The 72,089-nt window shown below is 42.6% G+C and overlaps 3 protein-coding genes and 1 long non-coding RNA gene across 4 annotated transcripts; 1 reads left to right on the forward strand and 3 right to left on the reverse strand.

The window, feature by feature from the left end:
• Positions 1-13,069: 13,069 nt before the first annotated feature.
• Positions 13,070-18,159, reverse strand: LOC114830271. Its single transcript, XR_003777965.2, has 5 exons — positions 18,086-18,159; positions 17,576-17,686; positions 17,446-17,470; positions 14,922-15,019; positions 13,070-14,789 (listed from the first exon to the last, which is right to left on the reverse strand). It is a non-coding gene; the product is annotated as an uncharacterized LOC114830271 (long non-coding RNA).
• Positions 18,160-18,171: 12 nt separating this feature from the next.
• On the reverse strand, positions 18,172-45,224 carry LOC105007966 (carcinoembryonic antigen-related cell adhesion molecule 5-like). The gene is made up of 6 exons (XM_034290825.1): positions 45,020-45,224; positions 30,920-31,165; positions 18,918-19,181; positions 18,457-18,717; positions 18,287-18,358; positions 18,172-18,194 (listed from the first exon to the last, which is right to left on the reverse strand). Exons 1-6 carry the CDS (start codon positions 45,216-45,218, stop codon positions 18,172-18,174), a joined length of 1,065 nt encoding a protein of 354 aa, XP_034146716.1. The 5' UTR covers positions 45,219-45,224.
• A 2,948-nt stretch (positions 45,225-48,172) lies between these two features.
• LOC117593922 (chromo domain-containing protein cec-1-like) lies at positions 48,173-49,306 on the forward strand. The gene is made up of 2 exons (XM_034290656.1): positions 48,173-48,502; positions 48,577-49,306. The coding sequence occupies exons 1-2, from the start codon at positions 48,494-48,496 to the stop codon at positions 48,889-48,891; spliced, it is 324 nt and encodes a 107-aa protein (XP_034146547.1). The 5' UTR covers positions 48,173-48,493; the 3' UTR covers positions 48,892-49,306.
• Positions 49,307-63,855: 14,549 nt separating this feature from the next.
• On the reverse strand, positions 63,856-64,782 carry LOC114830390 (ubl carboxyl-terminal hydrolase 18-like). Its single transcript, XM_029117984.2, has one exon. The coding sequence runs from the start codon at positions 64,780-64,782 to the stop codon at positions 63,856-63,858; it is 927 nt and encodes a 308-aa protein (XP_028973817.1).
• Positions 64,783-72,089: the final 7,307 nt, after the last annotated feature.

Raw genomic sequence — 72,089 nt, forward strand, 5'->3', positions numbered from 1 at the left:
TTTGTCACATTTTGCTGTTCCAGTACTAGTACCGAGAACAAAGAAGAGATAAATCATGACTTTATACTGTATATAGCCACAGATAGAAACACTTGGGTTATAAACATTTGTTTAGACCACTGTACCATCTTAGGGCACATCAAATACTTCCCTGTTTTTGTGAGTGTCTGTTTGACATTTTCAATGCGTATACATTGTCGTGGAAATCCCTACAGGCAAAGAGACTGAAAAGTAAAGCTTTATTCAAGATTTGTAAACCTGTTGCAGTTAACAAAATTCAGCCTATATACAGTACATTCAGTACAGCCCACTGTCCCCCCTCCCATATATGGTTAGAGGTCTATATACATTCAGTACAGCCCACTGTGTCCCCCTCCCATGTATGGTTAGAGGTCTATATACATTCAGTACAGCCCACTGTGTCCCCTCCCATGTATGGTTAGAGGTCTATATACATTCAGTACAGCCCACTGTGTCCCCCTCCTATGTATGGTTAGAGGTCTATATACATTCAGTACAGCCCACTGTGTCCCCCTCCTATGTATGGTTAGAGGTCTATATACATTCAGTACAGCCCACTGACCCCCTCCTATATATGGTTAGAGGTCTATATACATTCAGTACAGCCCACTGTGTCCCCCTCCCATGTATGGTTAGAGGTCTATATACATTCAGTACAGCCCACTGACCCCCTCCTATATATGGTTAGAGGTCTATATACATTCAGTACAGCCCACTGACCCCCTCCTATATATGGTTAGAGGTCTATATACATTCAGTACAGCCCACTGTGTCCCCCTCCTATGCATGTTTAGAGGTCTATATACATTCAGTACAGCCCACTGTGTCCCCCTCCTATATATGGTTAGAGGTCTATATACATTCAGTACAGCCCACTGTCCCCCCTCCCATGTATGGTTAGAGGTCTATATACATTCAGTACAGCCCACTGTCCCCCCTCCCATGTATGGTTAGAGGTCTATATACATTCAGTACAGCCCACTGTCCCCCCTCCCATGTATGGTTAGAGGTCTATATACATTCAGTACAGCCCACTGTCCCCCCTCCCATGTATGGTTAGAGGTCTATATACATTCAGTACAGCCCACTGTGTCCCCCTCCCATGTATGGTTAGAGGTCTATATACATTCAGTACAGCCCACTGACCCCCTCCTATATATGGTTAGAGGTCTATATACATTCAGTACAGCCCACTGTGTCCCCCTCCCATGTATGGTTAGTCTACATGTCTCATCCGTTGCTCTGTGAACTTCAGCTAATGAGACAACAAGATGTCTACAGCCCTTAAAAACTGAGCAGACCTGAAACACATAATGGCCTTACTAAATTACTGGATTATACTTAGAATAAGCAATTTTATTCCACTGTACTATGGAATGACAACATTTCTACCACATACAGCTTTTTAGTGGGTTGTGTACGTATGCGTGCATTGTGCATGTATTCCTTTAGATAAAAGTACAAACTTCAAGTAGACCATTCATGGTGTTGGATGGATGGTGTTCTCTGATGTCACTGGCCTCCCCCTTGTTTTAGGAGCAATAAGGATAGGAAGAGAAAATGATCATTTTGCTGTGGAATCCTGGGACATGTATTGAGATGTGACTTCTGTAAATGAGGAGAGAAATTATCTGAATAGGACATCTGACTCATTTGCACTCTGGTCATTGTAGTGTAGTTGATGAAATATGTAGTGTGTAAATTGACCAATAGGGGGCAGATGGGGGAGAAGAGGGGGGAGCCAGTCTCATGTAAGACGATGAGAAATCGTTGACAATAAAAGAAATGAATGAAGACGGTAGTTTCATTACTGGACAACACAACATTTATGGCGATGAGGATTGTTGGATTAACCAAAGAACCTTCCAGATGCTGAGAAGAATGACACAGATTTAACGTTCAGCACAGCGACGTCGAAAACTTCTGGAAAATTAGCCTGATATGTTAACTAGCAAGATGGAAGATGCTAACCAAGAGGGTGCTGCTGCTGGATTAGGACAACCAGCAGTTGGATATGCATTGGCACAAATTTCACCTCCTGACCCTTTGAACATGGGGGCTACGGACCTGTACACAAAATGTACCCTATGGATGGATTCCTATAACATCTTTGAAACAGCGAGTGGATCCAGACATAATCCAGATGTGGTAAGAAGAGCTACCTTGCTATATTGCATAGGCTCACTAGTGCAACGAATCTTTGCTAATCTGCCAGGCTTGACAATTACATATGAGCAGGCTGTGGCTGCATTGATTGCCTACTTTACACCTTGGAGAAATGTCGTTCTAGAAAGGGATTAATTCAGACAATGAACACAGACACAAGAAGAGGCTATTGATGGGTATGTGAATGCACTCAGAGAACTCACTAGGTCATGTGACTTTGGAGCACTCGAATCGGACATGTTATGAGACCAAATTGTGGAGAAATGCGTGAACAAAAGACTGTGTGATGAATTGCTGCAGGAAGAAGGGCTGACATTGCAGAGAACATTAACTGTTGCCCGTGTTTTTTAAGCTGCACAAGACAAAGGAAGAGCACTGTAGGAGAGCAGAAAACTGAAAGACAGCAAAGTGAACTTAAATAGGAGTTGGAGCGTGGCGCACAAGAAGAAATGGAGGCCGCGAAAGACGGAGACGACAGAGAAACGAATTGTCACAGATGTGGACTGTCAAACCACGCACCGGATGAATGTGGCGCTAGGACAGCTACATGTCTATTTTGCAAGAGGGTCGGGCACTATGCACGCTGCTGTATGAAAAAGAACAGCCCAAAAGGAGAAAAAGACTCAAAAAGGAAAAGTGATGCAAAGCAGAGAAAGTCAGACCAAGTGAAGTCAGAAAAGCCCATTAGAACAGTAGATGAGCTGAATTCAGATGACTGAATTTGTTTACTCAATTGACCCTGAAGGCAAAGAAACCATTCAGATTAATGCTCAAAAAGTGAAAATGGTAATTGATACAGGAAGTGGCAGGAACTTCATTGGAGATGGAATTTACAGTAGACTTAAAAGCAACACAAAGCTGAGACCAACAAACAAGAAATTATATGCATATGGACAGAAAACCCCTCTACCTTTTTTTAGGATTTTTTGAAGCAGAACTTTGCTGGAAAAACAGTAAAATAAAAGATGATGTCTATGTGATCAGAGGAGATGCACTGTTAGGAAGAATGTTTAGCTTCTCACTAAAAATACTGAAAAAAAGAGACTGTGAAAACAATCAAGCACTCGGCAGAAAGATTTCAGAAACAGTTTGATGAGTATGGAGATCTTTTCAAAGGACTTGGAAAGGTGAAAGGCTATACGCACAAAGTGACAGTTGACCCGTCAGTACCACCAGTAGCACAGAAACTGAGACTCAGTCCATACCACATGAAAGAAGCTGTAAATCAGGAGTTGGATAAAATGCTGGAGCAGGATATCGTTGAAGAAGTCAATGAAGGATCAGAATGGGTGTCAAACCTACTGCTCATCCCAAAGAAAGATACAGCAGAGGCTTTGCGTAGACCTCAGAGAAGCAAACAAAGCTGTCCTCAGAGAACGCCATCCTGTAACTACAGTAGATAATATTTAGCAAATTGAATTAGTTACAGAATCAAGAAAATTGACTACATTCATAACACACAGAGGCTGCTACAGATACAAGAAAGTCCCTTACGGATTGTCATCAGCACCTGAGGCCTACCAGAAGTCTATGGATCTGTTCATATGTGGAATGCCAGGAATCGTATGCTACATGGACAACATGGTTCTGTATGCAGATGATGAGGACCAGTTGGAAGAAAGGCTGAGAAAAGTCTTCAAAAGATTTCAAGAAAGAGAATTAACACTGAACAAAGATAAATGTGTGCTGGGATTGAAACAAATTGAAATACTTGGACATGTCATCTATGGAGAAAAGAATCAAACCTGACCCAAAGAAAGTTGAAGCCATAAGCAAAGCACCAAGGCCAGAGAATGTGGCACATCTTCATTCATTCATTCTTAAGCACATGTGGATTTCTGATGAAGTTCATTCTAAACTATGCAAACTTATCAGAGCCGCTTAGAAGATTGACAAGAAAAGGTCAAGAATGGCAGTGGACAAGCAAGACTGAAAGGTCATTCATTAACATAAAGAGAGCTATGGTAAGCCAACCATGTCTTGCTTAATTTAAGCTTGATGCTCAAACTGCAGTGCTATATGATGCTAGTCATATAGGATTAGGAGCTGTACTGTTACAGAAACAGTCCAATGGACAAAACAAACCGATTGCTTATGCAAGTCGCTCACTGACTGCCACAGAGAGGCACTATTCTCAAATTGAACGTGAAGTTTTGGGATGTGTCTGGGCTGTAGAACACTTCAGAACATGCCTATGGGGAAGCAAGTTTGTATTGCAGACAGATCACAAACCTTTGATCTATATTTTCAATCCAGAAAAGGCAACGATGCTACCACCACAAATTCAGAGACTGGGAATGAGACTGCCCCCTTTTGAATACACCACTGAACACATTGCAGAAAAGAGAAATGTTGCAGACTCACTTTCTAGATTGCCTTTGGCGATAACAGAAGACAACGAATATGTCGACACGTACATGGAGAAGGTACTTTCCATCATCACACATGATGTACCAGCCATGACACTTGATGCCATCCAAAAAGAAACTCAAGAGGAAGACACGCTGCAACAACTTCAAACAGGACAAAGGCCAACACAGATATCAGAGGAAATGCAACCATACAAAAGATGTGCGGATTAATTATCTACACACAATGGATTGATCCTGAGAGCGCACAGGATGGTGCTACCGAAAGGTAAAATTAAACAAGCAATGAACACAGCAAATGAAACTCAACAAGGAGTAGTTTGAACAAAACAATTCTTGAGAAACAAGTTTTATTGGCCAAATATTGACATTGACATTAAAAGAATGGTCAGAAATTGCCATGCATGTGTACTGAATCAACCTCTACACGAAGATCAACCACTACAACCACTGGAGTTACCTCCAATACCATGGACAAAGCTCGGAATAAATCTAGTTGGTCCAATAGGAAATCAACACATACTGACAGTCGTTGACTGTTATTCTTCTTATCCAGAAGCAGTAGTGATAACAGAAATATCCTCACAAGTAGTGATTAGGGAGCTGTTGAAAATCTTTGCAAGATTTGGATACCCCCTAGAGGTTGTCACTGATAATGGCAGACAATTTGTGGCCAATCTTTTCGAGGATTTCTTCAAAACCTGTGGAATCAAACACATCAGAGCATCACCTTATCACCCCAAAAGTAATGGGAAGATTGAGAGTTTGTACACAGATACCTGAAGAAGGCTGTCCGTGCAACCAACTGTGACGCAAAGAACTGGAAAGAGGAATTACAAAAGATTCTCATGGCATATAGAACAACTCCTCACAGAGCATCAGGTGAAACGCTAGCCTACCTTATCTTTATAAGGGACTTGTGCACAAAGTTACCAAACTTGGAGAAGGAAGGAAATGAGGAATTGTGTATCAGAAAGCACCATGATGAATACAAAAACAAGATGGAAGAATATGCAGACAAGAAACATGGAGCTAAGGAACATTTTCAAAATAGAAAAGTACAAGGACACTCGATATGTCATATTGAGAAACACTTCTGACAAATCTTTTGAAATGGTGAACACTGAAAATGGGACATTGGTGATCAGGAATGTCAAACACCTTCGACATGCGCCTTTACCAGAGGATTTTGACATTCCCGAACCAGTGACACCGAATCTGAACTTAAACATGGACATGGACAGGAGAGCACCTGAGGGTGCACCACTTCGACTGCACCTGCCTGCTGTAGAGACTCCTCAAGAGACTCATGTTTCCTGAACCTAAAGCACCCGAAGGAACCACCAGATCAGGCAGGGTTATCAAAAAACCAGCTTGTTACAGATAATGTAAAAAAAAAATAATAATAAAAAAACTGTTGTAACAACTTGTGGATAACTGAAATGATTTGTGTTTAGGCATACTTAAGGTAACAGCTTATTTTGTTAAAGTAAAGGAAATTTTCATTCTTGAGTTGAAATACTGAAACTTAGAATATGGCATTGTTTAAGAGTTTAAGACCACACGTTGAAATGCCACAGTTTAGCAAGGTTAGATTTGTAATACAGTTGAGGGACTGAAAATCTACAAAGGGAGGGATGTAGTGTAGTTGATGAAATATGTAGTGTGTAAGTTGGACAGTAGGGGGCAGATGGGGGAGAAGAGGGGGGAGAGAGTCACGCATGTAAGATGTAAGACGATGAAAGTTGACAATAAAATAAATAAATGAAGACAGTAGTTTCATTATTGGACAACACAACAGTCGTTTTATTTCGTTTGATACATATGAATAAATGGCACTGGTAATGATACTGATGAAGAAATTTGTTTGAGTCAGTTTTAGAACACAATGCTTCACTATAGTATTTTTTCCATTGTCGGCCCCTGAAATGATTGGAAAAGAAAACCTAGTTCTCCATGGAGCACTATAACTAAACAATTTGTTTAATTAGTTTTATCTGGTAAGAACATTTCCATATTAGTGTGGACTTTCATGAAGTATGATTGGTTTTTAAAAACCCCTCCACTTGATGGCAGCAAAACATATTATTTCAGACTGTCTATAAACCCTAGAGAAGGATACAATAATGTGACTTGTCCCTTGTCCTATTGAGATTAAACTTCAGTCCATGAAAACCAGGGTACTTTTGTCATATCTCTCAGGTGCTTTATTCTATCACTCCAAGTTTTCATGATTTTGTCAATCAATTTGTTCCTAATGACTTCATATCATTGTTTTCAGTTTCTGTTTTAATAAGTGCTTTTTAAAAATCCAGTCAAAAGCATCCAATTCTGCCTCAGCAGTTTTAATAAATGGAACTATTTATTGAGTTCATGTTTCCCATAGGTCATAACTGAAATTATCACAAACTATCGGGGGGGACGACTCTGTCAGTCACAGATGCAGCAAACACAGATTTCCTACCATCAGGCAGGTGGTACAGGTCTCTTTGTTCCCACACCAGCAGGCTCAGGAACAGTTTCTTTCCAGCTACTGTAACCCTGATGAACTCTGTGACCCATCACTAACCAGACCCACCCGCTCACCGCTTAGTACTGCCTCTCAGGGACCTTGTTGCACTACTCCCTTTGTATTACAGGAGTCTGACATTACAAAGTCTGATAAGTATATTTTCAGATGGTACATGTACATTTCTACCTCAGGAACCTCATTGTCGCTATTCCTGTATTTCAGTTGCACATGCTAGCTTGCACCTTCCGTTTGCCTTCATTGCACATTTAGAATTACCATTTAAACTTGCATTTGCCTTCACTGCGCATTTATACATCCCACTCATAACATAGATTGGTCTTAATGTTGCACTTGTAAATTGTTTGCACTCTTCTATTTGCACTTCTGGTTAGATGCTAACTGCATTTCATTGTACTGTACTTGTACTGTTCAATGACAAAGTTTAATCTAATCTAATCTAATTTAAATTATTTTATATTGGGGTCAAAATGACCCCAGTTGGATTCACAATATAAATATAATACAAATAATGTTTATTTGAGATTACTGGAAACTAAATTATACTACAATCAAAGGATGGCAAATGAGCTTTTAAGTACTAATCTGGATTGTACTTGGTATGTATTCATTACTTCTCCATCACTGTCACAGATGGGTTCACTATTATTACTCCATCATTAACTGGTACTGAAGTTCAACTCAAACCTATTTAATTCCAACAGATAATCTGCAAAAGGTCACACTGAGTTCAGACCAAAAGGGACGTATTAACAGGAGACAGTGTGACACTGACCTGTACTGTAGAGTCTTCTGGGTGGAGGTTTTACTGGTACAGACACAGACAAGACTCTGAACAAGTAGCTACAACCTCTGGATCCTCCTAGACACTCAGCCAGGTCAGTGTCTCTGATGGAGGACAGTACAGGTGTAGAGCTGGGAGGGGAGACCCTGTCTACTACACCCAGTACAGTGAACCAGTCCACATATATGTTACTGGTGAGTATAACATAGTTTTCTTATAATTGTTTCCTGACCAATGTTTTTAACATAATTAGGATGTTAATTTGTTTAACTGAGTGATTGCATCTCAAAAATATGAGTTGTAAGAGGTTGATATTCAGAAGGGGAGTGAGGATTCTTCAGAAACCCATTTCTGACCTCTAAAGATAGTTAACCGAAGCTGACTGTGGTTTTCACACCTACCTACATTTCCTGAGCAGTAAAAGGTTTGTGTGTGTGTCCGTGTGTGTTTGTCTGTGTGGGAGTGCATGTGTGTAAAGTTTGGGGTGGATAAAAATGTCTGCTTACTGCCTGAGGCTTAGAGAAACATCACTTTTCCAACAGTATACTAACAACTCCATGCAGGTATGTTAACACTAGAACTGACATGCCTTTTTTACCCCCTATAACCGCCAGAGCCGAACGCCGTTTGGTGTCATTAGCATACGAATCGTCCCTATTAGCATGGACATTCTCCTTAGCAGCATCACCATCCAGAACAATGTAATATATGCCAATTTAGGAAAAGCAATGGAAGGGGAGGGTGTAGCTTTCAAAATGATAGTTTTATTTTAATTACAAACTCAAACGCCAATTGGCATAGGCATTTTGCGGTTCTAGTGTCAAAAGATTATAAGGTTGTGCGCAAAAGTTTGCATAACCTTGGAGAATTGGTAATGTATGTACCATTTGTAAAGAAAACATGTATGAGCATGGAAAATGTTTTTTATTTCTTATGGGATTCACCTTCAACTTTAGGTTATTACAGAATGACACAATCATAAAACAAAACATGGCAACCAAGATTTTTTTTTATTGACCCTTGTCAAAAAGTCTGCATACCCTAAGTTCTTAATACTGTGTATTGTCCCCTTCAGCATCAATGACAGTGTGCAGTCTTTTGTAATAGTTGTCTATGAGGTCCCGAATTCCTGCAGGTGGTATAGCTGCCCATTTGACTTGGCAAAATGCCTCCAGGTCATGCAAAGTCTTTGGTCGTCTTGCATGAACTGCACGTTTGAGATCTCCCAAGAGTGGCTCGATGATACTAAGGTCAGGAATTCTTCTGGCAGTTTTGACAGAACTCTTTCTTGGTCTACCTTGGCTTGGTATCAAGAGGTTCCCAAATTTTCCACTTCTTAATAAGTGATTGAACAGTACTGATTGGCATTTGCAAGGCTTTGGATAACTTTTTATATCCTTTTCAATCTTCATAAATTTCCATTACCTTGTTGCGCAGGTCTTTTGACAGTTCTTTTCCGCTCACCATGGCTCAGTATCTAGCCTGCTCAATGCATCCACATGAGAGCTAACAAACTCATGAACTATTTACACACAGACACTAATTGCAATTTAAAAAGCCACAGTCACATGTGTGTCACCATGTATGTCTGTAACAAGGCCAAACATTCCAGGGTATGTAAACTATTGATCAGGACCATTTGGGTGATTTCTGTTATCATTACAGAAGCGAGTACACCCCTCACATTTTTGCAAATATTTGATTATACCTTTTTCATGTGACAACACTGAGGAAATAACACTTTGCTACTATGTAAAGTAGTGAGTGTACAGCTTGTACATTTGCTTTCCCCTCAAAATAACTCAACAAACAGCCATTAATATCTAAACTGCTGGCAACAAAAGTGAGGTCACCCCTAAGTGAAAATGTCCAATTTGGGCCCAAAGTGTCAATATTTTGTGTGGCCACCATTATTTTCCAGCACTGCCTTAACCCTCTTGGGCATGGAGTTCACCAGAGCTTCACAGGTTGCCACTGGAGTCCTCTTCCACTCCATGACGACATCACAGAGCTGGTGGATGTTAGAGACCTTGCACTCCTCCACCTTCCGTTTGAGGATGCCCCACAGATGCTCAATAGGATTTAGGTCTGGAGACATGCTTGGCCAGTCCATCACCTTTACCCTCAGCTTCTTAAACAAGGCAGTGGTCGTCTTGGACCTGGATTTGTTAGGGCGGCCTAAACAGCTATAAAATCAGACTGCAACCTTGACACTGCTAGATCAAAAGTTGGAGCAGTAGCATATATGATATTATCATCTGCATACAGGTCCTAAAATTGATCCCTGTAGAACCCCTTTATGTACCTCAAATAAAGTCAGACATAACTCCGTTGGACACAATGGCCTGAGTACAGTCTTTAAGGGAGTCACCAATCCAAGCACATGCATCTGACATAAGGCCTTAATAATATATCATGATCAACAGACTCCAACCTCTCCCCAATGGCCAAGACCAGAGAGCTGTGTAAGGACATCAGGGATAAAATTGTAGACCTGCACCAGGCTGGGATGGGCTACAGGACAATAGGCAGGCAGCTTGGTGAGAAGGCAACAACTGTTGGCACAATTATTAGAAAATGGAAGAAGTTCAAGATGACGGTCAATCTCCCTCGGTCTGGGGCTCCATGCAAGATCTCACCTCGTGGGGCATCAATGATCATGAGGAACGTGAGGGATCAGCCCAGAACTACACGGCAGGACCTGGTCAATGACCTGAAGAGAGCTGGGACCACAGTCTCAAAGAAAACCGTTAGTAACACACTATGCCGTTTAAAATCCTGCAGCGCACGCAAGGTCCCCCTGCTCAAGCCAGCGCATATCCAGGCCCATCTGAAGTTTGCCATCTGGATGATCCAAAAGAGAAATGGGAGAAGGTCATATGGTCTGATGAGACAAAAATAGAGCTTTTTGGTCTAAACTCCACTCGCCGTGTTTGGAGGAAGAAGAAGGATGAGTACAACCCCAAGAACACCATCCCAACCATGAAGCATGGAGGTGGAAACATCATTCTTTGGGGATGCTTTTCTGCAAAGGGGACAGGATGACTGCACCGTATTGAGGGGTGGATGGATGGGGCCATGTATCGCGAGATTTTGGCCAACAACCTCCTTCCCAACCTCCTTCCCTTCAAATAATTTTTTCCCTCACTGTATCTTTGGTTGCTGACAACACTGACATTAAGCAAAGAGTGCAGGTGTATAATAACAGTTTGTCTTTCATTTGCGTTTTCAAAATCGCAGGTTACATTCGCACAGGTGAACCATTTTTGTATGCAGGTGTTCACGATTGCGAACGTGCTTATGCGTTCCTGGGGTTTCTGCAATGTTTTCACAGATTACTGCAGACTTTGTATATGCATGAAAAGCTATGGATGTCTTGATTTTTATATACAATAATGTCAATACCTTTTTTGATAAACTGCCATTTATTTTTCAATGATGTTTTGAAGTGGTCCTCAGTCGGAAAAGGGTGGCTTGCCCACTTCAGGTTGGTGGAGAGTGCCTGCCTCAAGTGGAGGAGTTTAAGTATCTAGGGGTCCTGTTCACGAGTGAGGGAAGGATGGAACGGGAGATTGACAGACGGATCGGTGCAGCTTCTGCAGTAATGCGGTCGATGTATCGGTCTGTCGTGGTGAAGAAAGAGCTGAGCCGCAAGGCGAAGCTCTCGATTTACCGGTCAATCTACGTTCCTACTCTCACCTATGGTCATGAGCTTTGGGTCATGACCGAAAGGACAAGATCCCGGATACAGGCGGCCGAAATGAGCTTTCTCCGCAGGGTGGCTGGGCGATCCCTTAGAGATATGGTGAGAAGCTCGGTCACCCGGGAGTAGCTCAGAGTAGAGCCGCTGCTCCTCCACATCGAGAGGGGTCAGCTGAGGTGGCTTGGGCATCTGTTTCGGATGCCTCCGGAACGCCTTCCTGGGAAGGTGTTTCGGTCCCGTCCCACTGGGAGGAGACCCCGGGGAAGACCTAGGACACGCTGGAGGGACTATGTCTCCCGGCTGGCCTGGGAACGCCTCGGTGTCCCCCCGGAAGAGCTGGAGGAAGTGTCTGGGGAAAGGGAAGTCTGGGCATCCCTGCTTAGACTGCTGCCCCTGCGACCCGGCCCCGGATAAGTGGAAGATGATGGTATGGTATGGTATGTTTTGAAGTAATAAAAAACAGGAATAAAACACAAATAACAGAATAAGATTACACATCCTTAAATTATGGGTAATGTTCAGACAAAAAGTCAGATACTGGAAGATCAAGGGTTATTGGACTAATTGGAATGACTGAATATCAGTGAGACCTTTAGCATGTAATGTAGAGATGTAGCCCAATCATATTGAAACAAACATGCAAATACGTTTATTTATATAGCACAATTCACAATTCAATGTGCTTTACAATGAAAAAACATAAAAATACAATAGCATAAAAACAAATACTCAAATGAAAACATCAAAACAACATCATAATGATAAAATATTGAATAAGAAAACAGAAATGGAATAAAAACGGGATAAAAACATAGGAATCTATAAAAGCTGCAAGGCGAATCAGTGCTGTTAAGTTTAAGAACTTGCCGCTCAGTCATAGGATTTTTAACCTGGATCTAAAAAATTATACGTTTGGGGCAGGTCTAAGATCTTCAGGTAGTTTATTCCAGTTGTGTGCAGCATAACTGCTAAACGCAGCTTGTCCATGTTTACTTTGGACTCTGGGCTCTACCAGCTGACCTGTGTTCATGGATCTAAGAGCCCTGCTCGGTTTATATTCTTCAAACAAATCAGAAATTTATTCAGGGCCTAAACCTATCAATGATTTATGTACTAAAAGCACCACTTTAAAAACTATTCTGTAACTGACTGGAAGCAACGATAATAACCGCAGTGATGTGCTCTATTCTCTTGGTCCTGGTTAACATTCCAGCAGCATTCTGAATGAGCTGCAGCTATTTTACATTCTTTTTGGGGAGTTCAGATAAGTAGATTGAAGTAGAAAGCAATGTTAGAAACCCTTTCCAAAGGTAAAATGCTAATTCTGTTTTTGCCCATCAAACCCTAACATTGATTCATCCCCAAGGTGTTGAATTTGTTATAGGCTATTCCTATTTGTCTTCTAGTGCCTAGTAATATGAAAGTAGTCTAAAAGTAATTCAAAGTAATCAGGTTACGTTACTGAGTTTGAGTAAATTAAAAAGATATGGGGACAGGTAACTTGTAACTGTAAAGCCTTACATTTAAAAAGTAACCTACCCAAACCTATGTACATACATACAGTACCAGTGAAAGGTTTTTACAGACTTGCCCATTTACTGAGTATTGTATATACAGCGGGGCTGCACGATTAACCGAATTATAATCCAAATTGTGATATTGACGTGTTCATTATCGAAATCGCAATTTACGCTATATTCAGCTCCAACAAAAACGTGAATGAGATGTGCTTCACACAAGGCAACGAGCACGCATCGTACATCCGTCATAGTTTATTTTGCGGCTGCTGTACATATTTTTCTAGATTACTTAAATACCTGAACTAATTTTATTCAAATACTTGATGTTTTTTCCATTTCAGTTTAATATTTGAAGGTTTTTCCATTTCAGTTTGAGTTAAAGTCGTCTGCTTCAAGCAAGCGAGTGGCACCAAGACATTGTCCCACATAGCCTACACAACAGCATGATTATTAAAAGTCGGTCCTTACAAACATGCTTAATATGGGAGAAAATATACCTCAAGGGTTGAGTTTTGCCTAACGAGCTGTGACAACGGCACAAACATATCAAATGCTGCCAACGCCTTTGCATTAAATGAGCAGTTAAACGAATAATTTGACATTGCTGCACCTACAAATTCGTATAAGTGTAAAATAGAAAACACTGAATTTAAACTAGATTTTTATTCAGTTTAATAGCCCATTATGTAGGCTGTGATCCCTATTTTTAAGTGAGATTATTTACACCCTGTGAGATTACACACTGCTTACACCCATGTTTGAAAATCGCAAATTGCTAAAACTGAAATATTTCATCCAAATCTTGCAGCCCTTATATACAGTAAACTAAATTTGTATTGGCATCCTTCTTGAAATGAAAAAGTTAAATACAAAAAACCACAGAAAATGAACATCTTAAACAATTAGTCATATCGTGGGCTCTAACATAATGTGAGTTAATGTTTTATTAATTACTTGTTTTTTTTCTGCAAAGCATGGGTTTCAAATGTATTGGCACCCGTATGAATATAAAATAAAACCAAGCAATATGTCTGGAAATAAATTCTATGCTATTTATTTGGTCTCAGACTCCAGAAAATGTATTGATGCCGTTTTCTTGTTCCTGGTTTCCTTGGGTATGTTAGCATAAGGTCAAACACGTAAAATCCCTTTGTCATCCATCACCATTGGTTTTGTATTCAGGTCTTCTTTAAACCTCTTTAAGACTTTTCTTGTGTATTAATATTTAATCTGGCTGGTGTAACAATAAATAACATTAGTTGAAGTTGGATTTCTATGAATTATGATCAGGCTAAGTTATTTTGAGCTACATGGTTAGCAGTAATGTTATGACAAGTAAGTGTTGTACATACTGTGTTGTACATACCATCAATATATTAGGAGATTTAAAAGTTGTGATTTAAATCTCCTAATTTCTTCAATATCTCTGGTTTCATTAAATGACATGCCATTTATATTGCAAATGAGTTGCATAAACATCAAATTAGGATATTAACTAAGTTAAAGTGTATTTATGGACTTGGGGTGTCCTTAGAGTCATGGGGGGGCTACAACTTGGTGTGAAAAATGTTGATTGGGCATAAACAAAGGCAAACCTCTTGGATCTGTAAAACCTACTACACATTCCTGATAAAACATCACTTCATAGTTTACCTTTAGAATTTCTGCTTGATGAAATGATAGATGTTAAGATCACCTGTTGGTCAAAGGAGAGACAAAGGTTAGTTGTCTTCTTAGCTATCCTAAAGACATGGGCTTCTGTTACATGTTGGGTGGTTAAGAGTCAGTGTGTGATATTTCAGTTAGAGGTCTGGTTTGAGAGACTGACCATGCAGCAGAGATGTATACACAGCATCAGGGGGCGGAACCTGGGTAGATCCTTGGTCCTGTTGGGGTTCCTGATTGGTGCTCTGGGGATGGATGGGCCTACAGGGAGAGAGATATTAATGAAGACACACAGACGAAGATGTACTGTATGCAGTGGCAATTCTAGAACATTTTACATGGAGTGGCAAAAGGGTGGCAAAAAACACTCAAGCGTGTGATGTTTTTACTAATATTCTAAGTTGACATTTTTGTCTTTTCCATCCATATTTACTAATTAGAAAATGTGCATTAAAATGCATGGATAGAAATATCTGTTGTTCTATTTTTATATTAACGTTTGAAAATTAATTATCCTTGTACATTTTTAATTGAGCGTTGAAACACGCTTTGCTATGTGAGGAAGGCTATTTCAAATAACTAGGCCATAAAATTTGCCGAAAAGCAAGAGGTGAAATGTCATGATCTGCAGGAAAATGTAATTGCCATTGCTTTGTGTTTTGTGATGAGCAGACATTAACAACATTGATTTAGGGGTAGTTCGCCAAACTACCACCAAAGCCTTTCACAACTGCACCTCCCTGGGCGCATTTTGGCTTTAAGCTAAATGAAAGAGGTGAGCCAAATAATTTCAAGGAGGTATTTTGCTGGATTTGCACCAAAACGGTGGAGCTCAAAAGCCCAAACACCACAAAGCTGAAGAACCACCTCTGGATCCATCACGTGTAAATTCAAGCCTACAATATTATTTGGCTCACACTATAACAGTGGCATACAGTTTAGGCCTACAAAATGAACAATATATATGAAAAATTATATGTACGACAATTAAGTGTCAACTAAAATGTATATAATACACTATACTATATATATAATACATTTTAGGGTTTTGGGTGACCAGATTCAATAGAGAGAAATACGGGACAGTCAGGGATCCCCCCGCACATACACCCACCACCTAAACACAAAGTAGGGCCTACTATTTTACTGTACATTAAATTGTATCAAATACACAAATGCACTCTGGATAACATGAACACATTACATTCTGAAAACACAGCATACAATTCAGGAATATCCAACAAAAACAAAAACAACTATAATAACTTCACAGAATTTTGCCTGCTCGCTTTTGCCAATTTGATTCAGGGAGTCCGGTGGCCTGCTGTACTTTTCGCATGAGCCAATCTTTCTCAGAGTCCACTTCTTCTTCAGTTTCTCAGTCTTATGAGTTTGTCATAGAAAGATGTGCTCTTGCAAAATTGTATGCAAAATGTGCTTGCCCAAATAAAATTGCCTTCATGGATGGTTGTTACAGCAAGGTGGGATTTCGCATGCACAGGTGCTTGAGCTTGGCAGCTTGTGAATATTAAAATGTGATTGGATCATACTCTAAAAAAGAAGGAACTTAAAGACTGACTGTGGTGGCAAATAATGACAACCTGTCAATATGAACAGGTCGGACCATTGAAAAAAAGGACCAAGATAAAATACGGTACAAAACGTAATTTTTTTCAAAATTACTCGGGACAACTGAAAACGGACTGAAAAACAGGACGTCTGGATACGTTCTACACTTTAACGAGTTTTTCCAATGTGTAAAATCTGTATAAGTGTTGGGAGTTCCCTAAGTATTATATATGCAACCTAAGCATTCAGGGAAAATATGCAGTGTTTTACTTTGAGACATTGTTAATATTGTTTTGCCAAGTGCAGAAGCATAAATCAATGCATCCTGAAAATGAATGTCTTAAATTTCTTGAAATACACAAACAATGAATATATTGAGGATATAAAAAGGTGTAGCAATTCAATAAGTAAACATTTAAATGACAACTGTTTATCACATATGACAACGCATCCCATTTTGTTGATGTTATAGAGAAGTCCAGAGATGTCTATTTTAGAATTACTGTAGATTAATCTTAACTTTGTCAACAGATTTAATTATCCATAGCAAGCTACATCAACATTGTTCAAATCCCCTTTGCTAGTTAGCTGTCAGGCAATGATGGCTGCTAGCTACAAGCTACTTTATCTGCAAATTTTCTAGCAAGCTAACTTCAATAATATTGAAGATTGCCTTACATTTGCTAGTATTAAATTTCAGACATATCTTAACTATAAAAAAATGTCTGCTGCTAATGCATGTTTATAAAATGTTGTATTGTATATTTGGTAAACATGTGCAGCAATATCTTCTTTTATTACTGCTTGGCTAGTCTAGTACAATCCTGGGATGGGGAGCAGCACAGTGACAGCTGCAGGCAGACTCCAGGACCATTTTACAGGTAAGGGGGGAATAAAAGATATTGGAATGGGTTTCCATAGAGATTAACAACTAAAGTAGAAAACAATATAATACCATTCAATACAATTAAATATTAATATATTATAGCAGACACTCCTGACAACTAGGGTGGCGAGTGGGTGGCAAGAAATTGTTTCAGGGAAGCAACTGCCACCCCTTGCCACCACAGTAGTTTTGCCAGTGACTGTATGGATCAACTTAGAGGCAGAGTACTCACCACAATATTCTGATACAACTGGAACCTGTAAAGATAAATAGACACAATTATTTTTATTTATGTAATTTATGTTTTGAACTGATTTGTCTTATAAACAACCTAAAAAGTTAAGAAATTGTAAAATAATCACCTTCGCTATTTTTATATCGACACAGCAGGACCAGGATGAGGGTCAGTAGAACAGCAGCAAAAACCAGACCCACAACCACTCCTACTAAGTTTGATCTAGGGGATACAGGAACTATGACAGGAGAGTAATAGAACAATACCATCAGATGCAGATATAAATAAAATAAATAAAGTTGTGGACATTTTCCATTATGCTTTGGATACACAATAAGAATTTATGTTTAGACAACCTGAAGGACTGGAAACTCTATTCTTGTCAACAAACTGGCTACCACTCATTTAAACACTCAATAATCATAATATAATATTATCACTGCATTACAAATCATTGACTACTACTGATTTACAGATACTGTTACCACAATATAATGTTATCACTGCATTACAAATCATTGACTACTACTGATTTAAAGACACTGTAATCACACTATAATGTTATCACTGCATTACAAATCACTGACTATCACTGATTAAAGGACAACCAATTACAAATCAACATGCTTTGACTCACCAGTAACCTGTATGTGGACTGGTTCACTGTACTGGGTGTAGTAGACAGGGTCTCCTCTCCCAGCTCTACACCTGTAATGTCCTCCATCAGAGACACTGACCTGGCTGAGCTTGTAGGAGGATCTAGAGGTTATAGCTACTGGTTCAGAGTCTTGTCTGTGTCTGTACCAGTAAAACCTCCATCCAGAAGACTCTACAGTACAGGTCAGTGTCACACTGTCTCCTGTCAATATGTCCTGTTTGTCTGAACTCAGTGTGGCCTTTGGCTGATAATCTATTGGAATTTAAATGGTTTGAGTTGAAAGATCCTGTGTACTAACACATCTATGACACCAAGCAACCAAAAGCTAGGGCTTTTAATAGTGAACTCACCAGTGACACTGATGTGGAGGGAAACACTGCGTTGTGACGACTTGGGACGATCTGTTCTTCTCCCCTGACACTGGTACAGAGCCACCTGGTCAGACAGTGGGGTGATGATTTTAGAAGGTGAACCAGAACTCTGTAGTTTTTTATTTCGGTACCACCTGTATGTCCAGTCTGTGTAGTCTGATATGTCACACTGCAGAGTAACAGACTCTCCAGAGTAGAGGAGACCATGAGGAGAGACTCTAACTGAGGCAATGGGCAGATCTATAGAAACACAAATATAAATTAGGACAAAGAGTCAGAAAACAAACATTTACTAAGTATAATCATACCTCTGTACAATACTGTATCAATGACACTGAAAACATAAATACTGGCACACAGACCATGTTTACAAGATTGTCCTCAAAATGAATTGTTTAACAAAAGAGTGATTGCATTATGTTGTTTCTGAAAGATCTTACCAATACCACTGATGGGTAGATATGAGCTGGGATATGACTGAGAGGGCCAACATGTTCTCTTCCCATGACACTGGTACTGACCAGCCTTGTCTTGGAGAGAGATGGTGATGGTTTCACTGGTTTCACTGGGAAGTTGTTGGTTGTCTCTGTACCAGACATAAGTCCAGTCTGTGTATTCTGGTATGTTACACTGTATAGTGACTCTGTCTCCTGTATACAGTGGCTCCTGGGGAGAGACTATCTTCATTGAGGCTGAGGGCTTTTCTGTGGAAACAACAAACATGAATGTCACAACATCAGCTCTTGCACATTTCCTTCTCAACCATTCAGAGTCAAACATCCAGTATAATAGGATAACATACTGTTCTCCAAGTTCACAAATCCGTAAAACATTTACAGATAATTAAGTTTGAATCAGCTGAATTGTATCTTTAAAGTCACATTTTGTCAAGTCAGTTCATTTTATGTACTGAAATGTATTTCTCTTCACACTTATCTACACAGTACAGGTAGCAATGCCTGTACTTTTTTAGGAAGTTGAAGGAGGCCCGTCTGTATTCCAAGATCTTTGTGAACTTCTACCGCTGCACAATCGAGAGCAATCTGATCAACTGCGCCAGTGTGGTTTGGCGGATGCTCTGTGGCCGACCAGAAGTAGCACCTTACAAAATGTAGGTATTGTAATATCTTGTAATACAACCCCAATAATATTTTTACAAATATTGGAGACTTTCTCACCCATAAACACTTTAATGTCTGCAATTCTCCAGGTGAGATCCTTGGAGATCCTTAGACCACTCAAACTATCCTCCTTACCATGTGTGGGCATTTCTTCCAGGCTGACCATTAACCTCTACAGTGGCTTTAAACTTCTTAATTATTGCCCTGATCGTGGTAATGGGCATTTTCAATTGTTTAGCTATTTTCTTATAGCCAATTCCTGATTTGTGCATTTTGACAATTTTTTACCTTTTGTTGCACTTCATTACAGTATTCTTGGGTCTTTCCATGATGGTGGATAACTATGGTAATTTTGCCTGGGTCACCTGATCTTTATACCCCCGTGAAAAAAGCTCTTAGATGTACTTAGATGTAATTAAATTTTAATCAAAAAAAATTCAAGAGATATAATAATTGTAGTACATGTTTTGGAGAAAAATATTTAGTTCTTATTTTTGTGTAATAATTTGTTAGATTTTTGTTAATATTTTGAATGAAAGACCATGAGGATGAACAGCAAAGACATTTGTTTCAAAGCCAGTTTTGCTCATACAGTGGGGCAAAAAAGTATTTAGTCAGCCACCAATTGTGCAAGTTCTCCCACTTAAAAAGATGAGAGAGGCCTGTAATTTTCATCATAGGTACACTTCAACTATGAGAGACAAAATGAGTTTTTCACACACTGTTGCTGGTATTTTGGACCATTCCTCCATGCAGATCTCCTCTAGAGCAGTGATGTTTTGGGGCTGTCACTGGGCAACACAGACTTTCAACTCCCTCCAAAGATATTCTATGGGGTTGAGATCTGGTGACTGGCTAGGCCACTCCAGGACTTTGAAATGCTTCTTACGAAGCCACTCCTTCGTTGCCTGGGCGGTGTGTTTGGGATCATTGTCATGCTGAAAGACCCAGCCCCGTTTCATCTTTAACCCTTGGTAGCCTATGGGGCTTTCGGCCGGATTTGGGGTCCTAGATTCATTTCTGTAACAGATACAACCTATTATGATGTATCCTTTTAATAGCAACCCCTCTGGCTACAATAAAAACACATAAAAACAGACTTCTGGGTCACTATTTATAAAACTAATCTGTTTGAAAGGCAAAAAAATTGTTTTCGGAAAACATTTCTGCCATTCAGCATCAAGATTTTTTTTTTAAAGCATTATGAGATTTTGTGTCAATGGTATTTCCTCATACTTTCATGCCTTTACTATCAAATTACACTGTAATTGGGTTGAAAATAATGAAATAATTATATAATAGAAGGTAAAAAATATAGGCACCCCCAAAAAATGTGGTTCTTCTACCTAGAAATAAAACATTATGAAATAAATAAGATTGAATATAAAAACCCACTATTTGCCTGTAATGACTCAAAACGGCCAGCAGATGGCAGCACTAGATCGATAGTTACGTTTGGACTTATATATTTTATAAACTCAGAAAAATTACCAACTTCTTCCCAAAAACTCAAGAACATCCCCATACTATTTTGACTAAATATAAATTTTTATATCTTATATATAATACAAACGATGTATTATGGTTCAAAACATCATATATAGTGATGTACACGCTTGTAATATTCATAGTCGTGTACAAATGAGCCTTTCTAAGATGCATAGGCAATGTTGTTGCCTGGTGAAAGGTTCTCATAGCAACCCAAACTATACAACTATACAACCCATATTATACACGGAAAACCCCAATTATACACGGAACGCTTCAGGAAAGTGGCTACAAATAATATACCATTGGAATCGGACGATTATGGCAAATCTATTTTTCGAAATATTTATGCAAATGAGCACTGTCCGCGATATCGCGGACGTCGACCATGGATGGTTAACGTGGTGGAGGGGTTTGAGTACCCGAGTGACCCTAGGAGCTATTAGGGACTCCCAAGGCAAACAGGTCTTAGGCGACGGGTCAGACTAAGAGCGGTTCAAGATTTTGAGTACCGTGACGTCGCCCGGTATGGCGCAGCCGGGGCCCCATCCTGGAGCCAGGCCCGGGGTTGGGGCTCGTATGCGAGCGCCTGGTGGCTGGGCCTTCCCCCATGGGGCCCGGCTGGGCTCAGCCCGAACGGGCGAAGTGGGGCCGCCTTCCCGTGGGCTCACCACCCACAGGAGGGACCATAAGGGGCCGGTGCGAAGAGGATCGGGCGGCAGTCGAAGGCAGGGGCCTAGACAACCCGATCTCTGGACACGGAAACTGGCTCTAGGGACGTGGAATGTCACCTCGCTGGCGGGGAAGGAGCCTGAGTTAGTGCGTGAGGTTGAGAGGTTCCGATTAGAGGTCGTCGGGATCACCTCTACGCACGGCTTGGGCTCTGGAACCACACTCCTTGAGAGAGGATGGACTCTTCAACACTCTGGAGTTGCCGATGGTGAGAGGCGGCGGGCTGGTGTGGGTTTGCTTATAGCTCCCCAGCTCTGCCGCCATGTGTTGGAGTATACCCCGGTGAACGAGAGAGTCGTTTCCCTGCGCCTACGGGTCGGGGATAGGTCTCTCACTGTTGTTTGTGCCTACGGGCCGAACGGCAGTGCAGAGTACCCGACCTTCTTGGAGTCTCTGGGAGGGGTGCTGGAAAGTGCTCCGACTGGGGACTCTATCGTTCTACTAGGGGACTTCAACGCCCACGTGGGCAACGACAGTGAAACCTGGAGGGGCGTGATTGGGAGGAACGGCCCCCCTGATCTGAACCCGAGTGGTGTTCAGTTATTGGACTTCTGTGCTAGTCACAGTTTGTCCATAACGAACACCATGTTCAAGCATAAGGGTGTCCATCAGTGCACGTGGCACCAGGACACCCTAGGCCGCAGGTCGATGATCGACTTTGTTGTCGTCTCATCTGACCTGCGGCCGTATGTCTTGGACACTCGGGTGAAGAGAGGGGCGGAGCTGTCAACTGATCACCACCTGGTGGTGAGTTGGATCCGATGGCGGGGGAGGAAGCGTACTGTAAGGGTCTGCTGGGAACGTCTGGCCGAGTCTCCTGTCAGAGAGATCTTTAACTCCCACCTCCGGCAGAGCTTCAACTGGATCCCGAGGGAGGCTGGAGATATTGAGTCCGAGTGGACCATGTTCTCCACCGCCATTGTCGAAGCGGCCGCTCGGAGCTGTGGCCGTAAGGTCTCCGGTGCCTGTCGAGGCGGCAATCCCCAAACCCGGTGGTGGACACCGGAATGGCGCAGCCAAAGAGGGTGGTCCCTCTTTTTAAGAAGGGGGACCGGAGGGTGTGTTCCAACTATAGGGGGATCACACTTCTCAGCCTCCCCGGGAAAGTTCTGGAGAGGAGAATACGGCCGATAGTAGAACCTCGGATTCAGGAGGAACAGTGTGGTTTTCGTCCGGGCCGTGGAACACTGGACCAGCTCTATACCTTCTACGAGATGTTGGAGGGTTCATGGGAGTTTGCCCAACCAATCCACATGTGTTTTGTGGATTTGGAGAAGGCATTTGACTGTGTCCCTCGCGGCATCTTGTGGAGGGTGCTTCGGGAATATGGGGTCCTGGGTCCTTTGCTAAGGGCTTTCAGGTCCCTGTACAACCGAAGCAGGAGCTTGGTCCGCATTGCCGGCAGTAAGTCAGACTTGTTCCCAGTGCATGTTGGACTCCGGCAGGGCTGCCCTTTGTCACCGGTTCTGTTCGTAATTTTTATGGACAGAATTTCTAGGCGCAGCCAGGGGCCAGAGGGTGTCAGGTTTGGGGACCACACAATTTCGTCTCTGCTCTTTGCAGATGATGTTGTCGTGTTGGCCCCTTCTAACCAGGACCTTCAGCATGCACTGGGACGGTTTGCAGCCGAGTGTGAAGCGGTGGGGATGAAAATCAGTACCTCCAAATCCGAGGCCATGGTCCTCAGTCGGAAAAGGGTGGCTTGCCCACTTCAGGTTGGTGGAGAGTGCCTGCCTCAAGTGGAGGAGTTTAAGTATCTAGGGGTCTTGTTCATCAGTGAGGGAATGATGGAACGGGAGATTGACAGACGGATCGGTGCAGCTTCTGCAGTAATGCAGTCGATGTATCGGTCTGTCGTGGTAAAGAAAGAGCTGAGCCGCAAGGCGAAGCTCTCGATTTACCAGTCAATCTACGTTCCTACTCTCACCTATGGTCATGAGCTTTGGGTCATGACCGAAAGGACAAGATCCTGGATACAGGCGGCCGAAATGAGCTTTCTCCGCAGGGTGGCCGGGCGATCCCTTTGAGATAGGGTGAGAAGCTCGGTCACCCGGGAGGAGCTCAGAGTAGAGCCGCTGCTCCTCCACATCGAGAGGGGTCAGCTGAGGTGGCTTGGGCATCTGTTTCAGATGCCTCTGGAACGCCTTCCTGGGAAGGTGTTCCGGTCCCGTCCCACTGGGAGGAGACCCCGGGGAAGACCTAGGACACGCTGGAGGGACTATGTCTCCCGGCTGGCCTGGGAACGCCTCGGTGTCCCCCCGGATGAGCTAGAGGAAGTGTCTGGGGAGAGGGAAGTCTGGGCATCCCTGCTTAGACTGCTGCCCCCGCGACCCGGCCCCGGATAAGCGGAAGATGATGGATGGATGGGCCTGGACATGTACTGGCTTAAGCAGGGGGACACGTCTGGCACTGCAGGATTTGAGTCCCTGGCGGTGTAGTGTGTTACTGACTGTAGCCTTTGTTACTTTGGTCCCAGCTCTCTGCAGGTCATTCACTAAGGCCCCCCGAGTGGTTCTGGTATTTTTGCTCTCCGTTCTTGTGATCATTTTGACCCCACAGGGTGAGATCTTGCGTGGAGCCCCAGATCGAGGGAGATTATCAGTGGTCTTGTATGTCTTCCATTTTCTTATAATTGCTCCCACAATTAATTTCTTCACACCAAGCAGCTTACCTATTGCAAATTCAGTCTTCCCAGCCTGGTGTAGGTCTACAATTTAGTTTCTGGTGTCCTTTGACAGCTCTTTGGTCTTGTCCTTAGTGGAGTTTGGAGTGTGACTGTTTGAGGTTGTGGACAGGTGTCTTTTATATTGATAACAAGTTCAAACAGGTGCCATTAATACAGGTAATGAGTGGAGGACAAAGGAGCCTCTTAAAGAAATTACAGGTCTGTGAGAGCCAGAAATCTTGCTGTTTGTAGGTGACCAAATACTTATTTTAATGAGGAATTTACCAATAAATTCATAAAAAAATCCTACATTGTGATTTTCTGGATTTTCACATTTTGTCTCTCATAGTCGAAGTGTACCTATGATGAAAATTACAGTACTGTATTGCCATAACTCATACATGTATTTACATATTCGAATTTGGCCATTTTCCAATATATTTTAATATGTCCTGAAAACATGTAAATAAATGACAGCATTATAGTTGATAATATGCATTTAGCATTTACATCTAACTGATATATTTCCATATTTGTCTTGTTTCCTGTCCTACATACTACGTCATGAAGGACTGAAATCCTGCAGTACCCGCAAGGTCCCCCTGTACAGGCCCGTCTGAAGTTTGCCAATGAAAAGATCTGAATGATTCAGTGGAGAACTGGGTGAAAGTGTTGTGGTGAGATGAGACCAAAATCGAGCTCTTTGGCATCAACTCAACTCGCAGTGTTTGGAGGAGGAGGAATGCTGCCTATGACCCCAAGAACACCATCCCCACCGTCAAACATGGAGGTGGAAACATTATGCTTTGGGGGTGTTTTTCTGCTAATCAATCAATCAATCAAATGTATTTATAAAGCCCTTTTTACGACAGCAGTTGTTACAAAGTGCTTTTACAAAAACACCCGGCCTTAAACCCCAAGGAGCAAACAACAGTAGTGTTGAATTTCAGTGGCTAGGAAAAACTCCCTAAGAAGGCCGAAATTTAGGAAGAACCTAGAGAGACCACCCTGAATGAGGGCATAGTATTGCCAGCAGAGTACAGCCCAATTGCACAAGTGCGCAACAGAGAGACAACAAGCCAGTGACTCTGCCCCCGAAAGGCATTAGAGGGAGAGCATCCCAGTGGCGATGAGAGCCCACCTGGCAAGACAGCAAGGGTGGACAGTATCAAGCCTTCTGGTCACCCTCACACCCATTTGCGTGCTGTAGAGATGAGTCTTTAGGAGACACTTGAAAGTTTGCAGTGAGTTTGCATTTCTAACCTTAATTGGCAGATCATTCTACAGTAGTGAAGCTCTATGAGAAAATGCCCTGCCTCCGGCTGTTTGTTTAGAGATTCTAGGATCAATTAAAAGGGCTGCATCTTGTGATCGTAGGTTACGTGTAGGTATGTATGGCTGGATCATTTCAGCAAGGTAAGTAGGAGCAAGTCCATGTATTGATTTATGGGTTAACAATAAAACCTTAAAATCAACCCTAACAGACAGCCAGTGTAAGGACGCTAGTACAGGAGTACTGTGTTCAAAATTATTTTGTTCTATTTAGGATTCTAGCAGCCGTGTGCACCACAAATTGAAGTTTATTTATTGATTTGTCAGGGTAACCGGAAAGAAGAGCAATGCAGAAATCTAGTTAAGAAGTAACAAAAGCATGGATTCGTTTTTCTGCATCAGTTTTTGATAGAATGTTTTTGCAATGTTTCAAATATGAAAATAATCAACTCTTGAGACATATTCTATATGTTCATCAAAGGAGAGGTCAGGGTGAAGGATAGCGCTGAGGTTTCTTACAGTTTTTTGGGATACGACCATGCAGCCGTCGAGGTTCAAAGTGAGATCTGCTAACAAAGCTTTTTGTTTCTTGGGTCCTAAAACTAGCATTTCTGTTTTTCTTGAATTTAAAAGCAAGAAGTTTTACCTGCGTGAAGTTGGCCCCCCCACCAACGCAAAAAACGTCGTCAAACTATGCTCGTTCGTTTGTGCTCCGTTTGTGCTGTAAAAAGTTTCGTTTTTGCTGCTTCGGTATTTTAGATATTAACATAATATTTTTAGGTCAATCTGAGGTCAACCAGCCCCCCCACATTCTCCAAATTCACCCAAAATAGTCTCGTTCGTTTGTGCTTCGTTTGTGCTGGTTTGTGCCGGTAAAAGTTTTGTTTGTGCTGTGTTGTGTTTTAAAATATTCGACATTGAATTATGGACGATGACGTCACCAGCCCCCCCACATGCTCCAAATTCACCCAAAATAGTCTAGTTCATTTGTGCTGGTTTGTGCTGTAAAAAGTTTTGTTTGTGCTGCTTCTGTTTTTTAGATTTTAAAATAACATTTTTTGGTCAATCTTAGGTCACTTAGCCCCCCCACATGCTCTAAATTCACCCAAAATTGTCTCGTTCGTTTGTGCTTCGTTTGTGCTGGTTTGTGCCATTAAAATTTTCGTTTGTGCTGCGTTGGGTTTTAAAATATCAGAAATTAAATCAAATTAATGTTAATATTTATTAGACCTATAGGCTACAAATAAGGCTGACTGAATAAAATAGATAAATCAATGGTCACAAGATCAAAAATTGTTACAGACAGCTCTGTATTTTTGTGTGAAGTTAGTCAGTAGCCTATAGCCTATGAGCATTTTATTTCGGTTTTGTCTATTCAATCTCTAAAATGTTAGATGCTAATAAAGATGATTTAATAGAACATCATGCAACTTCTTATCAGTTCTTTTTGTAGTCCTGTAGTGTTTAATAAAAACGTCATGTTGTTCGGATATTAGGCCTATGTCACTTTTTCTGCCACTCTCTCTGAGCAAAATGGATTTGTGCGCATGTGCCATCAATTTGTAGTTTAAATGTAACTTCAGCATTTTGGGAAAGAAAACAGCTAGACTATCCTCGAGGCGAGTACACTTTTAAAGTAGAATTGATGAAGACGTTCCTGTCATCACATAATTTGTTGACTAAACAATTATCTTCACTTCAGTGTCTCCTGATTGTATTTTATTTATATTTTTTAATTATTTTTGTTGAACATTTTGTATGTCATAAACTCTTGTTTTCCTACTCCTGTTAGGAGAAGTAGTGTGCTATTTTATGGAAGTTTGCACTCAAGTCTTAATTGAGTCATGAGTTTCCACATACATAATAATAATAATAATAATAGTAGTAGTAGTAGTAATTAAATGACATATACAGATAGAAACATAAATACACACACAGTAGCCTACCAGTGAAAAGTTTTAAAAAGTGTTTTTATCAAAGTTTTATGTTCTCTTATGCTCACTAAGGCAATATTTTTTTAATCAAAAATACAGTAATATTGTGAAATATTATTCCAATAATACTGCAGTTTTATATGTGAATATATAGTCAAGTGTAATTTATTCCTGTAATCAAAGCTGATTTTTGACATCATTAGTTCAGTGTCACATGATCCTTCAGAAAACATTCAACAATAGCTAGCCTACTGATGTTATCAATTTGATGCTCAAGAAACATTATCAATTTTGAAAATAGTTGTTATTTTCTTCTTCCGAAAACCAATATGTACAACAATTCTAAGATTTTGGTTAAGTAATGTAGCCTATATATAAAAAAAATATATATATATTATTTAGCAAGGACGTAATAAATTAATAAAAGGTTGATCAACTTTGATCAAAATTAAGAACCTTTCTTAACTGAGCTCCAATAATAATTGAGCATACAATCAACATTTTACTATGATTTCTAATGAATCATGTGAAATTGAAAACTGGAGTAGGTCTAATGATCACAGAAATAAATGACATTGTAATTATACATATAATATAATATATAACCAAAAATAGCAAATAGCTTGTAATAATATTTCACAATATCAGTAAGCTTAAGAGACAACAATATCAGCTTAAGAGACATATAGGCCTATGGCCTTTACAATACACACGTGTATAAACACAGCAAACCGATTATGGTGCCTGTATTTGTGAATTTTTTTATATTATTAACAAAACACAGCATACAGTAAGTAAAAACACTTACCTTGAAGTTTATGTTGCATCCACACATCCTGTGATCCGCATCAGTTCATTAAAAGTTGAAAACAGTAACCTATAAGTGAATATTGTGATTTGGTTTGGCGATTCTTTAGGTCTTACCTTGTTACTTCAGCTAGCCTACTGTTAAAAAAAAGTGGGCTGGTGCACCGTCTATAATTCTCTCTCATTCAGTGTCTTTCCCTTTCAGTTAGTTGTGCACAAACGGACGAGAATTTCGAGCGTGTGGGGGCTGGTGACATCATCGTCTATAATTTAATGTCTAATATTTTAAAACCCAAAGCAGCACAAACGAAAATTTTACCGGCACAAACTAGCACAAACGAAGCACAAACGAACGAGACAATTTTGGGTGAATTTGGAGCATGTGGGGGGGGTGAGTGACCTCAGATTGACCAAAAAATATTATTTTAATATCTAAAAAACGGAAGCAGCACAAACGAAACTTTTTACAGCACAAACCAGCACAAACGGAGCACAACCTAACGAGACTATTTTGGGTGAATTTGGAGAATGTGGGGGGGCTGGTTGACCTCAGATTGACCCACAAATGTTATTTTAATATCTAAAATACCGAAGCAGCACAAACAAAACTTTTTACAGCACAAACCAGCACAAACGTAGCACAAACGAACAAGACTATTTTGGGTGAATTTGGAGCATGTGGGGGGGCTGGTGACGTCATCGTCTATAATTCAATGTTGAATATTTTAAAACCCAATGCAGCACAAACAAAACTTTTACTGGCACAAACCAGCACAAACGAAGCACAAACGAACAAGACTATTTTGGGTGAATTTGGAGAATGTGGGGGGTTGACCTCAGATTGACCAAAAAATATTATGTTAATATCTAAAAAACGGAAGCAGCACAAATGAAACTTTCTGTCATCCACTTCCTAATATCTGAAATGCATGCTTCCAAAGTAGCTAATTTTGTGGCTTCTCCATGTTTCATTGAAATATATAACTGTGTGTCATCAGCATAACAGTGAAAATACAATAATAATGGGCCCAGAACCGAGCCTTGAGGAACACCAAAACATACTTTTGACTTGTTAGAAGATATGCCATCCACACTAACAAACTGATATCTTTCAGATAAATAAGATTCAAACCAGGTTAGAACATGTCCACGTAGCCCAATATGGGTTTCCAGTCTCTCTAAGAGAATGGAGGGATGCGGAACCTTTGTCTGAGGCCATTAGAAGGTTAGTTGTTACCTTCATGAGTACAGTCTCTACTATGGTGGGGTCTGAAACCGGACTGGAGCATTTCATAAATGTTATTTGTCTTCAGGAAGGCATTCAGTTGTTGGGAAACACATTTTTCTAAGATTTATGAGAGGAACGGGAGGTTCGATATTGGCCTATAATTGTTTAATATGTCGGGATTCAGATTAGATCCTTGTAGAAGAGTGGTTGTGACCATTAAGCTAAATTTTGGTATCATCACTCTAAATTACAGTGTGCCAGAAGCTGTGAGGCATGTGTAGGTATTGTCGGGCATATTGTAACCAGGCATTTTTGTGGTATTGGCGCAGTAAAGGCTTCTTTCTGGGAACTTGCCCATGCAGCTAATTTTTGTATTGTCATATTGTGCTCCTTGAAACAACCACACCAATTTTTTCCAGAGCAGCCTTTATTTCTCCTGAGGTTAACTGTGGGTTTTTCTTTGTATCCCGAACAATTCTTCTGGCAGTTTTGGCTGAAATCTTTCTTGGTCTACCTGACCTTGGCTTGATATCAAGAGATCCCAGAATGTTCCACTTCTTAAGTGATTGAACAGAACTGACTGGCATTTTCAAGGCTTTGGATATCTTTTTATATCCTTTTCCATCTTTATAAATTTCCATTACCTTGTTACGCAGGTCTTTTGACAGTTCTTTTCTATTCTCCATGGCTCAGTATCTAGCCTGCTCAGTGCATCCACATGAGAGTTAACAAACTCATTGACTATTTATACACAGACACTAGTTGCAATTTAAAAAGCTGCATGTGAGAAAGTACCTTTAATTGCCATTTTTACCTGTGTTTATCACCTTGTGTGTGACATAGGGTTTTAAACTTACAAGCACAACTGTTGCAAACACTAGTGATGGCCATTCGAGGTTTCATTACTGATCTTCTAGCAGCAGTATATTATGCCAGCAGTGCTAACTATATATATTTTTTTCAAAATAAAAGCCATCATTGAACTATATAAGGTAATATAGTCAACAATCTAGTCTGTATAATTTATGTTTAATGTCCGTTCAAATTTTATTATTTTATTTTTCACAGACTAAATTGTTAACTATATTGCTAACACAAAAACCATGTCTACAAGAATATGTCAATATTAATAGTTTCACAAAAAAGAGAGTGATATTGATCGCATTACATGATCATTGAAGATTAATTATCTTACCAATTCTCCTGATTGGGCAGATGTCTGATGAATAGAAATAGACATTTGGCCCAATTGAAAGGGAACACTGGTAATGACCAGTCTGTTCTGGGAGAGAGATGATGATGGTTTCTGTGGTCTGACCATGAAGCTCTATGTTGTCTCTGTACCAACGGTACATACAGTGTTGGTAGTGTGATCTACAATGCAGAGTGAGTTTAACTGTGTACTGTGGCTGGCAGGGAGAGATTATTTCCACTGAGGCACCTGTGGAGACATAGAAACATGAATGTAACTATAAGAGACAATCATCCAGTATAACAGGAGAGGCAAACATCCAGTATAATAAGACAACACTGTGTCTTCTGAAGGGCTTCACGAACTTATAGCAATGTTATGATAAACTACGTTTCAAACATTATCTTAAAAGGCACATTTTGTCATGTCAACTGCTTTTTTTCATCCATTTAAAGAACTTTTCTACACACCATCCTTAGTTGAGAATGGGCAAAAGGCATTGAGAATTCAGAACAGTTGTATTTTTAATTCTTCAGTGCACTGAAAGTCAGGTAAGACTACTTGCATTTTACAGGGAGATCAGGACGCATTGTTTTCCTTCAGACTAAATCCCTGTTGTTAAACTTTGGACCTTTTTTTCTACTTTGTGCATGACACAATTACTTTTTCCAACAAACAAGATTAATGTTTCAGCAGTTAACTGGTGAAACACTATTGTTATTGGTGTCATAGGTTATACATTTTTTAGCAGTTCTCTGTTAATTTTATTATGTGAAACAGGGACCATGGCCTACTTGGTAAGAAAAACTGGGTGATTCAAAAAATTTCAGTGGCAAAAAAAGGTAAAGTGCAATGACCATGCTTTGGATTTAAAAGAAATTAATGCAGTTTGATACATCTTTAGATAATGAAATGGTTCAAGGTAGAACCCTTCATATAGTGTTCTAGTTAGAACAATATATATTGATTTCTTTGAAGAACCCTATATTGAACCATCTGCAAAGAGTTATTTAAACAAAGGTTCCACTTAAGAGAGAAATCGAAGTACCCTACATGGTTTTACTAAACTTTTTATTGAGAATAGCACAATTCATACATAGAAGCAATTCAATGTGCTTTACAATGAAACAGAAAAAATATAAAAATACAATAAAATAAAAACAAATACTCAAATTAAAACATCAAAACAACATCATAATAGTAAAACATAGAATAATAAAATAGAAATAGAATGGGATAAAAACACAGGAAGATATAAAAGCTGTAAGACTGAAGGTTTAAGTGCTCAGTCATAGGCACATTAAAAGAGAAGTGTTTTTAACCTGGATTAAAAAATTGATACATTTGGGGCATGTCTAAGATGTTCTGGTAGTGTATTCCAGTTGTTTGCAGCATAACTGCTAAACACAGCTTCGCCATGTTTAGTTCGGACTCTGGGCTCTACTAGCTGACCTTTGTTCATGGATCTTGTTATGGAAATTATTGTATTAATGTACATTTGAGATACGTCTGCTTTTCTATTACCTGGTATGTAACTCTGGTCTTTGTATGTGACACACGTCTGCATAATATAAGAGGATCATTAGGTACTCTGACCATCTGTTTATCTGCCTAAAACAATAAGGGTATCTTATCAATAAGGGTAAATAAACTGTTAATTATGCTAATTACTGAAGGCACCACTTTAATATCTATTCTGTTACTGACTGGAAGCCAGTGCAAGGATTTAAGAACCGGAATGATGTGCTCTTTTCTCTTGGTCCTGGTTAACATTCTAGCAGCAGGCATTCTCCACCAACAACAATGCCACCCTCAAAATTGCTTAAATCACCTTTCTTTCCCATTCTGACATTCAGTTTGGAGTTCAGGAGATTGTCCTGACCAGGACCACACCCCTAAATGCATTGAAGCAACTGCCATGTGATTGGTTGATTAGATAATTGCATTCATGAGAAATTGAACAGGTGTTCCTAATAATCCTGAGTTCACTGAAATGTCCCCCACAGTCACCAGATCTCAACCCAATAGAGCATCTACCCAATTTGCACCTGTCTAGAAGTGCTCTATGATCTACAGCAGGGGTGTCAAACCGGTTCCACGGAGGGCTGAGTGTCTGCAGGTCTTTGGGTTTTCCTTTAAATTGGTTCCCAGGTCAGACCTGAACAGCCAGGTGGGGGTAGAAATTAACCAATTAGTGAACTAATTAATCAATCAGGTACAAGGTGAGAGCGAAAACCTGCAGACACTCGGCCCTCCGTGGAACCGGTTTGACATCTGTGATCTACAGTGTCATAGTGTGTACAGAACTCACTTAGTGCAAGCAATGTGCACAGTTTGTCCTGACTGTGGCACAGTGTTGCACGCAGCTGAAGCCTGTCAACGATGCTTGCAGCTTTAATTATTATTAGTCTTTTGCCATTTTTCACATAGCTGGATAGTTGGCATCTATGGACAAGCTCTCATAATGCAAGTCAAGTCAAATAAGTTTGTTAGAGCACATGGCTGCCATTGACCAATAAACATTAATGATTTGTGAAACAGATTTGTGAACAACATTTGAGAGAAATTGGCCTTTTGTGTACATAGAAAAAGTCTTAGATCTTTGAGTTCAATCTAAAAAATCAATCAAAATGTATTTATAAAGCGCTTTTTACAACAGCAGTTGTCACAAAGTGCTTTACAGAGACACCCGGCCTTAAACCCCAAGGAGCAAACAACAGTAGTGTTGAATTTCAGTGGCTAGGAAAAACTCCCTAAGAAGGTCGAATTTTAGGAAGAAACCTAGAGAGGACCCAGGCTCAGAGGGGTGACCAGTCCTCTTCTGGCTGTGCCGGGTGAGATATTAAGAGTCCAATAGGAATAATAAATAAATTTCTCTGGGCTAAATCCAGAGTATATTTGATTTTAGACTAGGTCAGAAGTATGACCAGGTGGACAAGGACAGGAACAGCAACGGTCCCCCCAAACCAGGTAATCCGCAGGTGTGGACCAGGACCTCATCTCCTTCTAAAATTGAAAATTGGAGGAAACTGAGAAAAGTTAGTAGTACATCCCTCATGTCCCCCAGCACAATAATATAGCAGCGTAACACCTTGGAAACTGAGTTCAGCTCATGATAATGGGGGCAAAATCAAAACTGTTGCGTTTATAATTTTGTTCAGTGTACTTAATACTTTTTCTGTGCTTATATTTATGTTTCAAAATAGTGTTTACCTATCCAAAGGTTTGGAATATGTATTTTCTAAAGTGTAAGGGATACTGTTGGTGAGGGTAATTAACACAAATTAGCATACATGGCATAGTTAAAGTTCATAAGTGTTACCAATGACAGCTCTTGTGTCTGTAGCTTAAATGGTTCAAAATATAAATAATTGTTAATTATTGCTAATTAAGCTAAGTAGCATATGTAACATTTGCAGTGGGCATAGCATAAAAGTATGAAACATTTGGTTTCGTGTCTGTGGCATGAACGGTTCAAAAGATACATCATAGTAGTTAATTAATGCTAATTACACTAATTAGATTACCGAAAATCAATAAACGTTTCCTAATATTAAGTAGGTGGCAGTGGAGTAGGGCCTACACAATCTCCATACTCAAGTAGAATTGTCAAAGAAAGGCTCTGCTAGAAGTATCATTTGAATTTTTTAAAATAAAATGTTAGTATGTATTAAGTATACAAATAAGTCAATATGATGCCTTTGAACTTGTTATGGAAATTTTGAACTAAGGTACATTTGAGAAATGTCTGTCTTTCCATTGGCTGGTATGTAAAAGCATTACTTTGATTGTTACACACGTCTGTATAATATCAGAGGATTATTAGGTATTTGGACCATGTTCTCCTGCCTATACAAAGAAGGGTGTCAGTCCTTTTGTTCCTTAGGAATGTGGTCCTTGGGGGGAAGTAAGGTCTCTTGGCCCCTTTAGGTAAATACAACAGTAAACATTATTATAGGAAGGATTAGGTGGGGGGACAGCCTCCCTTTAGGTAAAACCTTTGTGACACGAGACAGATGGGCAACAACTTACCACACCCCTTTTAACTGTAATAAATACGAACTGTTCATGTATTAAGTTAGAGATTCCTCGGATGCTTATGTTTGTAAGCGTTTGACAAGTCTCTCTTATTTGCAAATAATTATTAAAACTGTTAAATTGTGCCAAGAGAGTTTCATCTCTGTACTTCCTCCTTTAAGAGTTCTGATTGATAAAATTGCCATCACAGAACTTCACACCAATGGACAGCAAATATCTCCTCAAACAAGGCAACCTTTAAAATAGTGAGATGGGGAGAGAGAGAAAGGTGAGAATGATAATTGATTGAGTTAAATAATGACAGTACCGTCATTCTTTAATCTACAAAAATTAGAGAGATAGTTGCAGCACACCCTCCAACATTTGGCCTACTCTAAATTCTGTCACAGGCACAGTCACATGACCAAAATGGATCATGGAGGGAAGCATTCTGGGGTGCTGAACAGAAAAAGAAAAAGGCAAAATGAGTATCTCCGTCGCACAAAAAATAAAGTCACGGTATGTTTGTGAATGGGCGTTCGATTTACATTAGAAAGAAACTGGGGAGAGTGTTAAAATGTTGCCTCCCCACTAAACACAACTTAGTTATCGTGCTTTTTGCAGAAATCCCAACTCTCCTGGAAGTTCCAGGAGTCTCCTGCATTTTAATTGCGTCTCCCTGACGGCCGCAAATTACATACAATCTCCCAGAAATATAAATATTTTGAGAGTGAGCGAGAGTTAAGGGCAGAATCCCAAATTGGCGAAGTACATTTATATTTTTGTATGAAATATTACGTTAGGTAAAGTAACATTGGAATAATAATCCAGAAAAATAATTCTAAAACTGAAAGATTTCTGGCTCCCTGGTGTCTTTTATACAGGTAACAAACTGAGATTAGGAGCACACTCTTAAAGGGAGTGCCCCTAATCTCATCTTGTTACCTGTATAAAAGACATTGGTCCACAGAAGCAATCAATCAATCAGATTCCAAACTCTCCACCATGGCCAAGACCAAAGAGCTGTCCAAGGATGTCAGGGACAAGATTGTAGACCTACACAAGGCTGGAATAGGCTGAAAAGACCTTCACCAAGCAGCTTGATGACAAGGTGATAACAGTTGATTATTAGCAAATGGAAGAAACACAAAAGAACTGTCAACCTCCCTCGGTCTGGGGCTCCAAGATCTCACCTGTGGAGTTGCAATGATCATGAAAATGGTGAGGAATCAGCCCAGACCTACATGGGAGGATCTTGTCAGTGATCTCAAGGCAGCTGGGACCATAGTCACCAAGAAAACAATTGGTAACACACTACGCCATGAAGGACTGAAATCCTGCAGTGCCCGCAAGGTCCCCCTGCTCTAGAAAGCCATGTATTGGCCCATCTGTAGTTTTCCAATGAACATCTGAATGATTCAGAGGAGAACTGGGTGAAAGTGTTGTGGTCAGATGAGACCAAAATCAAAACATTATGCTATGGGTGGGGGGGTTTCTGCTAAGGGGACAGGACAACTTCACTGCAAATTTTGGGTGAAAACCTGCTTCCCGCAGCCTGGGCATTGAAAATGGGTCGTGGATGGGTATTCCAGCATGGCAATGACCCAAAACACACGGCCAAGGCAACAAAGGAGTGGCTCAAGAAGAACCAGATTAAGGTCCCTAACAATAATACAAACAATATCAATAGGGTTTCTCCTACCGGTGAATCCCTAATAATAATAATACTAACAATAACAATAGGGTTTCTCCTACCGGAGAACCCCTAATAATACTAGCAATAACAATAGGATTTCTCCTACCGGAAAACCCCTAATAAAAGCCCAGACATGTTTTGGTTGATTAGCCAGCCCCATTCATTTGCCCTGTTAAACCATTTTTGTTTAATGAAATAATTTAAATTTATATTATAACGGGGGGTGTAGGTTTACCCGATTATGATAGTTCTGTTATTTTGTACAGTAGGTAAATGCAGTTTTTTTCTGTGCAGAAAGCCACCTGAGAACAATTATGTTGAGAAAGCTTATCTGAGCATTAAGTGATAATTTGTATGTATGTACTTTGAGAAAAAGTGTCTGCTGATTTGTATGACAGCATTCAAAGAAGGATTGTAACTGTTCTGAAGGCAATGAGTGGCCCTAGTCCTTATTACAGTTAGGTCCAGAAATAATTGGACACTGTTATTTTGCTTGTTGACCAAGGTATATTGAAGTTACAGTTAAATAATGAATATGGGCTTAAAGTGCAGTTTCTCCACTTTAATTCGAGGGTATTCACATCCAAATTGGGACTTTTTAAGGGACCAAACGTAATTGGACAGTTGATTCAAAAGCTGTTTCTTGGACAGGTAGGGACTAATCCTTTGTTATTTCTTATTAATTAAGCAGGTAAAAGGTCTGGAGTTGATTCCAGGTGTGCCATTTGCATTTGGAAGCTGTGAACCCACAACATGTGGTTAAAGGAGCTCTCAATACAAGTGAAACAGGCCATGCTTCAGCAACAATTTGGCACATTCTGAGAACACAATGGTGAACTCTGCAACACAAAAAGGACTGGACTTCCACGGAAGACAAGTGGTAGATGATCACAGGATCCATTCCATAGTAAAGAAAAACCCCTTCACAATATCCAGCCAAGTGAAGAACACTCTCCAGGAGGTAGGTGTATCATTATCTAAGTTTACCATGAAGAAAAGTCTTCACAAGAGCACTTTACAGCGAGTTCACCACAAGGAGCCGACCATTCATAAGCCTCAAGAATAGAAAGGCCGGATAAGAATTTTCCAAATACATCTAAAAAAGCCAGCCCATTTCTGGAAAAGCATTGTTAGGTCAGATGAAAGTAAGATCAACCTGTACCAGAATGATGGGAAGAGAAAAGTATGGAAAAGGCTTGAAACAGCTCATGATCTGAAGCATACCACATCATCTGTAAAACACAGTGGACGCAGTGTGATGGCATGGGTAGGCATGGCTTCCAATGGCACTGTGTCACTAGTGTTTAGTGATGAGGTGGCGATTCAGCAGCCGGATTAATTCTGAAGTATATGGAGATATGTCTGTTCAGATTCAGCCAAATTCAGCAAAGTTGATTGGACGGTGCTTCACTTTACAGATGGACAATGACCCAAAACATCCTGCAAAAGCAACCCAGGAGTTTTTTAAGGCAATTGAGTGGAATATTCTGCAATGGCTGAAACAATCACCTGATCTCATCCTAAACGAGCATCCATTTCACTTGCTGAAGACAAAACCTAATGCAGAAAGACCCACAAGCAAACAACAACTGAAGACAGCTGCAGTAAAGGCCTGGCAAAGCATCACAAAGAAGTAAACCCAACGTTTGGTGATGTGCATGCGTTAAAGACTTCAAGCAGTAATTGCCTGCAAAGGATTCTCAATAAAGTATTAAAAATGAACATTTTATTTATGATTGTGTTAATTTGTCCAATTACATTTGAGCCCCTGAAATAAGGGGACTGTATATGCAAATGGTTGCAATTCTTAAACGTTTCATTCAATATTTTTTTCAACCCCCTCCAAATAAACTGTATGTCCTTGATATATTGTTAGATTTTTTCTTGTGCAGAAGGAAGCCACAGACATGGCTATTTCAACCCTAGTAGACTTATCAATGGACATGGTAAAAAAAAAAAAAAATCACGGCTGTGCTGAATCATAAAGACAGAGGTATAATCAAATGAATGAATTTCTACATTACATTGAGGTTGACCACAATAGATGAGGGTATTCAGCACTATAACAAAGATAAAGAAAGTCATTATAATACAGTATAACACAATAATGTAAACTATGCAGCAGTAATAGAGTAGTAATATTAACCGTAATGTACTTTGTGCTCACAACAAACCTGATACACAAATACAAAGTCAGTACTCACAGAGTAGCTCAAAGAACCAGGAGTGATCCATTCTATGGTGGTGAGTAACTCTCTGTTCAGCAGTTCTCCTTAAAAAGCCCTCTACTTCTAACATGATGTAATAGGAAAAGGTCAACATGTGACGTTGAAAAAATGTGGTCAGAGGATGCTTTTATCTTAAATACTATTTCAGTCAATGAGAAAGAATGACATCATGCATTTGAAAATATCAGACGGGTGGCAAGCGAAATCACATTTCTTGATTGGCCAAATTTCGTCACAGTACAGTATATTATCTTTCAATATTAACGATTGTAGATTTTTAAAGTTTTTAAAAGTGAAACTTGCCAGTGTGCTAGAAGGGGAAGAGATGGTTGAAATGCAAACTGTTGTTGCAGCTAACCTCCACAAGGTAGGAGCAAATTGGGACACCCCCTTGGAATTTTGATTTGTACATTTATGGTGTGGTGCAAACACATCTCCTTCATCAGTGTCAGGCCGACGCCCCAGGAAGAACAACTGGGCCCAGGAATGGAAAATGCAGTCCGTGAATGCAGCCCAGTCCCTAAAAGGCTAAAAGGGCCTCTAGGAAGGCTAAAGGGTCCCTAGAAAGACTGTAAGGTCTCTAGGAAAGCAGCTCCGGGAGTTAGTAAGTCTGTGCAAAAACATATGCGTTTTAGGGATTGTGCGTTTTAGAGATGCTCAGTTTGTTGCGAAAATCAAATGGCCCAACGAGACAAGCACTTAAATGGACAAGTCTTGTTTTTCTTTTTCCAGGCTCTACAAGATGACATTTTAAAGGTTATAATGGGCTGCTTCGTTCTACATGAAGACATTCTGATTACATCACTTGGCCTCACTTGGACTTAGCTCTTTATTCTCCCACAGATCTAAAAAGAGACACTTCGCATAGAAATGATTTAAAGACTATGTTGTTACATCCTCACAACAGTGTTCATTTTCAGACACATTTTTTTGATTGACTACCTGGCCACAGACTGGTTTGTTCTGCATTATTAAAAGAATGGCGGATGTAACAAGAATAGAGACCTGAGGCATGGGTATACCACAGAATGGCCTTTTTGTTTATCTAAACAAAATGTACACTGATCAGCCATAACATTATGACCACTGACAGGTGAATTGAATAACACGGATAATCTCATTATCATGGTGCCTGTCTGTGGGTGGGATATATTAGGCAGCAAGTGAACGTTCTGTCCTCAAAGTTCATGTGTTAATAACAGGAAAAATTGGCAAGCGTAAGAATCTTAGCGATTTTGACAAGGGCAAAATTGTGATGGCTAGACGACTGGGTCAGAACATCTCGAAAACAGCTCATTTATGCAAGTGGGGACCGAAGGCTGGCCAGTGTGCTACTGTAGCTCAAATTGCTGAAAAAGTTAATGCTGGCACTGATAGAAAGGTGTCAGAACACACAATGCATCGCAGTTTGTTGCGTATGGGGCTGCGTAGCCGCAGACCAGTCAGGGTGCCCATGCTGACCCCTGTCCACCGCCAAAAGCACCTACAATGGGCACATGAGCATCTGAACTGGACCACGGAGCAATGGAAGAAGGTTTCCTTGTCTGATTAATAAAAAAAAATGTACATCACGTGGATGGCCAGGTGTGTGCATCGCTTACCTGGAAAACACATGGCACCAGGATGCACTATGGGAAGAGGGCAAGCCGGCGGAAGCCATGTGATGCTTTGGGCAAAGTTTTGCTGGGAAACCTTGGGTCCTGCCATTCATGTGGAATTTACTTTGACACGTACCACCTACCTAAGTATTGTTGCAGACCATGTGCACCCTTTCATTGTAATGGTATTCCCTGATGGCATTGGTCTCTTTCAGCAGGATAATGTGCCCTGCCACAACGCAAAAATAGTTCAAGAATGGTTTGAGGAACACAACAAGTTCACTTGGCCTCACTTGGACTTGGCCTCCAAATTCCTCAGAACTCAATTCAACTGAGCATCTGTGGGATGTGCTGGACAAACAACTCCGATCCATGGAGGCCCCACCTTGCAACTTACAACACTTAAAGGATCTGCTGCTAACGTCTTGGTTCCAGATACCACAGCACACCTTCAGAGGTCTAGTGGAGTCCATGCCTCGAAGGGTCAGGGCTGTTTTGGCAGCAAAAGGTTGTCATAATGTTAGCTGATCGCTGTATAGTGTGTGTGATAAATGTTAGAATTGTCTTCATCCATCATTAGTCTACCTAGCAAATGGATTGGTACATATTCATGTGCCAATCCCGGGTGGTAGGCTAATCAATACAGCTCAAATCATGCAAGATCACGTAGCTGCAACTGCAGTCCATCCCATAGAAAAAGCCATGAGTCGCACAAACATTTTGATATTATATTTTCTATCGATACCTGAGTAATGCAAATCATTCTATAGACCAATTCATAAAGAATAGTTCAACAAAATAGTAAGAATATATATATATTTTTAATTGCTAGACAAAACTGAACGTGCCATTTAAAAACTCTTTATCTACCATGTGTCAGTTCCCTGTGTCTCTCCCTGTTGGTGTCCACAGGTTTGCTCCTATGTTGTCCATGATGGAGAACAGGGGGGGAGAACCTTGTGAGGTGCATTGGAAATGATGAGACTTTAGAATAGATTGGTGGATTTAGCCAGAATAGCCCAAATAATAAATCTATATGATCTCAATGGGAGGTCTGCGCAACTGAAGCGTATGACAAATTTCATCAGTCAGAATGAGAACTAAACCAAACTAAGTGGGTGTAGAAAGTCACCCCCCTTTCAAAATGTTCACATTTAGTTGCCTTACAGCCTAAATTGATAACATAAACAATATGACTTTTTCAGGCTTTATTTACACACAGTAATTGTCTGCGCTCCTCCTCACCAGTGAATAAACCATCGCCATGAGAACCATGGCATCAACACCCCTTCCCCACACCTGTGTCTCGTTGTGTTGATTGCCTTTGCCTTAAGTTGCCTCGTATCTATTCACCTTTCACTGTTTATTGTGCTTTGTGTTTAATGTTAATGTTAGTGTGCTTGTTCTTCTACATATAATATAAGTCTTGTTTTGTTACTTATCCTGCGCCTGGTTCTTTTTGCCTCCACTATACACACATTACAGAATAACCCACATTATCAAAGTGACATTTTTATTTTTATTTTGGATAAGCAAACACCCCCTGAGGTAATACTTGCTGGAAGCACCTTTTGATGGAATTACAGTCATAAGTCTCTTAATGTATTTGAGGAGTGTTTCTTCTTAAAACCCTCCCATAGAGGTCAGATTTGTGGAGAGCTTGTGATACTGTGGTCACATGGACACATTCACCAGTCTGCCAATTAATCTTCCTCCTTGCCAGGTAATCCTGTTTGGACAGACGGTCTGAAAGGCCTGGGTGGTGCCGAACACCTTCCACTTCTTAACCCTTAAGTTATATTAGGGTCAAATTGAACCATTTCTTTACCAGTTTATATGAGGTGAAGAACTGTCACGTTAGAGACATTTCACCCACTGAGCCCCTTTGTAATGTCTAACATCACACACACACTAAGAGTTAAATTATCTCTCACCTTTCACAAACACAAACTGTTATTATCTTTTTTATTATTGGAACTGAACTTTTCTCACAGGAAAGTCTTTGTTGTGTAGTGTGTGGGTGGGGCCAGTATGTTCTGTTCATAACTTTCCCTAGGTGACATTACTTACAGGGCTTGCAATGGTCTAGGGTTTTGCATAATAAATATTTTCGCTATCGATAATTCGTCAAATAGTCAACCCCACCAACTCGTGCCAAAAAAAGAAATAATGTAAATTGTAATATGTTATGCAATAAATTCAACGTTTTATTTAAAATTTAGTTAACAACCTCAATAACAATTTAGTATAAACAATTAGGCTAGAAGCATTCAGATTCAGGAATGCCACAACAGCAGCAAATAAGCTAATGTATAGGCCTGTCAAGTTGTTAGTATTTTATAACAAGTTATTATTTTTCAAATTATGGGTACAGGCTTTTCCATTAATTACAATTGCAAATGAATGTTTTGAATGTTTGGCTTGGATGTTTTTCATTGTAAGAAATTCTTCCATCTTGCCACCCTACCCCATAGCCCATTCATATGAAGAATACAGGAGATTGTTGTCACATGTAGCACACAGCCAGTACTTGCCAGAAATTCCTGCAGTTCATTTAATGTGGCTGTAGGCCTCTCGGAAGCCTCCTTGACCATTTATTTTGGAAGGACATCCAATTCATGGTAATGTCTCTGTTGTGCCATATTTTCTCCACTTGATGATGACTGTGTTCACTGTGTTCCATGGTATATCTAATGCTTTGGAAATTATTTTGTACCCTTCTCCTTACTGATATCTTTAAACAATGAGATCCCTCTGATGCTTTGGAAGCTCTCTGCGGACCATGGCTTTTGCCCTGAGATGCCACTAAGACAATGTCAATCCTACTAGAACAGCTGAACTTTATTTGTGATTAATCAGTCACTTTAAATGATGGCAGATGTGTAATGACTTCTATTTTACATGAGTTTGAATGTGATTGGTTAATTCTGGACACAGCCACATCCCCAGTTATAAGAGGGTGTGCCCACTTATGCAACCTGGTTATTGAAAGGTTTTAATTTTTCCCCCTCAATAATATCAGTTTTTCAATTGAATTGTTCACATTATAGGTCACATTAAAGTTGGAAAAAGTTCTGACATGATTTATCTTTGTCTCATTGTTTTTACATCACAAAAACCTGGCATTTTAACAGGGGTGTGTAGACTTTTTATATCCACTGTAATAGTTTGAGGATTTTGGTGAAGTACTTTTTTGCACATAGTAACGGTCATATTTCTTTCATTCGTGAATTTGATTGATACAATAACTATCAATATAGGTGATGATAACTGACTTTGTTGTCAAATGAAAAGACGAGAGAATTGTGGAAACCACTCCTCTTTTACTGCGCAAATGGTTGTGATCTATTACCCCAAAATGTATGTGCAAATGCTTACTTCAAAAATCCAACAGAAATAGTCGCAATACAACTATAAACAGTTTTATTTTAGGCTTACTATAACATAGCTACTGAATCTTGTAGCCAGCGAAGTGTTTGCCTTTCTTGAACAAATCCTAATGCATAGATTGTTTTGTACGTGGCAAGGATAGAACACCTGTCACCTGCATGGAAGCCTGCATCACTAACCAGTACGCTATATAACAAGGTCTCTCAATCAGTGAGAGACATTCACTCCTAATGGCCGGCCCCACTTACGTGGTCCGGCAAAAATTAATGTAGTCATGTTTTGTTTCATTTCGCTAAATTAAAGTAAATTGTACATGTAGTTGCAGTTATCCTTTATAGCACATAAGTAAATAAATAAAAAATTGACTTGATTCTTGCTGAACAAACAGAGGGAATGTACTGCTTATTTTGGATAGATTAAGAAACTCACTATTGAGATCTGTGACTAGCATTCTAGTAGCTTCTACTGCCAAATATAAAGCCTACTGTTTTAAATATGACAACTAGCTTGTATTGTTAAAACTGCAATCGAAAACCGCCTTTTAAAAAATGAATACCTGCTAGTCTCCTCCTTGTATACTTTATTTAAGTTTCAGTCACTCTGCTGAATATCATTCTGGTACACTAACAAAACCACCCAATTACCTACAGTATTAGTTAGATACAGCTGTGTTGTACATCTCTAGAGATTATACATACAGAACTGAATATACTTTTTAATTAAAAGCAAATGAGGAAGGAAAAGCAGTGACAGAGACAAAATGGATGAAAAATACAAAGTGGGAGGTATGATGATTATCTAATTTTAACTTCAGTGACCACAGTAGATGAGGGTACTCAATACTACAACAAAGACAAATAAAGTCTTTACTGCACAGCAGTTATGCAGTCATGTAAACTGTTTTGTAGTCACAGAGTAGTAATATTAACCTTATAGAACTGTGTGTACTTTTTCAGTACTCACAGTGTAGAAGGCAGAACCAAGTGTGATCCATTCTGTCTTGGTGATGAGTAACTCTCTCTGAACAGTTCTCCTTACAAACCCCTCTACTTCCTTTAAGATGAGTCCCACAGGTGCAAATTATGAGGTTTGAACCTTCAAAGTCCCACATACAAAAAATATATATAGAGACATGTAGTGTAAAAATATTGATAGGAGACAATGTGACACTGACCTGTACTGTAGAGTCTTCTGGATGGAAGTTTTACTGGTACAGACACAGACGAGACTCTGAACCAGTAGCTACAACCTCTGGATCCTTCTACACACTCAGCCAGGTCAGTGTCTCTGATGGAGGCCAGTACATGTGTAGAGCTGGGAGAGGAGACCCTGTCTACCACCCCCAGTACAGTGAACCAGTCCACATAAAGCATACTGCTGAGAATAACAGTTACATTTTATCCTATTTGAATCCTGTTTAAAATGGACAACATTGACCAATGTTTTCAACATATCTTAAAATGTTAATTTATTTAACTAAATGACTGCATCTCCAAAAACATAAGCTCATAAAAGGTTGATATTCAGAAAGGGAGTGAGGATTCTACAGAAACCCATTTCTGACTAATAACAAGTCAACCACAAGCCTCTAAAGATAGTTAACCGAAGCTGACTGAAGGTTTTGACACCTACCCCTCCTAAGCAGTAGTGTGAGTGTGTGTGCCTGTGTGTGTGTGTGTGTGTGTGTGTTTGGGAGTGTGTGTGCTTGTGTAAGGGGTGTGAAGTTTGGGGTGGATAAAAATGTCTGTTTACTGCCTTAGGCTCAGAGAATCATCCCTTCTTCATGTCAACAGTCTACTAACATCTCCATGCAGGCATGTACATTTTTAAAACATTACCCTGGTTTAATTCAAACATTTTGCCCAATATAAACACTACCAATTTATAAGCAATAATGAAATTACCTATTTTTAAATGTTTTTATTTTGTAGATTTGTAAAAGAAAGTACGTTGAAATTTAAGTCCACACATTGTCATGTTCCTGCTTTTATTGTGTGTTGTTTTGTTCATCTGCACTTCCTGTTTTATTTTGACATCGCCGTCAGCTGCAGCTCAAAGTGGAGCGGCTGGAACGCTTGTGCCTTATCAGACGCCTTTTTGTGTGGATTATCAGCTAAAATGAAGGACCATTTAGCTCCGTTGGATTTACCGGCTGATCTGGATGCGCTGATAGCACTAGCCGTAAAGATCGACAAGCGACTGCTGGAGAGGGAGAGAGAGGAATCTCGGGGTGGTCGTTTTCCTAGCGACCATCAGAGGGAGCCATGGTCATCCAGAGCTGCTCAGCGCTCCCAACCTGCTCCGTCTGACGTCCGCCGTCTGGGGATGACTACTTCCAGAGCTCTTCATGACTCCCCTTCTGCCACACCGGAGCCTTACCGACCTCCTGCCTGGTGCCTCTCCCCCCAGGGGCAGGTTGTTTTCTGTCTCCTCCTGAAATGGCGTCCATGACGGAATATATCGAGGCGTCGCTGAAGGCGGGTCTCATCTGTCCTTCTTCTTCTCCGGCTGGGGCTGGATTCTTTTTCGTGGGCAAGAAGGACAGATCCCTGCGACCCTGTATTGATTACAGAGGGCTCAATGACGTTACTGTTAAGAACCGCTACCCCCTGCCCCTGATTGCCACTGCCTTCGAACTCCTGCAGGGGGCCAAGATCTTCACCAAGCTCGATCTCCGCAATGCCTACCACTTAGTAAGGATCCGAAGTGGTGACAAGTGGAAAACGGCGTTCAATACTCCTATCGGTCACTATGAGTATTTGGTGATGCCGTTTGGCCTCACCAACGCCCCTGCGGTGTTCCAGGCGTTGGTGAACGACGTTCTAAGAGACATGTTGAACATTTTTGTGTTCGTCTATTTGGATGACATCCTCATCTTCTCCCCTGACCTGCAGACGCACATTCAGCATGTGCGGCGGGTGCTGCAGCGATTTTTGGACAATCAGCTTTATGTTAAGGCTGAAAAGTGTGTATTTCACGTTACCTCGGTTTCCTTCCTTGGTTTTGTGGTGTCCGAGGGGGAGTTCCGCATGGACTTGGAGAAGGTGAAGGCGGTGTCTGAGTGGCCCACTCCTACCAACCGCAAGCAGGTACAGCGGTTTCTTGGTTTCGCTAACTTTTACCGGAAGTTTATCAGGAACTTTAGCTCTGTTGCTGCCCCTCTCCATGATCTCACGTCTGTCAAGGTGCCTTTCCAGTGGTCACCGCCTGCTGAACTGTCGTTTGCTCGCCTGAAGAAGTGTTTCTCCACTGCTCCTGTGCTCCTTCTGCCGGATCCGCATCGCCAGTTCGTGGTGGAGGTGGACGCCTCGGACGGGGGTGTTGGTGCCGTTCTGTCCCAACGTTCCTCGGTGGATGGGAGGCTCCACCCCTGTGCCTTTCTGTCCCGCAAGCTGTCCGGGCCTGAGAGGAATTACGACGTGGGAAACAGGGAGCTGTTGGCTGTTAAAGTGGCCTTGGAGGAGTGGCGCCACTGGTTGGAGGGACTGACCACAAGAACCTGGAGTACCTACGCTCGGCTAAGAGACTGAACGCACGTCAGGCGAGGTGGGCTTTATTTTTTACCAGATTTAACTTTACTCTGTCCTATCGCCCTGGCTCGAAAAATGTCAAACCTGATGCTCTGTCTCGCCTGTTTGACCCTGACCCATCGCCCTTGGCTCCTACCAACATTTTGCCTGACACCTGTATTATGGGGGCTGTTACTTGGGAGGTAGAGGCGAGGGTTAAAGAGGCATTGGAGGGGTTAACTGTTCCTGAAGGGTGTCCTCCGAACCGTTTGTTTGTCCCTCCTGAGCTTCGTTCCCAGGTCATTCATTGGGCCCATACATCCCTGCTTACCTGTCACCCTGGATCCAAGAGGACCATGTTCGTGGTTAGGCAGCGCTTCTGGTGGCCTTCCATGAAGACTGAGGTTATGGATTACGTCGCGGCCTGTCCAGTCTGTGCTCGGAACAAGACTTCTCGCCAAGCATCTATGGGTCTTCTTCAGCCTCTGCCAGTCCCCAAGCGACCATGGTCGGACATCTCCCTGGATTTCGTCACTGGCCTACCCCCTTCTGACGGTAACACTGCCGTTCTTACAGTAGTAGACAGAGAAGGCAACAACTAGTAGTAGACAGCGGAGGTTATGCTCTCTCACGTTTTCAGACTTCATGGATTGCCCGCTGATATGGTGTCGGATCGGGGCCCCCAGTTTGTGTCGCAGTTCTGGAAGTCGTTCTGTACACTGTCAGCCTGTCGTCTGGATATCATCCTCAATCCAACGGACAGACAGAGAGACTCAACCAGGAGATGGAGACGGGCCTTCGCTGTTTGGTCTCCCGTAACCCAGCCACATGGTCCAAGCATCTGCTGTGGGTGGAATACGCACATAACACCCTGCCCTGCTCTTCCACTGGTATGTCACCATTTGAATGTGCCTATGGTTATCAACCCCCCATGTTTCCTGCACTGGAGAGGGAGGTCGGGGTCCCTTCTGCTGTGACTGTGGTCCGACGTTGTCGGAGAACGTGGACGAGGGCTCGTCAGATTCTCTTGAGGATCAGGGAGGCGTACAAGAGGCAGGCCGACCGGCGGAGGTCCGCTGCTCCTCGTTATCGTGTGGGTCAGAGGGTGTGGCTGGCTACCAAGGACTTGCCGCTGCGCAATGAGTGCCGTAAGTTGGCTCCTCGTTTTGTGGGTCTTTTCCCGGTGTCCAAAGTTATTAACCCCGTGGCTGTTGCGTTGAAGCTTCCCAGGTCCATGAGGGTTCACCCCACGTTCCATGTGAGCAAGGTCAAGCCCGTCAAGGAGAGCGTTTTGGTGCCGGCCTCGCCTCCTCCTCCACCTCCTCGCCTCGTTGATGGGGGTCCCGTGTATACTGTCCGCCGTCTCTTGGCAGTTCGGAAACGGGGTCGTGGACGTCAGTTCCTGGTGGACTGGGAGGGATACGGTCCAGAGGAGAGGTCCTGGGTCTCGGCCAGTAGCATCCTGGATCCCAGTCTCATACAGGATTTCTATAGGCTCCACCCTGGGGTTCCTGGGCCGTCCGATGTTCGGCCCTAGTGGGAAGGGTACTGTCATGTTCCTGCTTTTATTGTGTGTTGTTTTGTTCATCTGCACTTCCTGTTTTATTTTGACATCATTAGTCGCTCTTATCCCAGGTCACTCGTCTTCCTCCCATCGTTTGCTTTCCCGCCTGTTTGATTACTGTCCCCGCCCCTAATGTGTTTCACCTGTTTGTTTTCAGCTTCCCCATTCATAAATACTCACCAGTCCCACTTCCCAGTGCCAGATTGTAGTTGAACTTATGTCACTCTCTCCAGCGTTTTCCTCCAGTGTTTGTAGTCCCGTGTTACTAGACCTCTTGCTTCGGTTCTCAACTACGATTTTTTGCCTGCCGTTTTTGTAACTCTGCCTGCATTTTGTTCTTGGAACAATAAAGACTGTTACTTGTGACACCCCTCTGAGTCGTGCATTTGAGTCCGCCGCTGTACCCTGTCACACATGTCTTTACATCAGTCTTTGTTTCACTCAGATTCTTCTGTACACAAGGAACCGGCTGTATATTTAGGGAAATTACTGAGAAATGTCCCATACATTTGTACCATACACTCACACTCACAGGCCACTTCATTAGGTACACCTTGTCAACTGCTTGTTAATGCAAATATTTAATCAGCCAATCATGTGACAGCAACTCAATGCATTTAGGCATGTGCCAGACGGGCTGGTTTTGAGTATTTCAGAAAATGCTGATCTACTGGCATTTTCCCACAGAACCATCTCTAGGGTTTACAGAGAATGGTCAGGAAGAGAAAATATCCAGTGAGTGGCAGTTCTCTGGGTGAAAATACCTTGTTGTTGGCAGAGGTCAGAGGAGAATGGCCAAAATGATTTGAGTTGATAAAAAGGCAACACTAACTCAAATAACCACTTGTTACAACCAAGGTATGCAGAAGAGCATCTCTGAATGCACAACACTTGGAACCTTGAAGCTAATAGGCTGCAGCAGCAGAGGACCACACTGGGTGCCTCTCCTGTCAGCTGACAACCGGATACGGAGGCTAGCATTTGCACAGGCCTACCAAAATTGGAAAATAGAAGAGTAGAAAAACATTGCATGGTCTGATGAGTCTTGATTTTTGTTGCGACAGTCAGATTGGTAGGGTCAGAATTTGGTATAAACAACATGAAAGCATGTATCCATCCTGCCTTGTATCGACAGTACAGGCTGGTTTTTGTTGTTTAATGGTGTAGGGGATATTTTCTTCGCACAGTTTGGGCCCCTTTGTACCAATTGAGCATTGTTTAAATGCCACAGCCTACCTGAGCATTGTTGCTGACCATGTCCCTCTCTATATGCAGCAACTGCGTAATGCCATAATGTCAATATGGGTCAAAATATCTGAGGAATGTTTCGAGCACCTTGTTGAATTTATAACATGAAAAATTAATACAGTTCTGAAGGCAAAAGGGGGTCCAACCCAATACTAGCAAAGGTGTACCAAATGAAGTGGCTGGTGAGTGTATTTTTCACAGATTAGTAAAACTCAACATTTCCATAGTTTACCATTTCTACACATTTGTATTACATTCTTCCTACATTAAACCAAATTGGATTCATTTTAGATTCGATTCCACTTTATCATTGAGGGCAGGAAATGTACAAGTATTAAGCAGTGTATGTTTCAAGTGGAATGTACACTCACCTAAAGGATTATTAGGAACACCTGTTCAATTTCTCATTAACTGCAAGATGCTATCCTATCAAAATGGGCCAACATTTCTAAAGAATTCTTTCAGCACCTTGTTGAATCAATGCCATGTAGAATTAAGGCAGTTCTGAAGGCAAAAGGGGGTCAAACACAGTATTAGTATGGTGTTCCTAATAATCCTTTAGGTGAGTGTATAGATACAGTTAAATGGCAATCCTAAATGAGCAAGGAATACGGGAGGGCAGGAAATTTACAATAATTGAATATAACACACGTACAAGTGGGAAAAGAATAGTTGTGCGATGAGTGAAATGCAAGTACAAATGGCAATTCTGACTCGAGCAAGAAGGAGGCGTAAGGTAGTATGTGCAGCTGAAATGCAGGGATAACAGCACTGAGGTTGCCGAGGTAGATATGTACAGTGGGGAGAACAAGTATTTGATACACTGCCGATTTTGCAGGTTTTCCCACTTACAAAGCTCGTAGAAATCTGTCATTTTTATCATAGGTACACTTCAACTGTGAGTGACGGAATCTATTTTTTTTTCTCCTGAAAATCACATTGTATGATTTTTAAGTAATTAATTTGCATTTTATTGCATGACATATGTATTTGATACATCAAAAAAGCAGACATGAATATTTGGTACAGAAACCTTTGCAATTACAGAGATCATACATTTCCCATAGTTCTTGACCAGGTTTGCACACACTGCAGCAGGAATTTTGGCCAACTCCTCCATACAGACCTTCTCCAGATCCTTCAGGTTTCGGGACTGTCGCTGGGCAATACAGACTTTCAGCTCCCTCCAAAGATTTTCTATTGGGTTCAGGTCTGGAGACTGGCTAGGCCACTCCAGGCCCTTGAGATGCTTCTTACGGAGCCACTCCTTAGTTGCCCTGGCTGTGTGTTTCGGGTCGTTGTCATGCTGGAAGACCCAGCCACGACTTACTGAGGGAAGGAGGTTGTTGGCCAAGATCTCGCGATGCATGGACCCATCCATCCTCCCCTCAATACGGTGCAGTCGTCCTGTCCCCATTGCAGAAAAGCATCCTCAAAGAATGATTTTTCCACCTCCATTCTTCACGGTTGGGATGGTGTTCTTGGGGTTGTACTCATCCTTCTTCTTCCTCGAAACACGGTGAGTGGAGTTTAGACCAAAAAGCTCTATGTTTTTACATCAGACCACATGACTTTCTCCCATTCCTCCTCTGGATCATCCAGATGGTCATTGGCAAACTTCAGACGGGCCAGGACATGCGCTGGCTTGAGCAGGGGGACCTTGCATGCACTGCAGCATTTTAATCCCTGACGGCGTAGTGTGTTACTAATGGTTTTCTTTGAGACTGTGGTCCCAACTCCTGCCGTGTAGTTCTGGGCTGATCCCTCCCCTTCCTCATGATCATTGATGCCCCATGAGGTGAGATCTTGCATGGAGCCCCAGACGGAGGGAGATTGACCTTCATCTTGAACTTCTTCCATTTTCTAATAATTGTGCCAACAGTTGTTGCCTTCTCAACAAGCTGCTTGCCTATTGTCCTGTAGCCCATCCCAGCTTTTTGCAGGTCTACAATTTTATCCCTGATGTCCTTACACAGCTCTCTGGTCTTGGCCATTGTGGAGAGGTTGGAGTCTGTTTGATTGACTGTGTGGACAGGTGTCTCTTATACAGGTAACAAGTTCTTGAAGAAAAACTAACATGTCTGTGAGAGCCAGAATTCTAACTGGTCGGTAGGTGATCAAATACATATGTCATGCAATAAAATGCTAATTAATTATTTAAAAATCATACAATGTGATTTTCTGGATTTTTTTATTATTATTTTTATTCCGTCTCTCACAGTTGAAGTGTACCTATGATATAGATTATAGACCTCTACATGCTTTGTAAGTAGGAAAACCTGCAAAATCGGCAGTGTATCAAATACTTGTTCTCCCCGCTGTACATGTAACAACTGAAAATTCAAGTACAATTCTAAATGTGCAGTGCAGGCAAATTGATTGTGCAAGGTGGCATGTGCAACTGAAATACAGGGGTAGAAGCAATGAGTTTCCAGAGGTACAGTGGATATAAAAAGTATACACACCCTTGTTAAAATGCCAGATTCTTGTGATGTAAAAGAATGAGACAAAGATTAATCATGTCAGAACTTACTCCACCTTTAATTTGACCTAAAACGTGAACAATTCAAATGAAAAACAAACTGAAATCTTTGAGGAGGAAAAATAAAAAATGAATAACCTAGTTGCATAAGTGTGCACACTCTTAAACTAATACTTTGTTGAAGCGCCTTTTGGGCTCTGGCTGGGCCATTCCAAAAAGTTAGTCTTCTTCTGGTGAAGCCATGCTTTTGTGGATTTGGATGTGTGCTTTGGGTTGTTGTCATGCTAAAAGGTGAACTTCCTCTTCATCTTCAGCTTTCTAATGGACGTCTGAAGGTTTTGTGCCAAAATTGCCTGGTATTTGGGACTGTTCATAATTCCCTCCACCCTAACTAAGGCCCTAGTTCCAGCTGAACAAAAACCATGGTTCACTGTGGGTATGGTGTTCTTTAGGTTATGTGCCGTACTGTTTTTGCGCCAAACATTCCTTTTGGAATTATGGCCAAAAAGTTCAATTTGGTTTCATCATACCATAACACATTTTCCCTCATGCTTTTGGGGAATTTTTGTTTGTTTTTGCAAACTTCAGCCGGGGCCTTACCCCATAGCCCATTAATATGAAGAATATGTACGGGATTGTTGTCACAAGTAGCACACAGCCAGTACTTGCCAGAAATTCCTGCAGTTTCTTTAATGTTGCTGTATGCCTCTTGGAAGCCTCCCTGACCAGCTTTCTTCTCGTCTTTTCATCAATTTTGGAGGGACGTCTAGTTCTTGGTAATGTCTCTGTTGTGCCATATTTTCTCCACTTGATGATGACTGTCTTCACTGTGTTCCATGGTATATCTAATGCTTTGGAAATTATTTTGTACCCTTCTCCTTACTGATATCTTTAAACAATGAGATCCCCCTGATGATTTGGAAGCTCTCTGTGGACCATGGCCCTTTGCTCTGAGATGCAACTTTGAAAATGTCAGGAAATTCCTACTTGAACAGTTGAACTTTATTTGTGATTAATCAGAGTGATGGGAGGTGTGTAATGACTTCTATTATCAGGAGGGCGGGACTTCCAGATTGATGTGACAGGTGGGCGGGACATCCAGTTTGAAGGTTCGGACTTCCTGTATGACGTGTGTTAGGGTAGGACTTCTGGAGTGACGTATGCATGTCCGGTGACTTTGTAATTTATGATTGCATTGATGTGTCCGTGTTTGATGTTTTACAACGCCTGATGAGCAAACCAGACTAGTGTTATAACAGGTGGGTTATGTTTGATGTTTAACAAATGTGCCTTAGGGTTCCGGGATGTTAAATTCCCAGGCAATAAATAAGTGTTGTGTCAGCGGTAAGATGTTTGGTGTTCAACAAAAGGGTTCTAGGGTCAAGCAATTCTACCATGGTAAAGCAATTCTACCGACAAGTGGTGCAACAAATGGCCTACAACCGTTGGTTGTTAACCTTTCATGTTTTATGGGATGATTGACGTGGTCTATGTATTTAAACCACGCAGACATCGGTGATGGTCATTCAGTATTGCCTGAATAAACGTACCTACGCAATACGAAACATGTTTTGGATGAAACACTGTTGAAAGCTAACATCTTAAACGCAGCTCAGTGATTTGGTAAGAAATGGCAAATGGACAGCAGAGATGCAATCAACATGCCAGCCCTGAAGAAACCGATGCAGAGTTTAACCCGAATCCATCAACTACACCAGGATATGTTGGCACAGGAATGGGGAATGGATGATGGTCGGATCGGTGGATACATCTTACACCCAGAGCTAGCGGAGGTTGCATTTTATGACTTGTCAGAGGATATGCCATTCACACTAACAAACTGATATCTTTCAGATAAATAATAATTTAAACCAGGCTAGAACATGTCCATGTAACCCAATATGGGTTTCCAGTCTCTCTAAGAGAAGGGAGTGATCAATAGTGGCAAAAGCAGCACTAAGATCAAGAAGCAACAGGACCAATGCGGAACCTTTGTCTGAGGCCATTAGAAGGTAATTTGTTACCTTCACGAGTGCAGTCTTCATACTATGATGGGGTCTGAAACCCTACTGGAGCATTTCATGAATGTTATTTGTTTTCAGGAAGGCATTCAGTTGTTGGGAAAGATTTTTGAGAGGAACGGGAGGTTCGATATTGTCCTATACTTGTTTAATATGTCGGGATCCAGATTAGATATTTTTAGAAGAGGCTTAGTTTTCGCTATTTTTAGTGAGTTTGGTACACATCTGGAGGAAAGGGGGCAATTTATTATGTTCAACATTGGCTGACCTAGCACAGGAAATAGCTCCTTAAGTAATTTTGTTGGAATCGGGTCTAGTGTGGGTTTAGAACTCATAAAAATTTAGTGAATCTGTCGAGCGATAAGGTATTAAATAATTCAAGTGTCCCCATTGACACCTGGTCGGGGAGGTTCAGGGCATTCTCAGGACAACTGAGATTTTGAGGACCATAACTATTTAAGGAGGAGTCAGTTATTTGTTTTCTAATGGTGATGATCTTTTCATCAAAGTAGTTCATGTATTCATTACAACTAAAGTGAAGACCCACTTTTGTTAACTTTGCAACTGTATCGAAGATACATTTTGGATTGTTTTTGTTCACCTCAATCAGGTTGGAGAAATAAGCTGATCAAGCAGACGTGAGTGATTTTCGGTATTATAGTATACTGTCTATCCAGGCCATGGTCCTCAGTCGGAAAAGGGTGGCTTGCCCACTTCAGGTTGGTGGAGAGTGCCTGCCTCAAGTGGAGGAGTTTAAGTATCTAGGGGTCTTGTTCACGAGTGAGGGAAGGATGGAACGGGAGATTGACAGACGGATCGGTGCAGCTTCTGCAGTAATGCAGTCGATGTATCGGTCTGTCGTGGTGAAGAAAGAGCTGAGCCGCAAGGCGAAGCTCTCGATTTACCGGTCAATCTACGTTCCTACTCTCACCTATGGTCATGAGCTTTGGGTCATGACCGAAAGGACAAGATCCCGGATACAGACGGCCAAAATGAGCTTTCTCCGCAGGGTGGCCGGGCGATCCCTTAGAGATAGGGTGAGAAGCTTGGTCACCCGTGAGGAGCTCAGAGTAGAGCCGCTGCTCCTCCACATCGAGAGGGGTCAGCTGAGGTGGCTTGGGCATCTTTTTCGGATGCCTCCGGAACGCCTTCCTGGGAAGGTGTTCTGGTCCCGTCCCACCGGGAAGAGACCCCGGGGAAGACCTAGGACACGCTGGAGGGACTATGTCTCCCGGCTGGCCTGGGAACGCCTCGGTGTCCCCCCGGAAGAGCTAGAGGAAGTGTCTGGGGAGAGGGAAGTCTGGGCATCCCTGCTTAGACTGCTGCCCCCGCGACCCGGCCCCGGATAAGCGGAAGAAGATGGATGGATGTCTATCCAGGCTAATCTTACAAACTTCCAACTTGGTGGAGCGCCACTTTCGCTCGAATTTTCTGGAGGCTTGCTTAAGTGCTCTAGTATTGTCTGTCTGTGTATCTAATGTATTTTGCAGTGTTGAGTTTAGATCCTCGATTTGATCGTTTACAGATTTATTTACTCTGTTGTTGATGAGCGAACTGGTAAGAATATCAAGGAATTTGTTTGTAGTCTGAGATTTTATGGTACCACTTTTGAAACTCATTGTTTGCGGAGCAAGTGGATTTCATGTTTTAACGGTAAATGTAATTAGACAGTGATCCAATATTCCAGGATTGTGGGGGAAAATTATTAGATCTACAATATCTATTTCTCATGACAGGACTAAATCTAAGGTGTGATTGTGGCAGTGTGTTGGACCTGAGACATGTTGGATAAAACCCCTTGAGTCAATTATGGCTTCAAAGGCTTTATGAAGAGGATCATTGGACTTTTCCATATGAATTTTGAAATCGCCAAAAAATAGAATACTATCTGCCATGACTACAAGGTTAGACAAGAATTCTGGAAACTCATTGAGGAACATTGTGTATGGCCCGGGGGGGCGGTAAATAGTAGCTATGTAAAATGATTTATCGGCCTGGTTAACTTTCATGAGTAAAACTGCAAAGAATGAATGAAAATCGGTGATGAGTTTGAGAGTAAATGTATATTTACTGTCATAAATATAATCAAAACCCCTTCCTTTTCAAGATGCACAAGTGATATGATCACTAGTATAACCAGGAGGAGAGGCCTCATTTAGGGCAGTGAATTCATCAGGCTTTAGCCACGTTTCACATAAACCAATAACATCCAGTTTATGATCAGACATTAATTAATTTACTGCAACTGACTTTGGAGCAAGGGATCTAACATTTAGGAGTCCCATTTTGAGATGCGAGGTGATACAGTCATTTTTATTTGTGCCCGAGGTGGAGGAAGGCTTTATCTTAGTAAGGTTGTTTTTGTTAGCACTACCTTGTTTAAGTTTTCTCAGCCTGGAACGAGTCACAGTGGCAATAGCTAAAGCTGTATTAACTACATACCCCTACAGAGCTGTTATAGAGAGAATTCTGAATTATGGAAGTGATACATTCAAGACAGTTTTCAGCTAGTTTGTTTTACAAAGACGCTGCAGGTCACATGGATATTACGGACCCTGCAGGCGAGAACGATGGACTAACGAAAAGGGCTGCCTATTCAACAGATAGTACAGCATTTGAAAAGATTGTTCATAAAAATATCTTCTTTCAAGAGAAAATTATGTTAAACAGAGTTGACATAAAGGTTAGGATAGTCCGCGTTAAAGATGAGTTCTGCCTTATGGGGGCTGGGGATGTGCGTTATCGTTTGCATATATTATCTGCGTCACTATTTTTCAAGAAAGTGTCTGTTTCACCACCTGTGAAACTTGGAAACGCTCAAGCGCTACTCTCAACCACTGCCAAGTACCCAACTGAAAGTGTGTGTATGAAGACATTTAGTTTACCGGCTGGGGGTCGTGTTTGCAACCAGGAAAATCTATTTTTTGGACCTCTGCCAAAATGTATTGTCATCAGATTGGTGGACAATGACAGTTTTACTGGAAGTTACACAAAAAAATCTATTTAATTTCAAACATTATCATTTGGGGTTTATGGCTATGTATGTAGACGGTCAGCAATTTCCTAGCAAACCATTCTAACCAAATTACACAATGGGGTAAGCAGTGCGTGAATTACCAATTGACCTTAGCTTCAGGAAAACACCTAAAGGACCAAGCCTTGGCTATTGACAGGTCTGACTTCTTACACGGCTATGCCCTTTATGCATTAAACTGCGCGCCGGATGAGGAATGTGGTCAGCACCTATCCTTGATCAAGTCAGGGAATGTACGACTTGAGATGAGGTTCAGACAACCACTACCCCACACAATTAATTTGGTTGTTTATTCAATCTTTGACTCCATTATCAAAGTGTCAAGCCGGCGACAAGTCATGGTTGACTACTATTAGAAAAGCGGTGTGGAAATGAATACTGCAGAGTTGACCGGTGTGGTGAACCAATATTCATCTAGGACTCATTTCTATGGTGTGCTGGCAAGTGACCAACTACCTAGTGGACCAGTTCGAGATGTTGCATCAATGATTGTTAATACACACTCAAGCAATCAACATGGGGAGCACTGGCTGGCTATTTACACAACGGACGATGGCATTGGAAGGTTTTAGGACAGTTTTTGAAACCCCCCGGGATTTTACGTATTTTCCCAAGTCAAACCTGTGAGAATGTGGAATACAGTTCAAAACAAGTACAGGACATGGTTTCAACCACGTGTAAAGAACATTTTGTGTTCTTTCTCCATCTAATGACCAAAGGTCTGAATTATGAAGATGCTATGTATTTTTATGTTGATGATTTACGAGAAAATTATGCCCTAGTCTCAAAGTTTGTAGCTAAGATGTACCAAATTAAGCGTGAATAGCAAATGTTTAATTGCATACAACATGCTCGATCTTGTGAATCGTTTAATTTGTGTCATGAATGTTGAAGAAATAGAAAAGCAAATCATGGGAATGTCAACTTTATTATTCAAAAATAAAACCATTTGTAAAACCACATCAATGTTTATATAGTATTTTTCATACAACAATTATTCAAGGTAAAACATACACTTTGACAATGAATCACAAATGATTAAAAAAAAGCATAAATAAAAACACATTATAATGGAAGCCATTTTGAGGGGTCTGTGGTAGGGGGTACAAAGAAAGCTTGGCTTGGTTGAAAACCAGTTGCTGTGGGAGTGGCTAAATCATACATTGTGTCGCCAGACGTTTGTTTATACAATTTGATTTTATGGCTTACAAGCGCATTTGGAATACATGAAAAGGCATGTTGAGACATGCCATGGCCTCTAAAAACACCCCCCACCCCAACGGTCTTCTATCGTCAGCAATTTTATTGGTTGCTGTCACACTTTTAACCAGATCCAACGGGTGTGAGCCATTGATTATCTCTCCTTTGAAAATGAATTCACCATTTGAATTCCATGAAGTCAAATCTTTAGACCTGTGCAGAGATCAATATGTACACAAAAGCAATACTCAATGCAAAAAGGGCAATACAATAATTAAATAAAATTGCTTGAAATTAACCTAATTTTATTCTCTGAAAAGAACAAAACCTCATAATTTAGGGAGAAATAATGTCCCTTGATTGTTCCATCTTAAACATGTATTAACTCTCATTATTGCTTGAACAGTCTACGATGTCTGAACAGGTTATGAAAAGTATTTTCATGGGAGCGCGTGCGGGCTAACAGTGGCCGGTGGAAGGCTGACGGTGGTGGGGGTCTTTGTGACCCCCGGGGCTACGCTAGGGCCAGGGAAGGCTGACGGTGGTGGGGGTCTTTGTGACCCACTGGGCTACGCTAGGGCCAGGGAAGGCTGACGGTGGTGGGGGTCTTTGTGACCCCCCGGGGCTACGCTAGGGCCAGGGAAGGCTGACGGTGGTGGGGGTCTTTGTGACCCCCCCGGGGCTACGCTAGGGCCAGGGAAGGCTGACGGTGGTGGGGGTCTTTGTGACCCCCCGGGGCTACGCTAGGGCCAGGGAAGGCTGACGGTGGTGGGGGTCTTTGTGACCCCCCCGGGGCTACGCTAGGGCCAGGGAAGGCTGTCTGCGGGTCGGGCGGACCCCGGGACAACACGAGGGTTAATGAAGGGCCTACTGGTACGAGCGCGGCACCTGCTGGCATTTCGCGATAAGAGGTGCACGAAAACCAACGTGTTGGCAACTCTGGGTACCGCTGGTGGGCTCCTCTGGCTGGAGGGAGGTGGGTACCGGACCCCGGTGGCGTGGGGTAACATCGGTAGGCCCACTGTTACTTGGTGTTACGGTTTGGACTCTCCTTGACCTACTGTGCAGTTATCCTGGGCTCCTAGTGGAGCGCAGCCTATGGAACAAGTGAAGCGCGGAATTAAGCTAACACATTCCCCAACACAGAATTAAAAAAAAAACACAGCCAGAATGCATGTGACTATAAACCGAAACATGTCTCAATGATACAAGAAACCGAAGCTTGACCCACGCAGGGTTCACGGAACTATGTGCCATGACACCTATTCTCTCAGCTAGATTTCAGAGCACCCTTATGCACGGGCAGGTGGGATAGGAAACAAGACACATAATAGTGGAAGGGATTCATTTCTTTAATGTTATTTCCGAATGTAACAACCCAACAACACACCACAAAACAGTAGCATAAGCACATATTCCCAGTAGGTCTGGGCTGTTGTTAGTTCCCGCTGATGTCGATCTCCCCGGGCTTGTTTGTTTCCGAGGATCACTGCACGCAGTTGTACTTATATGCTTCTCTTGTCATGGCTTGCCTTTCCTTTCCTCCTCACCTGCCTGCAACTCACGCTTGATCACGAAGCGTGTACGAAACGCTGCGATGCCTCTGCGACCTGTACGTGTCTCACGGGATAATCGTACAAGCTTTTCACCTTGGGCGTAACGTAGCACGCGATCATGGCTAATAGGGCGCAGAGATGGTGGTAGTGCGCAGCCCCTAAGTGCATGGGTCTTGTGAAGGAACTGTCCGTGGGTCCAATCATAACATCAACTCCGTTGTCGCTGAGGGATCTCACGTTGACACGGGCAAGGGTTTCCTTCTCGTGATCTGTCAGGGTCCGGTTCTTCACGAGGAGACAGTCATACAACTTGGACATCGCGTTACTCGATTCGGTGCAGGTCCTGGGGTAGAGCGGGGGGTGGGGTGGAGGCTAGGAGATCCTGTGAGAGCGCTGAGAGGGTCGCTGTCAGGGTGACCGCCCGGGTACAATTTGCTGTTTCGGGTGACCGTTTTCCGAGCTCGAATTGTTTCTCTTGCCCTTATTATGACTCGTTGTGCTACGAATTAGGACAGTTTTCAGGATGAAGCTGTTCGTAAATACAGGAAAGTGCTGGGAGAGGAGCGCCCTGTGCCATGCTCTGGAGACTAAGCTTTATATAGTTTCCCATGCGGTCCCGGTGACCCTCCTGTAAACAGCTGGATATTACAGGCTCTACTTTGTGTAGGGGTTAAGGTGCTCTTTTCAAAACTCCGCGTTTATAACAACAACCTGAAGACAGCGTTCAAGGGCGGAGAAGGAGAGCTCTGCAATACGGAGAGCAGATCGAGATCCCCGCACACGGCTGATGCTCTAAACACAGATATTACTTGTACAGGTATGGTTGAGAACGAGGAGCATAGCGAAGATAAGTCTATGTCCGATGGGACACTTGACAGACTGTACTCGATCGTGACACCAGCATCCATTCCTGTTTCAAATTGGATCAAGAACATGTCGAGTCTGCTGCTGAGTGAACCCTGGTTGACAGGAGCCAACCTAAGAAGAGAAGCGGTTTGCACTGTACTGGGATTGGATAACACTCTGCTGCACAAACAAAATGGTGACATCCTTCGCGCTTGGGTCATTAGCAATCGAAACGTTGTTACTACACTCGAGAGCTACAAGTTCAAGGATAGACTCAGCAAAGCCCTGGTTGCTTGTCTGGACTCAATTGACACCAACAACTGGAGATACAAAGTAATGGACTCATTCCAGGGTAACCAGGATCAAGAGAGCGCGCACTTGAGCAAACCGGCGGCTAAACTGTACAAGAAGATAAAGCGCACTAAAAGCGATCGGGAGGGAAAAAGAGTTGGCAAACGTGCCAAGAAACAAGCATCGGTTGACAAACGTGCTGAGAAACAAGCATCGGTTGACAAACGTGCGGAGAAACAAGCATCAGTTAAGCGCGCCAAAGCCACGAAGGGAACTCGGTTGGACTCTAGGTCAAACAGATCATCACCCTGTAAGTCACCCGGCTCCAGGAGTACCAATACTCTCTGCGATGTTCAAGCTCATATCCCGCACCAAAGGTACAGTCACCAGGAAAACAATATGTGCCTAAGTGAGGCTGAGGAAGTGAACTGTGAAGTGACCAGTGAAGATGAGGAAGAGTGTTTTGATGTAGATAATATCCCCGGGGAGGATTTGGTAGCTGCTATGTCTGAGGATCTTGAGAGTACCGGTGAGTACGATTTAACTGACGACTTCATAAACGACGGACCCATCCCTGTCGAAGAGTACTACAGCAGCGAACCCGAGGACGATGAAGCGTTCTGCGCTAAGGTTAGATGCAGGGGCAAAGAGTCTATGTCTAAAACGAAGAATGTACATCGTGCACGCAAGCATGGAAGCGTGTCACGTTCAAAAAGCGAAGCCCCCCGTAGTGGTACGGAAGAGAACATTCGGGGGTATAAGCGCACCCTGCAATCCAATGCCAACGAGGACGTGATCAAGCCCAATGTAAAGCGCATCAAACGTACAAAGGAGAACACCCACCGACCTGCCAAAAGTGAGGTGAAGCATACCTTGACTGCTAAGGTGTGTAAGGACATCTCACCCCTTCGCTTTGCCAAAGAGGTTAAGATGCACGCTAAACGAAAACAGGACAAGTGTGACAAGGGGTGCCCAAGAGTAAAGCATGCCCGGCCCATACAGACCCGTGATCAGGATTCCCCTGTATACAAAAACATGCTGTCGGACTCTGAACCAGATGACTGCGAAGGGGAGGGGACACACGTTCGAGATATAAAGCGGGTAAAGACTTCCAAGAAGAGTTCTAATTACACTCGCTCTCCCTTTATCGAGAGCGACTCTGAACATGAAGAGGACTCTGAACATGAAGAGGAACGTGAGGGAGATGTAAAGCGGGTCAGGTCTTCCAAGAAGAGTAGTAAATGCTCTCCGGTTAGCGAGAATTACTCTGAGCAGGATGAGAGAAGACCGAGTGAAACGTACCAAAGTTGTACTCCGGATAATACGCTCAGATATAAAATAGAAAAGGAAGAGCTCGTCAGGTCCCTGGCGCAACAAGAGTGTCTTGAGAAACAAGATTTCAGTATCCCATCAGGTGCTCCACCTTTACTGGTCCATGCTTTGAAGTTACGTATTAAGTGACCGATTCGACCAATGAGGCTGTGCAGCCTACTGCTAATCAGAACCAAGACACACCTGATTACAAGGGCGATGGAACGCAAGAGAGCGAACAGGAACAGTTAAACAGAGAAGTGCACCCGAGCAACGCTTCCGAACCTGTATCTGCCGCAGAGTGGTCAGACAAGGATTCAGATACCGGATCGGACTGGTGGGATACACCCGATAAAAAACCTGATAGGTGTAGTGAACCTGAAACTGAGTATTTTGTTTCTATGTGAGATTGGTTATCATGTCGTCTCCTATGGTGAAAAAGAAGCAGCCCGCACCAGGGCCCCAAAGTGCTTGTATGATACAATATTTAGAGGGTCTGGCTAACAACGGGTGTGTGTCTCAGTTAGACAAACCTTGCTCCTCTGTTGTACTGTCATCTACCTATTCGAATCCAGATTATAAAGCAAATGAACCGAAGGTTGTCCTTAATACTTTGGATAAATATGTTGTTAAAAAGTGATATGCATTGCTTAGTTTAGTTTTTGCCTTGTAACCTAGAGCAATGGTTTATAGCTATGACACTGCTTGGTACCCATCCCTGTATGAGCTAATAAAATAATGTTAAACACCGGTGCATGTGTCACAATGGCTTTGATTGTCTACTTTCTTGTTTCTATAATGCATCACGTACCGATAATTCCTGTTATATGATAATGAAGCAAAACAATGGTACACATGTCATATGTTTATTACTTAGAAATGGGACACACATTATGTTAAACCAACAGTGGTAGCAAAGTTGTGCAGAGCTTTATTGTCACATACGATTCAATGGGAGCTGCTTTTCCTGTGGTACATGAGCATGTAAGCAACCCCGTGGTATAAGTTAGAACCTGCTTCATAGGTATTCTTTACATCCGCCCAGGAGCACACACTCACCTGAGCATCATCTGCAAGATACCACCCGCGATTTCCACAACGTAGATAAGCTGTGTAATGTCCACGGTAGTGAGTACCACAGTGGGCTACCACTGCGTACAGCTCGTATATAGTGCTTACGCTGGCTTTGGGTTCTTTCATGATGTATTTCAGATCCACAGTCTCTGGGAACGCGAATCGCGTTCCTATCTTTACAATGTGAGCGGTATCTCTACCAATGTTTCTAACCCGTCCAAGCTTCATACACACAACCGGGGGTAATGACACCACCTTGCTCATGATCTCGAGCTGTGTTTCCCTGTGGCAGTTTGTGCAATGCCAGTCACACGCTGTCCGCGTGCTATCAGCGTACTGTTTCATGTATTCCTGCAGCTCGTTTGGGAGAGTCCCCTCGATCGACAAGGGGATTGTATTTGCGTTTTTCAGTACAGATCGGACTGTGTTACAACTAAGACAGCGCATATTTTCCTCATACTCAATGTCCCACAGTTTTCTGATCCCTTTCCCGGTCCTGTGTCCGTCCGCTAGAGCGTTGATGATGCACGTGAACACTAGGTCAGAGTCCTCCTGAATGTTGAAAGATATTCCACTGTACACGCTCATAGAGTCTATGAGAAAGCCCGGATCGCACGGTGACCGCTCCTTCTCTTTCATCTCTTGGATGAGAGCCTTGAGATTCATGGCCACTGTATTATGAGCCTGGTATTCCCGCTCGTCTACGCACAGAATGAGATCTTGTAGCTCACGTGTCTCGTATAGGTACTGGACAATGCTGTTTATGCTGCAATGGGTCCCGTAATTGATCAGGCCACGCATGGTTGAAGGTGCACAGAGAGAGGTCCTGAGCAGTGTGACCAGCTGGCTAGGTATACCCACGTGTTCGAGTGTGTGTGATGACAAAGACTAGCTTTGTGTATCAGTAGGTGTACAACGGGATTGGGTCTCGAATTGCATATCGCAATGATTGCATTTAGTAGTCTGTCACACTGTACACTGACACCTTCTTGAACAGCTCTCTGAGAGATCGCACCGATCCTTGCGGACTCAGTAGGACCATGAGGATCGTGATCCTGTAATATTCAAGAGTGAACTCAGGCACAGGTCCATACCTCTTTAACTTTGTGAACATTATGACAGGGGCCCAGTTGGACTCGGTATGTGAAATGGCATCGTGTGTGAAACAGTTACTGTTTTCCTCGTGTAGCGTCGACCGTTCCAGTTGATCTATCCGGGGAACCCCAACTAGTGCTGAGTTGTTGAGAGTCACCTTGGTTAACCCCTGTGTGCAATCCAGTGCCACGGTTTCGAGCTTGGATGATCCGAATACCCTGACTCTCATCCTAAGCAATATGTTCCTAACCATTGGAGTCACCCTGGTGTCACCCACACTCTGGGCTGTCTGGTTGCCTCTGAAAGGCGTCGGGTTTCCGTACACTAGCAATGTGGAGCTGCTAATATTACGCTCCTCTTCCTCTTCACCCACATACGTAAGCCAGTTGGGTATATTGGACGTATAATCCCTAAACGTGAAAAAGTTACCATCTAGGGGCAACAGGTGTGGAGTAGTCCTTTCCCTGGGAGCGAAGGATTCCAACCACTCGATCGATGTGGTCAGCACACGCGCGAGAGGGGTACCGATGCTCAGTCCGCAAAGCACTTTGTGCAGTCCCGATTCAGGTAAGTGCTTTTCCACCATAGTGGTACATAGACCGACCAAGCTCCCACATTGTTCACCAAACATGGAGGATTGTGTTTTGTTGAAGTTCCTGCTGAGGTACGGAACAATGTCGATCATCACAGCTCCTTTACCGATCAGAAGATCCTGCCATTCTGTCATGTACACGGGTAACAGCTTCATGTCTAACACGGCCTTAAGTGTCATAAAGATTTGCATTAGGAACACGTAAACAGAGTTAGGCGAATCCGAAATGTTCCAGCGTGACACTTGCTTGCATTCTTCGAAGAACTTCGCGTACTGGAACATGAGCGTGTCGTTGCGCTTAGAGCACTTACACAATCCGTGCCGGGGACCAGCGAACATAAGAGGGTGCATTCGAGTCATGTTTTGTGACAGGAGGATTACGTTCTCTTTGAAACGTGCTATCTCCCTCTCATTGTTACTCTTGAGAATGATGATGTTCGTAGATATCTCTCCGTGCATCTTCTTGCCTCTCACAGTCACAGTACCGCACGGTTCTTCCGAGGGTGACCGTGCCTCGCTTATGTCCTGACTCAATAACTGGTACCGAGTGAGGCTCAGCAATTTGGAAGGTGACCACCTCTCTTGAGGGAACAATGTAATGCACAGCGTTCCCAATGAGATAAACTGCTTGTCCTTAATGTTTGCGCCCATTCTATCAAGATTCACCTGTATCATATGGACAGTAGGTCTGGTGTCTTTGTATTTTGCGTGAAGGACTTGTGCGTTGATAGCTTTCATGTATCCGAGTTCGAACGAGTCTGTGTTCTCCGGGCTGTAAACACCAAGCAGATCGGATAGATTCTCAGCGTAAGTTTTTCTGCAGTAACTTAGCTTACCCTGCTTGAACGGGAACAACGGGAAGCCGCTGTGTAACTCCCACATCACGCAGAACCAGCTGAATATGTCACTCCAGGTAGATGAGGTCCAACACCATAGTACCTCAGGGGCCATGTTAGTATGGTTACCCCGCGGTTGGTCTGGCGTAGTGAAGTTGCAAGCGGTACCGAAATCGCTGATCTTGAAAGTGAAAGGTACAGGCCTTCTATTAGGCTGGTGGCAGACCAACACGTTCCTGAAGGTGAAGTCCCTGTGCTGGATGGCCCTGGATCTCAGGTATTCCAACCCTCGCAAGGTGTCCAGTTCAACCATGGGCACGATCCTTCTTTCCTTCATACGCAACATGAACTCCTGCAGCGAGACAAGGGCTCGTTCCATTACGTGTACGGCTCTACCTCCTAACTGGTAGTTGGGAATCTCGCACCAGAAACCTCCAAATGTGCGCAGGATGTTCGGGTGTTGTATTGAGACCCCGATCAGCACCTCTTCAACCTGGGATGCGATGTGCGCGTAGCGATTGAACTCTCTGTCTATGAAAGGAAGGCTCCAGTTCACCATTTCTGGAAACAGGTTGGTTTTTACTACTTGGTGCCTGTTGATCTGAACGGCGACCCCAAATCCTCCTCGACCAAGGACGTTTCCCGGGGTGGTTACAAGCTTTTCTATATCGATTTCACATTTAGGATCTGTAGGTAAGGATATCCCAGCGTAGAGGCTCCACAGATTTGTGTCCGAGGATACGGTACACTCAAGGTGCTCGTATCGTCGACCAAAGCTGTCTACGTTCACAACGGGCATCCTGGGTTCAGTTGTCCTGTAGCTCGAGGGTAGAAACCCGTCTATCACCGGATACGCTTGCTGAGATGTTGCAAACTCGAGTTGCTGAACCGGGCACGTTTCAAAGTTCGGGAATAGGGAAGTCTGGGTGTTCGTGACTATGTTCTGTGCGTCCCTTATCAACGTGAGCAGCTCCTGGGTGCACGGGGCTAGCGTATTACATTTCACCACCTGGAACAGTATGATGGAGTCAGATGTACAGTCCCTTCGTTTTGTGTGTACCACTACACGATCTTTTCCCTCGATCACATGGTCCTCTTCGACACCCATCACTACTACTTTATTTAGGTTATGCAGTCTGACAAACCTATTAAGTACCCGTACAGTATCTTCGGTGTGTGTGAAGGTGAAATTGCCCCCGGGTCCCCCGAGCCACTCCAGCACACCTTGCACATCGTTGTAACGCAAGGTCTTAACGTGATAGAGACTGTAACGCTCTACCATCGCAAACAACCTTTCTATATTGCATCTGTCTCGATCCCTGACCGGAGCCATTATCACCCGAATCCTACGGACCACATGCCTATCTGTTGCACCTACAGGGTAGTAGTAAATAGGAAATGAACGGGTCGGTTCGTAGACGGATCGTTTTCTCTGACCACGCTTCCGTATTGCTGTTCGAATGCCTGATAGTGGCAGGTGCCCCTGCCACAGGATTGTTGCAAGAGACTGGGTTCAAAGAAGCGGGCACGCTTCAGATAACCCTGCAGCTATTGCGGGATATGTGGCAGAGGGCTGACACGTTGTACATACCAAGAGCTGTTCTAGGATATCATTGGAGACTCGTAAACTCTCAAGATACTACATATATCTGTTGTTTCGTTACTGCATGAGTTCAGCGGCACCTATGAACTACAATCAGCAGGGTTTCACGGGTAACCGCGATGGCCACATGTCTCCACGGGAACCCAAGAAAACCGCAGCTCCCTTAGTGGATGTACCCGGGAGCTGGCTCGATAGTAAAGCGTGTACGAACTACCCTTCGGCCCCACCTATCCCAGAGGGCAACTTCATGAGTGTGTTCCCCCATTACCATCATGATCAGCAACATCCGCAGCCACAGCAAAAGCCACCCGAATCTCTAGAGAGTCATCGGTATCCACCTACGCAACAGCAGTATCAACAGTTGCATAAATCTTTAGAGAATCATCGGTATCCAGCGCAGCGGCCATTGCATCAAATCGGCGAGTATCATCGAGAGATGAACTATACCAAGCTCCATGATCAACCGCTCCCGTTGCACCAAAACCACAAGCAGCTAGACACAGACCCAAATGAGGCAAAATTGAACGTACCGTCACGCAACAAACCTTTCAAGGGTCTGGAACATAAAGCAAAGAAAAAAAGTGTGTTGAGCACAGGATGTTACGATTCAAACATTGACAGTGAGGATGAGTATTAGGTGTGTATCGGCATGTCAGTGTATATAAATCGCGTATGGAACTTACATATTTCTTTGCAAACCATGCCCCTTGTAGAATCTACGCTACGTAACAGCATACCCTGTAGGCAGAGCTGGGTTAATAATGGTCGGATAATAGTGGCCTGTGCGGATCGCTGCTTTATGACCAATAATAGTAGGGCTCAGCAGGGCAGCCAGGCTAAGCACCTTAGAGAGCAATGGCAACAACGACAGCAGCAGCATCATCCGGAGGACCAGGTACGGTGGGCAGTGTGAACCACCTTGCTTCTGTACCAAGGCATCCGCACCCTGGTCCGAGTGAGAGCATGAAGGTAGCGGTACTGCGCTCTGGGCACACAACGGAACGCATAGAGGCACACGAGGAGATCTCGTTTGCATACCAGCGCAGTAGAGAGGAGTGTAATGTGTGCTTGGAGGTGGTATTAGACAAGGACATTCCAAAGGAGCGTAGATTCGGAATTCTAACCAAATGTAGGCACTGTTACTGTCTCAGGTGCATCCGCAGCTGGAGAGCGTCCCGCTATAACGAAACCGTTAAATTGTACCCAGTGTGTCAAACCAGATCACCCTTTTTCGTACCTAGTTATTACTGGGTTGATGATATATATGAAAAGCGTAAACTTATCAAGAAATACAAGGCTGGTATGGCACGTAAACGTTGTCGACACTTTGCTCAAGGTCAGGGTTTCGGAGATAGGTGCTTCTACAAACACGAACCTAGGTACGCGTATCCACCTGAATATATGCCTACATGGGCAAGTGAGCACCCCGGAATGCACGGACCGTGGCAGGGGAGTCCACCCGGAGCTACGTGGGGAAGTGAGCACCCCGGAATGCACGGACCGTGGCAGGGGAGTCCACCCGGAGCTACGTGGGGAAGTGAGCACCCCGGAATGCACGGACCGTGGCAGGGGAGTCCACCCGGAGCTACGTGGGGAAGTGAGCACCCCGGAATGCACGGACCGTGGCAGGGGAGTCCACCCGGAGCTACGTGGGGAAGTGAGCACCCCGGAATGCACGGACCGTGGCAGGGGAGTCCACCCGGAGTGTACCAGGAAATGCTGCTTGGGTTACTCAGGGATGAACGTTGACATGCTAATGCTACAGCTCGAAAAGTACAAAACTGATACGGACTGCCTTTCCTAAGTTAAGGCATGTTATTCTACGATATGTTGTATATGCAATATGTTGTGTGATAAAAAAAACATTTGATGATGTGTATGCAATTTGGTGTACCTGCAATTCGTATTATCATGTGGAAACAGATTTGTTAAAAATAAAAGACAACTGACCATTCACATTGATGTACAAAAGCGTTTTTTTATTTCTTACATCACAAGGCACCATTCACAGGTACGTGGTAGTTCTTTTCCTCGAGTAGTAGCTCTGGAGCGCGGTGGAAGCCTCAGCGTAACTCCTTCCGCTCTGGTTTAGCGTAATAATATTGCGCGGTGCGCATCCTGGTACCCGGGACACCCACGTTCCCCATTATACCCCCATCAGGTGAATTAATCTGTTGAAAGATCCCGGCTCACCGCTCAGATTGTGCGGTCTCATTGGGCTGCCAGCCTTTACGGATACACGGTCCTCTGTATCCTCGTCCTCTCTATCCTCCTGCTCGGTGAGAATCGGGTCTGTGTCACCAGCTGAACGGGGGAAGAGTCTTGTCTTTAAGCTCAGGTGATCACGCACTGAGAGTCTCTTGATGGTCATCGTTAAACGGTCGAGGTCCGAGGTTCTTTTTTTCCGCGGAGTAGGTGGTATCCAATCTCGCTTATCTAACCAACGTTTCTTCACCAACGCTTTATGTAGAGTATTACACAGGTCCTGATGGTACCCAGCGAAAGGTTCTCCAAACGCAGCCCTCATCTGTTTGTGTGGTATGGCTAGAAACCTTTCCAAACTGAGATTCTTGAATCTGTCACTCAAGTGAGACTTGCCCCATTTCTTTGTATAAGAGTGTACAGCCATGACCCGCTGAGTTAGGTGATGCTCATGAACCTAGATCGATGTATATATAAAATGGTAAATACGATAGCTCTGGGATTACTACAGGTATCCACTTTGGTTCTTACCTTGGTTTGCTACATAAGCGATGATCAAGTTTATCAGGCAACGCTTTGCATTATAAGGGCACATAGATATAGGAACTGTATGTCCAACCACCGGCGAATCAGCCGGACGGTTTTATCTCTTTGGCTCCTTACAACTGACTCTAGTGCGGTGGGGGAGCCCAGCCTCGGACGGATGTGGTTCCTATTCCGTGGTACCTCATAGACAGTGTGTATAAACACACTCACATACGAAATGTAAGCACATCTCTACCAAGGTCAGAGACCAGGGTACTGGAGCGAAATGGAACTCACTCCGCTATTCAAACTGGTCAACTACCTAATGAGAAATGAAGAGATGTTCACTAATCTTGCGGACGCTGTATTAGACCCTATGAATCTGCCCAGCGATGGCAAGAAGCTTGTGAAGCCAGGATCTGCGTGTCTGAAACACCCTGAGACTTTGGTCAATAGAATGTACTGCTGTCTGTCCGATTCCGTTGCGTGGAACATCGTGATCGGTATACTCGAAAAGCACGATCCGGATTTCATAGTGACCCATCTCGAAGAGCACGGCCTGGAGGAGCTTGTGAACCATGATAAGTACTGGAATCACAAGATAGAAACGTACTTAGAGAACACACTGGGGAACCTAACTCCAGCCGAGATGAAACGAGTTAAACTGTTGCTCTCGTTGAATATCGTGAAAGGTTGCAGTCATATTCCCATTGGACTGATTGAGAACCTAAACGCTCGTGATCTATCCCGTGAGATTCTCTCCCGTTACTTAAATCGCGCAGTGTTTGTGATGAGTCTGATCTTCACGCAAATCAAGCGAATGGACCTTGCGGCGACAGTGACTTCAGTGACAGGAAGATGTGGTAAACCTAAAGCGGTTCCGGGTCTCTACCGAGCACAGAGAACAGGGTGCACAGGGAACATGGAACTCACTCAGAGATTCAAAATGGTCAACTACCTAATGAGAAACAATGAGATGTTCGTTAAGCTGGTGTCCGCTATCCAGGACCCTAGGAATCTGCCACTAGATGGCCGAGTGATAGAGACAATTACCCGGATGCTTAAGAAGCGAGGATGGGACACGTGTCTGGAACACCCTGAGACTTTGATCGGTGAAATGTGCCGCTATCTGTCCGAGGATCTCACGTGGACTATCTTGATGGGTATACTCGAAAAGCACCAGTTCAAAGTGGCAGATCTCGAAGCTCACGGTCTCAAGGAGCTTGCGAGTCGTGATATGCGCTGGAATCACCAG

The sequence above is a fragment of the Esox lucius genome, chromosome 24 (genome assembly GCF_011004845.1).
Source record: "Esox lucius isolate fEsoLuc1 chromosome 24, fEsoLuc1.pri, whole genome shotgun sequence".
In the NCBI taxonomy this organism is placed as follows: domain Eukaryota; kingdom Metazoa; phylum Chordata; class Actinopteri; order Esociformes; family Esocidae; genus Esox; species Esox lucius.

Excerpts from the sequence above, each read along its gene's own strand:
- LOC105007966 (XM_034290825.1), bottom strand. The coding sequence starts at position 45,218 with ATGCTTTATGTGGACTGGTTCACTGTACTGGGGGTGGTAGACAGGGTC. Across the intron at positions 18,718-18,917 it reads TCTACCCATCAGTGGTATTG|ATCTGCCCATTGCCTCAGTT; the intron begins GTAAGATCTTTC and ends GTGTTTCTATAG. Across the intron at positions 18,359-18,456 it reads CCTCCACATCAGTGTCACTG|ATTATCAGCCAAAGGCCACA; the intron begins GTGAGTTCACTA and ends AAATTCCAATAG.
- LOC114830390 (XM_029117984.2), bottom strand. The coding sequence starts at position 64,782 with ATGCGTGGCCTGATCAATTACGGGACCCATTGCAGCATAAACAGCATT.